The following is a 70,717-nucleotide window of genomic DNA, read 5'->3' on the forward strand; positions in this document are numbered from 1 at the left end:
TATCTCAAGAACTGTGAGAAACAAATTTCTTTTGGTTTTTGGTTTTTCGAGACAGGGTTTCTCTATGTTATCTTGGCTGTCCTGGACTTGTTTTGTAGACCAGACTGGCCTTGAACTCAGAGTCATCCACCTGCCTCTGCCTCCCAAGTGCTGGGATTAAAGGCATGCGCCACCACGCCCAACTGAGAAACAAATTTCTTTTGTTGGTCAACTACCTAGTTTTTGGGTATATTATTATAGAACTCCAAATAGACTAAAAGAGGAGGGCAGATCTTGCTTTTGTTGTAATAATGATTAATATTCCACACAACAGATTTGATATGAAGAAGGTTTATTTTGGGAATAGGGGGAAGCAGGGAGAGAGGAGGGAGGCCATGACAGAGAGAGAAAGAGACAGAGAGGGAGAGAAACCACGAGAGATAGCTAGGGAGTCCTTTTTATCCAGCACACACCTGACAGGCACCTGGCAGTGGCAGATGATGACATCAGAGATTGGTAGGCCCCTAAAACGCAGGCTAGTGGAAACACCTATATGCTAACATTCCTCCCTTGTTTTAAATTTAAAAATGACAAACTTAGAAAGGGGTGGTAAGGCGAAAATGAGGATTTGTGTTACAAATGGCTGTTTCCTGCTGACTTGAGGGTAATGACATCTTTAGGGACACTGAGAGAGTGGAGATGCTGGCAAAGTCCTGGGAGAGCCAGCTGTTTTGCTGCTATCCAGGATCTGTGAGAACATCTGCCTTTAGGAAGGAAAATGCAGGCCCAACTGACACAGTGTGTGAGGTTAGACTGACTTACCTGTGGGGAGCTGCCTTAGAGTTGTCTTGGATGCAAAAGTGCCCAGACTTGATAGGATACTGAACATTAATATATGGGCAGAAGACAAAGTTAAGTGGGTTAGGGAGAAAAGTCTTTTTTTTTTTAAGGTGTACATTTGAAACTTTTGGATCCATGGTTTTGGTAGTTGAGGGGAGGGGATTCCCAAAACTAGGGAAAGGGGGAGGAATCCCACCCTCTGAAATAGGTAATAGTTAGGAAACTTAGGCTGTTGATTGGCAGTTCTTATCTGGAGTCCATTTGACCTGAGAGGTGGATTCGGGTGGATTTCCTGTAGCTTACAAGAATCTTTTTTAAGTTTACAAAGCCGATAAGTTTTAAGCATGTTAGCATCACCATTTTTTGTAGTGAAATACACAACGCAATAGACTCATACTTTTGTGTCCTAGCATGGCAGAGGCTCAGGAAATGATTTCGGATTAGCAGCATGAACACTCTTTGAGGTGAGCTGAGGGAAGACAGAAGGGGCAAAAGCTCACTTGATCTTGATTTTCAGTCTGACTACACATCACGAAAGAGGGACTTCTTCCCTCTGTCCAGAAGACTGGGTGTATAGAAGTCTAGCACAATAAGAAACAACTTAAGTCTATACTTAAAAGACAAACCAAAAGAAATTTAAAATCTTGAGCTTGGAACTATGATAGTGGATCATATAAGGGAATGTTCTACCATAGTTAGAATAATAAATCAGAGCTCACTGACTAATGTCAAAGCTCTGAACAGTCTCAATACAACAGTAGTACAGTAACAGGAAGAAATCTGAAGCATTTTCCATTCATTTAATATGAATCACTCTCTATCTAGGCTTTCATTTGTATTTGCTAACCGTAAAGCACCTTCTTAGACCCTAAAATACTTTCTTAGGTCCTCATCGCTTAAATATATATACACATATACATACATACATACATGCATACATACATACATACATATATATATCCCTAGGCTGCCTTATGTAAGCTTTACATCTTCCTATCCAATTATTTATCATCTCTGGAAGCAGCCACTGTTCTTTAACTAAAGGAATAGCCAAAGGTTATACCTGAGATCTGTGTTTTGAGCTCAGTAACAAGGCAGACTGTGTCTAGACCTAGTGGCTTATCATAAAGACAACTGAGAAGGCACCTGAAGCCTGTTTATCTTTTAACATAAAGTCTGTAAGCACGGCAAACCTGTTTGTCTCTTTAAAATTAAAAGCCGGGCGTGGTGGTGCACGCCTTTAATCCCAGTACTCAGGAGGCGGAGGCCAGCCAGGACTACAAAATGAGTCCAGGACAGCCAGGGCTGTTACACAGAGAAACCCTGTCTTGAAAAAAACAAACAAACAAACAAAAAAACTAACTAACTAAATAAATAAAATTAAAGCGTTAGTAGTTCAGTAGTTTGAACTAGCTAATTACTTGACTAATGAGCTAACATAGTGGATTACCTTGGGATAAGGTGCCAATTGCCCGTTCTCTAGCTGTCAAGCTATCATTAGCTTAGCTGTCCATGTGATCGGAGACCTGAGAAAGATAAATTGTAACCTAAATGAATCTATGTACCAATCAAAATGACAGAGATGACTGACTAGTCAGTCCATAGCCAACTACCTAGACAGTTGTCCCAGGTTCCTGGGGTCTTTATGTCAGTGTGGGCAGAGGTAGTCTGGCCATCAGGTTCAGAAAATGAGAGGCTTCTTCCTGTGGAGAAAGAACATGGAAGAGTCTGACCTCGCCTCGTTTTCAGCAACACGAGACAGCAGCTCTCCAGGTGTCCAGTTTTGTAGAACTCTGCTGTGTAAGGTTGAAGTCTGATATCTCTGGATGACCTTTTGCACTCAGCCTTATGATGGTGGACTTCCTTTTCTCAGTCGGGTTCTCTCTTCACCTGGTCTGGGTATCCCAGATCTTGTCTTGTTTTGTTTTGTTTTAAAGACAGGGTTTCTCTATGTTATCTTGGCTGTCCTGGATTCACTTTGTATACCAGGCTGGCCTTGAACTCACAGCGATCCGCCTGCCTCCACCTCCGAGCGCTGGGATTAAAGGATGTTGGCCGCCATCCCTGGCCTACCCCAGCTCTTGTAAGGAGCATCATATAGCCCTCAGAGAATGATCACAGGCCCAACCCTTTCCTGATAAGAAAACTGGTTCAATCATCACCTGGGAATTCCTGGAAGTACCTATGGCCTATAATGGTGCAATAAAGTTGCCAGTCTCTATGGATCATATCTATGATTAAAGTTTTATTTGATACTAGAAAAGCTTCAATTTAAAATGACTTTTTTTTTTTAAGGCTCAAACCTAACAGGGATGGAACCTAAAGTTATAGTCTCACGAAAGCTACTAAAGTATTTCAAACTGTTAAGGAAAATTAAGAAATACAAGTTGGTAGTCAACCACCTTATAAATGATCATATCTTTTAATGTGTTCAGAAATATATTTGAAGTCATTCTAAGAACTGATGCAATTAGTTACAAAAATAAGCTTTATTTAGCTTCCAGTTTTATGTTTGCAAGATACAGTTTAAAGCAAATAACTAAAAACAGACAAAAATCCTTTAACTCAGGTGTGCTCAGTAGGTACTAGCCTGTCAGAGAATCTGCTGAATGTGGCATTTAAGATGTTTAAGCTTCCCATGACAAACAGAGACTCCCCAATCCTAGCAGTGACACCCCCCTCAAGGTCTCCAAGAAGATATTGGCACAACAACAAAAACCTGGATTGTGGTATGTTAACCACTGGGAAAAGCTGCCCCGATGCCTTGCCCATTGCTAGGGCCCAGCCTGAAAGGTGGACAAACGGGACACCAGAGAATTGATTGCCACAGACTAGGTTGCTGATGACAAGGTGAGGTCAGTCTCTCCATGTTCCTCATCCACAGAAAAAGCCTCTCATCTTCTGGGCCTGATGGCCATAGACTGCCTCTGCCGGCAGTGGCCCACCAACCACAGAGGAACCTGGGGACCAGATAGATGGTAAGCCTCTGCTATTTTAATAGACTCAGAAGCTGCTTGGTTTGCACCTCCTGCTTGCTCAGGTAAAATTTATCCTTCTCGGATCTCTGGTGAGCTTGAAGACTAAACTGGTGAAAGAAGCACCTTTTTACTATTCCTTTATCTAAAGAAACTTGCTTTACAAGGGACTGCCCCCAGTAATAAATCACTTGTATCTCATAGTGGTAAATACTTGGATTAAAAAAAGAAGAAGAAAGTGTAAAGTTTATGTAAGATCTGAGGATGCAGAACCTTAAGTTATGAAGATCTAAGAAAGTGTTTGAAGGTCTAAGAAAGTGTTTCAGGTTGGCAAATGCAAGTTTGGAATGAAGGTTGGAGGACATAAGAACCTAAGTGGTGATAAGAAAGTGGTTTAAGGTATATAAAAAGAATGGAAAATGCTTCATATGTCTTCCCATTGCTCTGCTACTGTTGTATCAGGACTCCAAAGTTCAGAGCTTTAACATTAATCAATAGAGTGCCGATAAACTATTAGTCTAACCCCGGTAAACCGTTCCACTGTAGATCCACTATCATAGTCACAAGCTCAAGACTTTAAGTTTTTTTTCCAAGCTTTTACTATGACACAAAGATGTGCATCCGTGGTCTTTTCTCCAACGTGGATTTCAGTACAGATTATAAACAATGATGATGCTAACATGTCTAAACTTATCTCCCTTTGTAAACTTAAAATGATTCTTATAAGCTTCAGAGAAGTCATTCAAATCCACCAGTCACAGGTCAAATGGACTCCAGCTAAGTAAGTACCTGTCTCACAACCTGTTTCCCCATCTGCCGATCCTAAGGGTGGGATTCACCCCCACCGCCACCCCCATCCCTTTCCCTGATTTTGGAACTCCCCAAGCCCCAACTACCAAGATCATAGGCCTAAAAGTTTCAAATGTACACCCAAGAAAAAAAATTTTCTCCCTAAACTCCTTAACTTTATCTTCTGCCCCTAATGTGTGTGTGTGTGTGTGTGTGTGTATGTGTGTGTGTGTGTGTGTTCCAGTATCTTGCCAGGTCCAGGTGTTTCTTCAAAATCTGCATCCAGGACAACTCCAAAAGCAGCTATTTCCCCAATGGTCCCACAACCTGGACAGCAAGTAAAACAGCCTGCTCTTTCTGGACTTGGCCAACATTCCAGCTCTCTGGACCTCCCCAATAATGATGACCCAATGTCGGTCATAGATGATTATGTCATTCCTTATTTATTATCAACAAAAGATTGGGATGTTAGGTTTCAGAACTGGGAAGAGTGGCTGACATACCTATTTAACATACCAAAGTGGGTCAGGTTCTCCCAGCATCCCTCAGTCCCTACCTGTTACAGAAGATGGCTAGCATACCCCACCTTCTGCCCTGAAGTTTCCAGCCCAGGGGATGGGTAGGTTTCCTCTCCCCACAGAGCCTCTTCACTATATAATCCAGTATTCTCTCTCTCTCTCTCTCTCTCTCTCTCTCTCTCTCTCTCTCTCTCTCTCTCTCTCTCTCCTCTGTGTGTGTGTGTGTGTGTGTGTGTGTGTGTGTGTGTGTATGTGTTTTGCGCTCCCCCCCCCCCACTTCTCTGTCCCTCTTCATGATGACTTCCTTGGCCCCATTCCTTGGGACTGGTGAACCCACCCAAGAGCTGCTCCCAATAAATCTTCTTTCTTATGCTTTAATTTGACTTGAATTGGCTTATTTCATTGGTGGAGAGAGCCCTGGGTTCAGCCCTCAGCACTGCATAAACGGAGTCCTGTGACACATGATAATCCCAGAAAGCACAGGACATGGCAGGGAGCTCAGAGGTTCAAGGTCATCCTCAACTGCACATAGAGTTCAAGGTCACCCTGGCCTATAAAAACCTTACATAAAAATAAAAACACCCTCCTCTTTCGGAGCCTGCATTTCCTTCCCTCCAAATCTCCATGCTGCCTTTTTAGGCTCCAAATAGTTTAAGCCAATCATGGCTCCCAACCTCACCAGGAACCTTATCCAGATTATGGACCCTACATTCTTTTCCCCATAGCTCAGCCATGAACCTCAAAAGCCCTGCTCTCTGGGCCCTGCACTGTATTCTCTCACAGAGGCAATGTGAAGAGAATTTAGATTTTATCTGTGGGTGATTTTCATACACAACCATTAAGAAGCCATGGCTATTATCATGCCGGCTCCCAAATGCGAGTTGCAGGACCTTCCCTGCTCTTCACACTCTTTTCACCAGCTTGCGTCCCTCCCTTTCCCAGCATTGATTCTGGTTCACACTAATTAGGCTCTTCTTGGACTGTAACAGGAAGGAGAGCTTTGCCGTGTTCTTTAAGGAAACCGTGTGAGAGTCCTACCTGCTGGTGGTTGCCAGGCAACCTTGATGATCCTACAGTAAAGACAAACTCTTGAGTGAGTGTGATGGGGCCAGAGAGCCTAGTAAGTAGCTATTGATTATGAGTCTATCCTGCACTAAGAGGTGTGAGAGAGTTCTGGGTAGTATTGGCTCCCATTGCTCTGCTGTCTTTTTTTTTAAAGATAAGTTCTCCTGTAGCTCTGCCTGGACTTGAACTCCATGTGTGGGATTACAGATGTGTGCATGTGTGTGGGTACAAAGCCAGTAGATAACCTCGGGTGTTGTTGATCAGGAGCTGGCCATCTTGTTTGTTAAAACAAGAGTCTCACTGACCTGCAGTTTACTGAGTAGGCTAGACCAGCTGGCCTGTGAGTGTCAGGGATTCTCCCACCTCTGCAACACAGGAATTCCAAACACATGTTGACATCCCCAGCTTAGTTCATAGGTTCTGAGGGGTCAAACTCAGGACTTCATGCTCACAAGGCAAGTACTTTACCAACTGAGCTCTTTCCTCTGCAGTCTACTATCTTTTCAAGTGTGTGTGTGTGTGTGTGTGTGTGTGTGTGTGTATACACCTCCAAGTACCCTCAAAGTCCAGAAAAGGATCTTGGATCCCCTGGAACTGGATTACAGGCAGTTGTGAGCTGCCCTTTGTGGGTGCTGGGAAGCAAACTCATGTCCTGTGGAAGAGCGGCGAGCACTGTTAAGTGCTGAGTCCTCTCCAGCCCTGTGTCCTGACATTTTTTCCTGCAGTGTAGTGAAGGGTCAGCTTTACCTGAGTGAACGTATCTGGGTAAGGAAAACTTCTCAGACTGCTGGACTTAGTACTGGGCCGCATGCCTCTCCCTAACACTCGCATTTCTAACTCCAGGAAATTACAACATGACCCAGCATTAGGACAGCTGAGAACAAGTGGCAAAGTGTATGTATATATGAGTGTGGAGGCCAAAGGCTTATGTCCAGTGTCTTCCATTATCTCTCTTCACTGACCCTTTTAGACATGTCTTTCATTGAAGCTAAAGCTTGCCAAATTGCTAGAGTGGCTGGCCAGCAAGTTCTGTGGATCCTGCCTTTTAATTGATGTTTCTCAGGCTTACGGTATAAAGTCTACTAATTACATGGGTCTCTGCTTTGCTGAGGTGTCTGTTCAAGTCTTTGTTGTAGTTTAAAAAAAATTTTTTTATGCAAGTGTATGCATGTATGTCATGTATGTGTACATGTCCTTGGAAGCCAGAAATGGGTGGTAAACACCTAAGGGCTGGAGTTACAGACAGACAGATGTGAGCCACTCAACATGGGTGCTGGGAATCGAATCTGGGTCTTCTAGAAGATCAATACAGACTCTTAAATGAACTGCAAAGCCATCTCTACAGGCCATTTTCTGAGTCTTAAGTTGTTTGACATGTAAGTTGATTTAAAAGATAGAAACCTAGTTGGGCACGGGTGCATTAGCCTGTGGTTTGACACTGCTTATGAAGCCAAGGCCAGATAAAGGCTTTAGCGCAGGAGTTCAAGGCCAGTGTAGACAACATGGTCAGAATAGCAGTGCTCCCTCCTTACTAGCTCTTTCTTTTATTCTTCCTTCCCCCCACATACCCCGCCCCCATTTTCAAACTCTCACTACATAGTCCAGGCTGTCCTAGTGTTCTCAATCGTCTCCGCTCAGCTTCATGAGTGCTGGGATTGCAGGTGTGTATTAACATGCCTCACTGAGAAAGTATGACTTTTATTTTGGTTTTTCAAGACAGAGTTTCTCTGTGTAGCCCTGGATGTCCTAGAACTTGCTCTGTAGACCAGACTACCCTTGAACTCATAGCTATTCACCTGCCTCTGCCTCCCAATTGCTGGGATTAAAAGCATTCACCACCACACCCAGTTGAGAGAATGGGGTTTAAAGAACACACACACACACACACACACACACACACACACACACACACACATTCAATAATATAAAAACCTAAAAGCTTTAGTAGAGGAAAATGCTTAAACTAAGCTAAAAATCAAGTCAACACATTGGGGGAAAAAAATTGAAAAGCTTATCTGCAACAAGAAGATAATATTTAGAATACCCAAACCACTAGTAAAGTTGATAAGAAAGAGTATTGATTTTTTAGAGTTTTATTATTTTTAATTATGTATATTGATGTGTACTTATGAGCAGAGTGCCTGTGGAATTCAGAAGAGACTGTTTTGTCTGCTGGAGCCAGAGTTTTAGACAGTTGAGAGCTGCTAACTAACACAGGTTCTGGGAACCAAATTCTGGTTTGGTTGTTTTGTTTTTATCAGATCAATAGATCTTAACTGCTAATCTATCTCTCTAGTTCTAAGAGTACTGATAATTCAGTAAAGGCTATAACCACCCAATTCATAGCACAGAGTACCCAGAAGAACAACAAAATTGTAAAAGTTACCCAGGGAGCCTGGAGAGGTAGCTCACTTGGTAGAGTACTAGCCTAGTGTGCACAGAGTCCCAGGTTCAATCCCTAGTATCACATAAAACCAGGCTTGGTGATGAATATCTGTAATGCCAGTGCACTTGGGAGGCAGAGGTAGGAGAATCAGGAGTTCAAGGTCATCCGTGGCTACATAGTGTGGTTGAGGATATATGAGACCCTGTCTCAAAAGTAAATAAGTAACTAGTACCCAAGCTGCCTGGTCATGGAGGCAGTGCAAGTTAGAACATTATAACAAGGCTGGAGAGATGGCTCAGCAGTTAGGAGGAGTACGTTCTATTCCCCGCAGCTCACAACAGTAACTCCAGCTCCAGGTGATCCAACTTTTCTTCTGACCTCCAAGGGCACCAGGCACACCAAGGGGTGCATAACTATGTACATAAAATTAGAAACAATTACAGCAACAGATTACACTCATCGATGCTTACAAATGTTGACGAAGAGGTAGGGGGAGTTGCTAGATGTTGTTCTTGGAAGTATAAAGTGCCACAGTTACTTTGGAGACTGATTTGGCAATATCTAATTAATGTGAAGCTGTGTATCCCCTTCAGTCCAGCATCTCTCCTTATTCCTACATCCGCTAAAGAAGGTTGTATATGAACATTGGTACCTGGACTAATGTTACCCTCTGTGGAATATTCTAGAAGCAAGGTGTCCATCGTAGCACTGCTTATAAACAATAAGATATGGAAATAACTTAAGTTTCTACATAGGTAACAGAATACGCAGGGTGGAAAAATGAAGTGATCAGTGAAATTATGGGTCTTGGAAGTTAATTTTAACATACAAGAAATGCTATGTTACAGGAAGCCAAAAGCTGTAATATTAAAATCAAAAGTAAGGCCAAAGGCGGGTGTGAGGACACACACCTCTGATCCCAACACTCAGGAGGCAGAGGCAGGAGAATTGACAGTTTCAGGCAAGCTTGGGAAACAGAGCCAGATCTTGTCTCATTAAATAAATTAATTAATAAAATAAAAGTAATTATAATAAAAATAAATTAATTAAATAAACAGCACATAATATTAACATAGACTGTTCTAGGTAAGTACCAATGAAATAACTGTTTAGTAACATGGACAGCAAGACAGGGCTCACCTTTTGGATAGTATTCACATCTGACAAGAAAGAGAGAGAATAGGGGCCGGGCGGTGGTGGCGCACGCCTTTAATCCCAGCACTCGGGAGGCAGAGGCCGGTGGATTGCTGTGAGTTTGAGGCCAGTCTGGTCTACAAAGTGAGTCCAGGACAGCCAAGGCTACACAGAGAAACCCTGTCTCAGAGAGAGAGAGAGAGAGAGAGAGAGAGAGAGAGAGAGAGAGAGAGAGAGAATAGAGTGGAGACATCAATATTTGTATGCTTTTTTCTTATGTTTAAAAGTATCTGAAACAACCAGGCTGTGGTGGCATACACCTTTAATCCCAGCACTGGAGAGGCAGAAGCAGGTGCATCTCTGAGTTCTCTGGGTTCGAGCCTAGCCTGGTCTACAGAGTGAGATCCAGGACAGCCAGGCCTACACAGAGAACCCCTGTCTTGAAACTTCCCCAGCCCCAAATAATAAGAAAAAATTTAAAAACGGAAGTGCGGAGGCAAACATGTTAACCATCATCAGAAGTGGGAGGTAGAGGATTTCCCTGGCACATCCTAGGTGGTCCCTGAAGTGGATGATGCGTTCAAAGTATTTTCTACGAGGACTGCAACAGCCACAGAAATTGCTGTTGATGCTCTGGCTGAAGAGTGGGAGGGTCATGCGATCTGAATCAATGCTGGGAATGACAAACAAGGTCTTCCCATAAAGCAGGGTGTCTTGACCCATGGCAGAATGTGTGTGCTTTTGAGTAAGGGGATTTCTTGTTATAGATCAATGAGAACTGGAGAGAGGAATTACAAGTCTGTTCGGAGGATGTGCTGTGGCTGCAAGTCTGAGTGTTCTCGGTGTGGTTATCGCAAACAAAAGAAGAGAGAAGGCCATTCCTGTACTTGAGCAGCTGGGACCCAAAAGAGCTACAGAATCTGAATCTTTACGAGTTGGGGGCTGGAGAGATGACTCGGCTGTTAAGAGCACTGGTTTCTCTGCCATAGAACTAGGGTTCAATTCCCAGCACCCACATGGCAGCTCACACCTCTCTGCAACTCTAGTTCCAGGGCTTCTGCTGCCCTCACACAGACATACGTGCAAACTTTTGTCCCAACTTTGTCCTGATGATTTCCATGAGTGGGGCATCACAGTAAACTATACAAACATAGAGTACATTTGGTTGGAAACAGTAAAAATAATTCTAAAAATTACCTATGCACATACATTAAGCAAACATGCCACTACAGTATGCTTAAAATAACACAAAACAGTAAGTATGTCAAATGTTCTTTTTTATAAACATGCTGCTTTTAGTCATACAGTGAGTTGGAAAAGTCTGTGTTCCTCTTCCCTGCCACCTTCGATGTTTGAAAAAAAAAAAAAAAAGTGTCACTCCATAGGAAAATATGGTGCCGCCTGACTCCAAGAGTGCTTATGATCGGAAATAAAAATGAAATGAGCTTCTCTGTTTGGCATGCTTTGCCTTCATGTGTTCAGATCTTGATGATTCCACAACAGGACAGTACCACTTTTTCAGATGTATGTGACCCTCAGGCAACCAAAAAGTCTGAAGCATTGTCTGAGAATCAGTTCTCTCGAGAGGAAAACAATCCCATTAGCAGCAGTGCATATGCAAATACAGTTTCCCTTGTCTATGGAAGGCAAGCCCTGGCACCTCAGCATATCACTGCCGCGGAAACAGGCCCAGAATAAGCCATGCTATACCATTTCCTGCCTTTCCAGAAAGCTTTTGGGGATGTGTTTTTTAAATAATAAATCCTTTTTATTAAAAAAAATATTTAATTTAGCTGGGCTCGGTGGCACACACCTGTAATCCCAGCACTCTGGGAGGCAGAGGCAGGCAGATCTCTGTGAGTTCCAGGCCAACCTGATCTACAAAGTGAGTCTGGAACCTCCCAGGCTACACAAAGAAACCCTGTCTCAAAAACAAACAAACAAAAATATTTAATTTAATGCAATATAATTTAAGTTTGTCTCTCTTGGTGTTTTTGCCTGCATTCATGTCTATGTACCATGTGTGTACCTGGAGCCCTTAGGCCAGAAGAGGGCAAATGGTTAGACCTTGATTAGTTCCTGAAAAAGAAGAAAGGGAGGAAGGGAGGGAGGGAGGGTGGGAGGGAGGAAGGGAGGGAGGGAAAAAGGAAGAAAGAAAGGAAGGAAGGAGTGGTATAGATAGGTGCCTTTCTGGTTTCTGGTTTTGTTTGTTTGTTTGTTTGTTGTTTTTGTTTTGAGACGGGATCTCGGTTATTTAAGGCTGGCCTGAAATTCACTGTGTAGCTGAGAAGGACCTAAAAGTTTGGATCCCTGTCTGCATTTCTCAAATGCTAGGAATAGAGTCGCCCACCTAGTAGATGTTTGCTAGGTAAGTCCTGTTTCAGTCATCACAGTCTCAGCACCCATTTTACGTATTTTAAATATCTTCAAAGGTCTTAACAGCTGATTTTAATTTTTCCTGTTTGTGTGAGGGGGAAGTCGCACTTGCCGTGGTACACATGGCAAGGTTAGAAGACAGCTTGTACGACTCCCAGTTCTCTCTTTCCACCATGAAGGACTCAGGTTGTTAGGCTTGGCGGCAAGTGCTTTCACCTGCTGAGCCACCTCACCAAAGATTGGTGTTAGAATTTGGTGTTTGGTCTTGGAGTGTCCTTACTCCTTGGTCTTATAGGTTCTCTTCACTCTAAAGGGAATGGGGACCCTTCTTCATTTGTTGTGTAACAAGCTTTGGTGACAAATACGTGCAGGGAAAGGTGGAGTGAGTGAGTGAGTGATGGGAGGGAGGGAGAGAGAGAGAGAGAAGGAACACTCGGAAGACCATAAATTCTGCCTAATGCATGATGCTATTGTTATCACATGAAATGAAATGGCAAAGCCATAATGAGCAGACAACTCAATCGGAGATTTATAGCCACGGCCATTCTAATTTCGAATTAGGTTATAGAGAAAAGAAGGAACTTAATTTGCCTCTGTGTTCCCCAGGGTGTTCCAATAGTGCAGATAAAAGCTGCCTGCCCAGGGATGAGCGCCCACATAAATCAGTCCCAGCAGCGCATGGCACTGTCCATCCCAAGAGCCCTTTCCTAGAAGCTGATGGAGGCAGCAACCCAAGGCAGCGTGTAGGAGTCGTGCTAAAATCAATGATTCTAGAAAGGAATAGGGCGAGCTACAGAACTACCTGAAAGTTCGGGGAGGCCACAGGGGTCTTCTCTAAGCAGTTCAGTGTTGCTTGCCCTCCTGAAGGCAACTGAGGGGTCCCATACCCACACCCCATCACTGCTTTAGGGTCCTAAGCAGTCATCAGATGTCCTCAGTCTGTCTGAAAGAAACTGGTTCGGGGGGGGGGGGGGAGTCTCAGTGAAACCAACATTTTCCCACCTTCCGGGAGAAATGAGACAAGAGCTCCAAGGAACTTTCTCTTTATAGGGAGGTATCCCACCACCCCAGCAGCCTTGGCCAGGATTTCATTCTGAAATAACATTTCCTTTCTGTAAAAGCTGCCTCCTTGCTCCAGGCTTTGAGGCTGTGACTTCCGTGCATCACTAAGCCGCTGACCAAGCCTGCTATAAGCACGTGCACAGGCTCTGTGTGTGTGGGATGGGTAGAGGCTTGCCAGCTTCGTCATGGAAGTACACTTCCGGATATGTCTGGGAGGATGCTTCGAGAAAGACTGAGTAGGGAAGACCCACTCTGAAAGCAGATGATAACATTATCCACACAGGGTCCTAGGCTAAGTAGAAAGGAGAAGGCTAGCTGGTCAGCAGCACCCACCTCATGTCATCTCCTGACTCAAAGCAATGACTTAACTGTCACACTCCTGCCACGAGGATGGACTGTAAAGCCCAAACCAACTCTCCCTGCCTTAAGGTGCTGCCCTCAGTTAAACGTCACAGCAAGGAGTGAAGTGATACCGAGGGATGTGGTTGGTTTTGTGGAAAATCGTGAACCTTCTTCCAAACTGTGTCGCTGTGCATTTCTACTAGCAACAAGCTCCTTCTGGTCCCTAACCTTACCAGTGCTTGGTGTTACCAGTGTTCCAGATGTTGGCACTTGAATAAGTATGCTGCGGAGTCTTGTCTTAATTGCCATTTGCCAAGGGTATGGTATGAAACCCATTTGACTTTACAGCTCTCTGCTGTGCTGCTGAGTCTCTTTGGTCTTTGCCTCAGTGTTGAATTAGGCTGTTTTCTTCTTGTTGAGGTTTAAGAGTTCACTGTAAGTTTTCTGGACAACAGATCTCTCTCAAATACATGTTTGTGTGTTTGTTTTTAAAGATTTGTTTATTTTATGTTTGAGTGCTCTATCTGCATTTAAACCTGTATTCCAGAAGAAGGCATCAGATCCCAACAGAGATGGTTGTGAGCTACCACGTAGCTGCTGCGAGTTGAACACAGGACCACTGAGAGAACAGACAGCGTTCTTAACCACTGAGCCATCTCTCCAGCCCTCAAATACATCTTTCTTGTGTATATCTCCCAGTTTGTAGCTTCTCTTCTCATTCTCTTCCCTGAGTTAGATAGTACAGACATTTATAATTTTGATAAAGTCTAGTTTATCAGTGATTTTTTTTCATGAATTGTGCTTTTGATATTGTGTTTAAAAAGTCACCACCAGGCCAGAGACCTTGCTTAGAGGCTAAAAGCATTTCCTGAGTAAGTCGGCTGGCCTGAATCCCATTCCCAGATCTCACCAACTCCTCAGTGTTGTTCTCTGGCTACCACATGTACACCGCAGCACTTGTGTGCACTCCCTCACATGTGTGATGTGCACATACTGCACACACACACACACACAGAGAGAGAGAGAGAGAGAGAGAGAGAGAGACAGAGACAGAGACACACATACACACACATTTTTTTTTTTTTTTTAATTTTTAAAAAGCCATTGCCGTGCCCAAGGCCTTGAAAGTGACTTTTGTGGGATGTTTTGTCACAGCCATGAGGAAAAGTAACCAATATGAACCATTTCCAAAAACAGTGAGGGCGATACCCTGTCCCCCTATCCTAATCACTTCAGGTCTGGAGGGACGTGTGCTCCGAGACAGGCACAAGCTTATTGGAAAAGAAGCTGAGGCCAGCTGGGCAGATGATGTATCTGAGTTAACTAATGACCAAATGTCCCTTATCAGCCTTTTTGCTGATTAACTCAGCATGTCATGGTCACTGGATACCCCAGGCAAGATCTGGACAGCCTGCACAGGTCTCTACACCTGTCCCTGTTAATGCCCATCTGGAGCAGCGCGAGGTAAGCAATGGCTGCACAGTGGCGACCTTCCCCCGCCTCTGTCATAGCACATTTCGCTACAGAAGCTATGCAATCACGCTTCAGAAAATGTGGAGAAATGTGATAAAAATTTTAAAAAATGTAGAAGTCCCTGCAATCTTTCCTACTGTTTTAGGTACACATGCTAGAGCCCACGGGTCAACCATTAGTACCCCTCCGGGTTCAGCTTAATGTCATTATTTTCATTACGACCAGGGATTTACATGTGGATCAGAGGTAGAACATTTACCTAGCGTGGCGTGCAAGGCTCCGGGTTTAATATTTCCAGCACCGCACACACAAAACAGAAGAACTTTAATTACTGCTGAGCAAGCGAGTCTACTTTTTTTTCCCCCTGAGACAGGGTCTCTCTGTGTAACCTTGGCTGTCCTGGACTCACTTTGTAGACCAGGCTGGCCTCAAACTCACAGCGATCCGCCTGCCTCTACCTCCCAGCAAGTCTACATTTTACTCATTTCCTTCCACAAAATTCTAGCACGAATATTTTATTTAGTTATTTCAACAGAAACCTACATTTACTTGTTTATTGGGGGGGGCAGGGTATTGGGAAGGGAGACGTGTCGGTGCCACAGCATAAATGTTACTATCAGAGGACAACTTAGAGGCATTAGTCCTCACATGGGTCCGGGGCATAAAACTCAGGTTTCTAGGCCTAGCAGCAACTACCTTTCCCCACGAGGTCAGCTCGCCAGCCCTAAACAATAGATTTTAGAGTTGGTGGATCGCTCCATCCATTCAACCACTGATGTAGCATCCCTGGATATTGGGTATTTGTGCTGCTTCCACTTTTAAAATCATTAAGCAATGCTACAAGGTACAGTGCGGTGGTTAGCATTGGTTCTCAGAGATCGCCTCGGAGGCTGATCTCTGGCCATGTCTGCGAGGAAGTGTCTGGGTTAAGCGAGGGGAGTAGATGGTCCTGAGTGTGAGAATCAGCCTTCCTCCCACTGTGGTTCTGAACTGAATGAGGAGCGCGATCTGAGCACCAGCAGCCATCTCTCTCTCTCTCTCTCTCTCTCTCTCTCTCTCTCTCTTTCTCTCTCCTTCTGGGCTGTGGACCTCTCTCTGCTCTTCCGGGCTATGGCTGCAGTGTGATCAGTGATTAGCCGCCTCGAGTTCCTGCCGCTGTGCCTTCCCCACCAGGATGGACTGTACCCTCAAACTGTGGGCCAAGATGAATCCCTCTTCCTCAAGATGCTTTTGCCAGGCATTTTCTCACAGCATCTAACACATATACTTTTTTGCATGCATACCATTTCCTGCACTTAACACTGCATTACTAGAATATTCAGAATTAGCCCAAAGGGTGTGAATGGATTTACAGCTTTTGATACAAATTGTAAAATGATTTTCCAGTAGATTCAACTAAGCAACTTACAGCCTCCACAAGGTATGGGTCTTCAGTTCACTATGTCCTCTCCAGCACTGGGAGGTGAATTAAATAAAAATTTAAACTCAGTATGTGAGAATTCCTATTTTAAATAGAGCAGGGTTTGGGGGTTTTGTTGCTGTTTGGGGGGGTTGTTTGTTTGCGAGTTGCCTGTTTTGCATTCTAACCACTGAGCTAAATTCCAGCCCACATTCTTAGCTATTTAATAAATGGTCCAACAACTCATACAGACAACTGGGTCTGTGTAGGAGAAAGAGGTGTAGTAACTGTAGGTGATGTAGACTGTGTTGACTCTTTATATACAGAGTAAACAGCCACAGACTGAGAAAAAAGGTTGCTGAGCTGTCCACCAGACGCACTGTGCAAATGTTGCTGAACTGTTCGGTGCTCCAAAAAGACACTAACGTGGACTAAGGTGGGTGCCCTTAGACTCACAGTGCAAGGACTCCAAGAAACTGGTGCTGTGCTAAGGGGCAAACCAAACAAATTATAAAGAGAGCTAAGAAGGTCCGAGCATCTGAGAGGGACAAGCTACAAAGACTCCACACTGGAGCTGATCTCGTGCAAAACCGCCTTGCAAAATTTCCCTACATTTTTCATCTATTTGTGAATAAGATATTATTCCTTAAATTAAACAACGTAAAGAATGGTCTTTGTTGTTGTTGTGTTGTTGTTGTTTTGTTGTTGTTGTTGTTGTTGTTGTTCTTCTTCTTCTTCTTTGTTTTTTGTTTTTCGAGACAGGGTCTCTCTGTGTAGCTTTGGCTGTCCTGGACTCACTTTATAGACCAGGCTGGCCTCAAACTCACAGAGATCCATCTGCCTCTGTCACCCAGAGTGCTGGGATTATAGATGTGTGCCACTGTGCCTGACAGACTATTCTTTCTCAAGACTCTGGTTTCAGTCCCCAGCACTACAAAAGAACGCTCTGTGTGACCACATGCCTCAGTAATAAATGAAACGCATACTTCTTAAATATTTCCAAGCACCTTGAACTTATAGTCCTACCCCCTCCGTATCCTGAATACTGAATGCTGGCCTTATAGGCAGATACAAACCAGGCCTGGCTTATGATATTTTGAAATGTGAAAACATAAAAAGGAAAGGACCCCCACATACACACATACCTATCAGGACAGATCCCGCTGTTTGTGCAGTCAAGATGGAGGCAGCTGGCATACTCTGCCAGGCGGGAATGGCTCCTGAGGGGAGGCTACCACTAGCATCTGAGCAGGATGGGACAGAAAACCCATGTGCCTACAAGACCCCACCAGTAACATTAATGAAGTGAAACAGGTGAGAACAAAAGTCACCTCCCCTTAAATGTAAGGAGAAATGCATGTGATAAAATAGCCTGGGAAAGACTGACAAAGAGAAGGCAGCCTTGAGCCCCAGCCTGTTCAACAAGGGAAGCATGTGGTCCATCGACCTTCTGTTTGAGAAAAACCCAGATTTCCATATGAAATTCTCCAATCTTTCTGGCCAGTAAATACTCTGTTGACTATGGAATTCGAGTTTGAAGCCCAAGATCCTAGGAGGGCTTGTCATTTCCTGGTTTGGTTGGCTGCTTCTGGAACCCTCAGCGAGCTTCCAAGCCAGGTATGAGGAATAGACAGGTGGCTCTGCGTGGGCGCCGCCTCGTGGGGGCGGGGGGGGGGTGGTGGCGACGGAGCTCAGCCGCGAAGGTTGGTGGTGATTGAGTAGGAACCTTGAGCTTTCAGGTCAGGTGAACCGGATCTCACTGGTTGGGTGGGGATGGGATAGGAGGTTAAAAGTGTCCTTATGAAATACAGGATTCTACAAGGTCGCCCTCTGGGAGTCTAAGGGCGGCTGATCTCAGGCTATCGCCAGCCTGGGCAAAGACAGCCAGGACGACCCTGCAACTGGTTGCCTTACCAGGTGCAAGCAAGGGTAGATTCAGGATTCCTGCAGCCGCAAGGTGGAAGCCCTCAGGAGGGAGAAAGAGAGAGGCTCCAGGCAGCGCTGGACTCCTCCGCCTCTCCTCGCAAGCTGTTGCCATGGCCACAGGGGACTTTTGATGTGAAACGTGATGACCCCCTCCTCTTTCTTCCCCCTGCCCTCGCCTTCAGGATGACGTCACAGACATCCGCGTCCCTGACAGGCCACCTGTAGACTGGTCTAGGCTTTAAAGCAGCTGTGCCCCTGTCCCCCGAAGTTCAGCAGGCAGCCACTGTGTTCACGCCTGGGAGGATGCCGGAACTCCAGACCTACCTACCTTCCTTCGGCGTGAACACTGCGGTGGACAGGACAAGAAGACCAGAGACAGGCAGGTACCCACGGAGGGCTCCACCGCAGAGCGTCTTCCAAACCCACCCAGTCCCAGTTGCCACGCTTTGGCTCCCTGTCAAGGGGTTCCTTCCAGAAGGAAGCAGTGAGCAGAGGGTTTGCTCCCCGGCTGTCTCAGGCTTTAAGCAGGTAAAATTCCAGTTAGTGCTCTCGTCTCAGCCCCTTCCCCTAGTCAAGGGCTCGTTTTGGAAGGGCTGCCACCCCCAAGTCCCAACTGCCTTGGAGGAGAGGGAAGGGGGCGGCTTGGTCACAGGTGCAGTGTCTGCCTTCCTCCAACCCGAGGGCTGGAAAAGCGGCTCTGGAGCTGGCACTGAGCTCTCCTGCCCGCTGGAGAAACAGGGTTGCAAGCGGGCGAAGCTCCGTGCTGCCGCCGGGTCTCTGGTGCCTTTCGCCCACACTCCAGGTGCAGCCGACCTGTTGCCTGCGGGGGAAAGTACCCCGGAAAGCGTCCCACAAGATCCGAGAGCCAGGAGTCCACGCAGAAGTCAGCCGTGATTTTGCGAACACCCGGAGAGGGAAGGAAAAGCAGCTGGTAACCATCCCAGTACAACTAACCCCTTTCCCTACCCTTTGCAGTATCAGTCGGTGGCCCCACTAGCCCGAGCCGGGGAAGGGGTTGCGGGGCGGAGGGAAGGGAGAAAGAGGCTCAAGGGACTGGGAGGGCCGAGGAAGCATCTGATGAAAAAGGTGCAAACAGGGCAGGTATATATATCCCAGTCTTGCCTTTCCACTGGCCCGGTCCTGGTCTGGAGGTCAGGATCCCGCTACTTAATGTCCCCAGAGCCCCACCCTGAGGAATTCAGCCACAGCACCTGGACAGCACCTGGCCCGCATCTGGCCGGGGTCAGTTCCCACGCTCTGCTCTACCTGCCAGGCCCATGCCCACAACCCCACAGACTCCATTCAGACGAGACCAGGAGACATGATGTGGTTTGTAGAAGAAGGGGGCCCTCGGATCTCTCGTTTTCCCAGGGGTTCAGATGTCTAGGGCAGTCTATGTCGCCCCCACTACCTACTACACGAGAGGGGAATCGCCACATTTGACTTTGTCTTCTCCTTAAGCCTTACTGGGGGTAAATGAAGGAGAAAAAGAAAACCATGGAGTTGGAGAGATACTGAGGCTGTAATAGGGAGTACATTGTGTCTGGATGCCAATGATAAAGTCTGCCCCAAATGAGCATCCGGGTACACATTTTCTTCTTTTAATCTGAAGAAGCCCTAAGAGCCTTTGTGGGGGAGCACAGATGATTGTTTTGGCAGAAAGGAAAAGGCCAGGAAGGGGGAGAGGCTGTCACAAAAGGGCTAATGGAGGTGGGGGAGGAAGAGAGCTGAGAGGACAGGACGCCAGCTCTAGTGTGGTTACCAAGCAACCACCCGCAGACCCTGCTTCCTGTTGCCTTGGTAACAGTGAATGGAGGGGCTTTGGCCACTGTTTATCTGTGAGCACCTTGATTCTCTAAATTAAATATCTCCTCCTAGCCCCTGCCTCAGCCTGGTCTGCTGTGTGTGACTCACTGTCAGTCTCATGTTAAATGCTCACTACCTATGGGAACACCCTAGGAGGTGACATACCCCCCCCCCTTTTGAAGTCAAGGAGGTGAGGCCCCTGAAATCCTTCCCACCTGTCCCCCAGCCCACTTCAGAGATATAATAATAACCTGCCCGTCATTTTCTTGGGACTTACAGTTTAGGGTTCATTCATCTGTCCCTTTATATGAAGAGCTGGTTTCCTCTACCCTGCCCCCCAACCACACACACACAGACACACACACACACACACAGACACACACACACATTCTTTCCCCTTTAAATGATGAACAAGAGAGATACAAGGATATTGTTATGTCTGCTGTAGATACAGTTGCTTCCCCAGCCCCCTCCCATTCTTTACCTGGGAGATGGGTCTGGATTCCAGATTGTCTCACCCTGTGTGTCCCTTAACAATTAGCCTATAGCACAGCAGCACTGGATTCTTCAAAAGTCTTCTCTGGTTTTCCTCCTCTGCCATTGGCTTCCTTACAAAGCCAGGACGTGGAGGTTCAGTCCTCTGGCCTTTTCCCCCTTTGCCTGGATTGACAAGCACTGACTCTACTTTCTGCCCATCAGCCTCGTTTGTCTGAATTCATTTGTAACACATGGGTGGGAAATCCTTGCACCTACATATTTTCAAAGGTGACCGAAGCCTTCTCATGGGTGCGGGGTGGGGGGCGGGGGCGGGGGATGAAAATGCCTAGGAAGTTGCCAGAGCAACCTGTGTTATGCATTTATTGTCTAGACTAGCTCTCACTAAGAGCCAAGAATCTGCTCCTTCCAAAACAAAACAGGGTTTCACAGGGCTGTCACCTGATGACACAGATAGGGAAAAACCTCTGGTTCCAGGCAGTAACTATGAGGACACCTCGAATCAACACCTGTGATCGTATTTCCATTCCTTCAGCCTTTCTATCCACACATTGCTAATATGAGTTCATATAAACAACATTATAATTTTAGTCTATATTTAAGTCCTCACTCCCCAAAAAGCCTGTTTAGATATAGTATGGGTCTATTTACGTCAAAATGCAGTTCTTCTACGTGTTACTATAGAAACTTCATTTATACCAAACCAGACATCTGCTCTTTGTAGTTTTTCACTCAGAGAAAGGCTTCCCTTTACTAATACTCTGGGTCGGCTATCACTGAGCACGTCAGTAATGCCCCCATAGCAACACTAGACCTTTTTTCTTAAAATAAAATAAAAATATCCTATTTTTGTTCATTTCTTTATAGACAAAGGGTTTACTTTCCTTTCAAGAAGATAACTTAGACCTTATTGGCCAGAAAGAAAAAGCTAGCCTCTCATTGGTTGGTATGTATTTGCCTTGTCAACCAATAACAGAATGCCATTTATCCTTTACTGAGTAGCTGAGAAAGCAGGGTACCCAGAATGATTGAATCTGCCTTAGTTCTATCCAGTAGCCAAGGACAGGCTCTGAATTCAGGGACCCAGGATTAGGCTTTCACTTTAGCTGATTCAGATCGCACTTGATTTACATGAATTAACTTGTCCGGCTAGCTGTTTGTAGCTCACTTGAGTATCTGCAGAACACAGTGTTCTGTATTTTCCCATTTTATGATGCACCATAAGTATATTTCCAAGCCAGCTCAGGTTATTTTCTGGTATCAGTACACCAGGGGCACAGAGATCTGAGATCTCAAGAAATACAGGCTTGGTCGTTTTAGTGTTAAGGGCTTGTGAAACTTGGGGGGAAACAGGATGGAAAAGTATAAGATGGAGGTGCCACCTCACCGGTGATGAGCAGGCCTCTCTGTGTTTTGGACTCACTCTGCTCAGCTTTTGGTACTCCGGGGTGAGTTTTCTTTTGTACTTTGAAACTTGGCAGCTGCCCTTTGGTATGAAAACCAGGATAGGCGGTAACAACGACCCTAACAACAGTAGCAAAGCAGACTGATCACTTCCTAGGAAGGCTACTGGCAGGTAGGTAATGAGGGGCCCCTGGAGCTGTGCTTGGGCAGGTCTTTCCTACCGTGGTTTATTTTCTTTTTCTCTGCTCCAAGCCCTGAAATGCTGATATGGGTTTCCATGCCTCAGGAAAAAGAAAGAGGAGATGGGGGAGTCCATTGGAGATCCTCCCCATCTTGGACAAACGCTCCGATGACAGCCTGAACAACGCCTGAATGTGAGTACGGTCCCCTTGGTTTGTCTCTCCTTAGTTCTTGGGAGTAGACAGACGCCTGACCAGGATGTTGCCATCAAGGGCCATCTCCTTTCCCCACCTCCTTTCCCTACCTCCTTTCCCCACTTCCTTTCCCCACCTCCTTTTCCCTGTGCTGAATTCAACTGGGACCATGGGCCCAAGTGCAAGACTCTACTACACTTCTGTATTAGAGACTCTGAGTCTCCACAGGTTAGCCTTGCTTGAAGCCGAGGTTCAAGGCTAAATCTTCCTGAGAGTGTCAGGAAATGGCCCCCTAACTTCTCCATGAGAAGGGTAGTTCAGGTCCTGCAACCCACCCCCACCCTGGCCGCCTCCTTCATATCTAAAGCTGAATTCATATCCTCCAGCCTGCTTCACAAAAGATACATGAAGGCTCAATTAATGGTTACCATGGCTACATGGAGTGGCCATACTGAGGATTCCTATCACCCATTACTGTCATGAGGTAAACGAGAGGAGGGTTTTGGGATCGTTGTCATGGAGGAAACCATGGAAACCAGGGTTGCTAAGGGGACAGCTCTAAATTCAGAGGAAAGAAATGAGAAGTGGGGAGTAACACTTAGTGGGCGCAAGGGCAGGTCATTTTTCCAAGGTTCTACCCTCTGAGACTATAGCAATGGTTTGGGCATCTTGCATCTTTCTCCAGCTCAGAGAGAGGCCAGAGTTTAAGACCTAAACCACCATCATCAGGTCAAGACTATCCTCACCGGGTCTCTAAGGAGAAAGCCAATGGACATGGATTGGTCCATTCACAGCGTGCAGTGCTGCTCTGTCTCTGGACTCTGCTTCTTGGCCACTGTGTGGCTAGTTAGTAAGTAAGAGGCTCCAGTCCCTCGGGGAGCTTAGCGCAGGACTCAGTTGGTGGCTTTTGAGTCAGGGGTGCTTAAATCCAGATGTGCAAAGTGGCACACAGATCACTTCTGGGATTTTCTCTGAAGTCTTGCCTTGTCCTTTAGCGTCTCTCTTGTCACGAAGGTCATATGGAAGGTCCCTAAGAAAGTCTCATTCTCCCCAGAAATACTGTAAATCTCAACCTCTCCCACCACCCACTCATGGGCCCAGCAGCTCCATTAGACTTGTTTTTAGTATGTAATGAGGTCTCTGAACCTCAGAGTAGCCCTGGGCTTGGACAGGGGAGTGACACATCTTTACGGAGTGCATCGTCCATAAAGAACTCTTTGGAGTTCAGTCAGGCCTGTGCAGAACTATGCCCTGTCCCAGGGACCCTTCTCCAAGCATCCCCACCTCATCGGTCTCTGAATTTCTTCATGTCCAGAAAAACCCTTCCCCAGTCCAGATAAACAGAATACAGAACACATCAAAGGCTGGAGGCGGGTGGGGTGGAGAGGAAGAGCTAGCAATTAAAAAGCAGAAGAATTAAAAGCACCAATGGGGAAGAGTAATTGGCCTTCAGCTGCTACAGAAATACAATTAGGGCCATGCGTTCTTGGAGCCGCCAGGATATTGTGGCTTTCCCTAATTAAGGAGCGGATGTGCCCTGCCCATGCAATTAGAGGCTGGCCCAGGCAGTGGGGGCTTTGCCTACCTTCTATCAGCATACTGCAAGGTCAATTAACCGCACAGCCTACGTCCCCTGCCCAGTAGTCCCACCTGACTCTGAACTGTGACTCATGAGCCTTGGGAAGATGTTCATCTTGGGCCCTGGGGACCCTTCGGAAGGGGAGAAGAGGCCTGGGATGTGTCCTACCTGGCACCTTTTTTTTTTTTTTTTAATCCTTTCTCTGTGATAGTACAGGGTTTTATGGTGTCTGAAGAAAATATGAAGAAAGGAGCTCTCCACCTGCTTCCTGTGAGAAAAAAGGTTCCCCTATGATGAAAGGACGTGTGTTCAGTGTGGAAAATAGAACACTCCAGGAGAGGGGAAAAGTAAGAAAATTATTTCTCCCTCATTTTGAGCAATGACTCGAGGAATTCTTAGATGTGTGCATCAGGAGACAGCATAGAGTGGAGAACACAGAGAAGGTGTGTGGGCACGAAAGCTGCCCTTCCCTGCAAGAGTGTCCAGCTGATGACAGGTGGTGGGTGGAGGCCTGGAGGAGGGGTTAGCAAGGCCATGGACAGGCCAGCCCCATCTGGAAGACTAGTGATTTTGTTGTTGTGTCTCCGTATCCAACAACAAGTCCCAGTCTGCCACATGGTGTTGGTCATCTCGGCGGCTGCAGGGAGTGGGGAGGGGGAGCCCCATTTCTGGGATATTTTCTCTGCCTTCTATCTTTCCTAGCAAATGCCTCCAGAAATTGCCAGAACATCCATCCCTCTCATGCCTCCGCTGAGGACACCTCAGAGGGACTTCTCCAGAAATGAGAACATTGGCAGGACATTGGCTTTCCAGTGGGACAGGGGACAGGATGCCGGCCCCCAGGAGTGGTGTGCTGTTCTGCATCCACAAACCCTGCTATGGATTTACTCATTCACCCTACAACCTCTTCCTTGGTGAGAGGCCAACACATAACATGCACAAAGGGCAGATGACAGTGTGTACCACTCCAGGAGCATGTGCTCCTAGCCTTGGGGGTCCGGGTGCAAGTGGGCCACCTGATCCTAGCTGGCCTGTACCTGCCTGAGAGGAGTGACCTTATAGATAGAACTTTTTCAGTGCCAATAAACAGAATTTTGGAAGCCCTGTCCCCAGCCTGTGCTTGGAGCCCACCTTGATGGCAAAAGTAGTTATTTCCCCACCAATGTGGTAGCATGCGCCTTTAATTTCAGCATCCAGAAAGACGGAGACAAGTGGATATCTGTAAGTTCAAGGCCAGCCTGGTTTACATAGTAAACCTCTGTCTCAAAATGAAAGATAGATAGATGAGAGAGAGAGAAAGGAAGGAAACACTTTCCAGCCCCCCCCCCCCTTTTCTGAGTGTCATGTAGGTAGCCCAAGCTGGCCTTAAATTCCCAATGTAGCTGAGGGTGATCTTGAACTCCTGATCCTCCTGCTTCCATCCTCTGGGTGCTGGAGTTACAGGCCTGTGCAACCATACTTGTTTTATGCAGTGCTAAGGAACAAAACCAAGGCTCCATACCAGAGATGCACTCTCCCAGCTGAGCCCTTCAGCCCCTTTGCTTTGCTTTCTTCTTTTTCTCCCCTGTTCTCCCACTCTCTGCCCTCCCTTCCTCCCTCCCTCCCTCCCTCCCTCCCTCCCTCCTTCCCTCCCTCCCTTTCTCCCTCCTTCCTGGTCTTCTCTCTCTCTCATAGTACCAGAGATAGAACCTAGGATCTTGTTCATGCTAAGAGAATGCTGTCCCCAATCCTTCCCCGTCTGGTGGGCACCAAGTCCTGATGCTGACAATCTTGGTAGAAATACATTTCTCAGCCACAAACTCAAATGCCTTCTCTGTTCCTTTCCAAGCTGAGTCTCATTGTCCTCCTCAACCCACGGGAACAGAGCTCGATGCAGCATCTAACACTCAGATGGGCTTGGGAGCCATGCATGTTAGAAAACATGACAGTGTAACCATCCACTAAGCTCCGCCGGACAGTAACTACACTTGGACGCTGTGTGACCTCCGGGCAAGGCTCTTAGCCCCTCTGAACCAAGCCACTTTACCCTGTCATCTCCTCCCATGCCACAAATGGCTGCAATTTCCAGCCTCTTTGAGCTTCTCGATGCTCTGACCCTGCCAGTAGGCAGCCAGTCCTATTGAAAAATCTCATTCACACGTGAGAAGTCTACAAATTGGGTCACTCAGCAGGTGTCGGACCTGCAAGCAGCGGTGTGTAAGTGCGCGTACCCAAGTGTGCAAAAAAGCGAGAGGATGCACAGAGCTGACAAGAGGAGAGAAAGGGACTGCAACCTCTCTTCCCAGCTGCTCCGAAAGCTGGATAAAGCCATCCCTGTGAGAGGAGCTCTGAAATCAAACACCTCAGTTTCCGAGCCTCCTTCCTTCATGCTGTGCGACTTCGAGCCAGGCAGTTGACACCCCTGAGCTTCAGAGGTCCCAACTGTGACACGTAACTGATCCCATCTACCTAGCTAGGTTGTTATGGTAATTAGGCAAAGGGAGGTGTCCTCATGACACGTGATGCCATCAGGGTGTCTCTTGTCAGTTTTCCTCGTCACCAGCCTCAATCATCTTTCACTTCGAAGCCAGAATAAGTGAAAACCACATCTTTCTACTCGTCTCCCTTCTCATGTAGTTTTATCAGCCCGTTTAAATATTAATTCCCCAGAGCAGCACCTTGTCTATTTCAAGCCGATCAATATACATTTTTTTTTTTAATGGAGATTGGTTAAACCTCTCATTTAAAGACACAAATCAAGGTTTAGATAGGTTGTAGCTTGTCTTTAAGTTACTTGGCAAATGGACAATTATTTACTGTCTAAGGTAAGGCGACATTCTAGGAGTTCTAGAATACAAAGGGCCCTTTGACTCAAGGGTCGCCCTCTTTAACTCCATCAACCCTCTTCCCCGAGTCCAACAGCTTGTCTCTGCAATGGTAAGATCAACCAGCAGCACGTTTTCCCCGTAATACGCAGGGCCGCAGCGCCCCCTGCTGGTTTCTCTGCGTACCTGCTGTTAAGCAGCCTGGTCAAAGAGCCAAAGACCTTGTTAAACCCGGGCTCTGACCCAAATGTCCGTGGAATCTCAAGCTCTTCATGATCGATCACTCGAAACTGAGGACCACTGATTTAGGGACTAATTTGATGCGTGAAGATGTGGTAGGGGAAACCAAACAACAGAATAAAATTCTCCAGTCTTGCATGATAAAAAAAAAAAAAAGCTTAATGCTAACCTGAGCCCTAAGGGTGTTGCACATTCTCAGGAGTTGGGAGAATTATAACGGTACCAACAAATGTCTATGTTCAAAGTCCAGGCACCGTTGAGTTTGGAGTGCTGTTGGAAGGAGCGACTATGCAAGTAAAGTAAGTAAATGGCTTACACGTGGCTCCTTCAAACCCCGGCACAGTGGATCTTGAACTTGGTCCTGCTTCTAAATCACTGGCTAAGCAGCTTGTTAGACTGTTAGACAGATTGCTAGGCTGGATGTGTGGCTCAATGGTAGAGCGCTTGCCTTGTATGTACTAAGGCTCTGTGTTCTATCCCCAGCAACACACAGACACAGAGTTGCTAGGTCTCACCTCGTTTTTATTTAGTGAGCCGATCCAGATAAAGCCTATGGCCCTGGCATACAAAGGACCAACACTCTGAAAAGCCAGCCAGATGAACATCCCCTTTCAGATGCGAACCCAGCCCAGCACCAGGGGCATCCCCTCAGCATCCCCTCAGCATCTCCAATTGTCATCAGGACAGGTTACACATGGTAGGCAGGATAGCACACTGTGCATAATAATTTCCCAAAGCATAAACATCGGCTCACAGCCCAGATGCGTCCCCTCTCCACTATCAGTGTAGCTAAAGGTAGACTTAAACTTCTCATCCTCCTGCCTCCACCTCCCAAGCGCTGTGATCCGGAAGCAGGACTGAGTTCAAGATCTGCTGTCAGAGGCTCTGGAGGGACCACATGGAAACCATTTACTCACTCACACAGCTGCCCCTTTAACAGCACTTCAAACTCACCCATTTTAGGTGGTGCTGTGGATCAAGTGATGTTTCCTGATTGAAGAGATGACAAGGGGAGGGGTCCCCAGAGGTGGGGCTTGAGCATGACCCCAGCTCACTAGCTCCAATCCTTCTGGAAGGACAGAGATGTTTCCACTCCAGGTTTGGGAAAGTGAGCTCAGTGGCTCCCCTTAAGAAGTGAGGATGGAGCCTGGTGTGGTGCCGTATGTCTTTACTCCCAGCACTCAGCGAGGCAGAGGCAGGCAGATCGCTGGGAGTTTGAGGCCAGCCTGGTCTACAAAACAACTCCAGGACAGCCAGGGCTACACAGAGAAACCTTGTCTCTAAAGCAAACAAAAACAAAGAACTGAGGATGGGCCCCACCGTCCACCATCAAAATGCCAATTGTCACAAATGCCTGGAATCTTTTTTTTTTTCCTTCTAATTTTTCTGTCATAAATCCAAGTAGTTACAAAAGATGTACCAGAAATAATGATATCTCAAATTTTTTTGTTTAGGCCAGTGAGATGGCTCAGCTGGCAAATGTGCTTGCTGCTATGCCTGCTGAGCTGAGTCCAACAACCATGACTCTAGTGATAGAGAGAAACACTCCTTTGAGTTATCTTACACACACACACACACACACACACACACACACACACACACACACACACCATAAAATATACGAATGCTGAGGTAAAGCTGGGTTGGTAGAGTGCTTGCACACAGGAAGCCATGAGTTTCCTCCCCTGTACTGTAGAGGAATTTTAACCCAGCAGCATGGCTACTCTGGCTGGAATACAGACAGGCCTTTAATCTCAGGAGACAGAAGCAAATAGCTCTCCGAGTTTAAGGCCAGCCTGGTATAGAGAGAGCAAGGTTCAGGTAAAGAAAAGCTTAAGTCCAGGCATGGGGTACACGCCTTTAATCCCAGCACTCAGGAGCCAGAGGCATGCAGATCTCTGAGTTCATTTCAGGCAGTTGGGTTGTGTCAGTGAACTGAGGGGCAGTGCAGTGGAGTTGAGCTCATGGCAGTCCTATTGGTGGGATTCAGAGGCAGTTTTTACTGGGAGAGTTTTACAGAGACATGTTGAAGAGAAAACAAGCTTAGATAAGGAGGGGCCAGAAGATTAGAATAGATTGTCAAGGTTAGTATGAGGCCAAGCAGAGCAATTCAATCAGAAGCTGAGAGAAGCCAATTTGAATCAGTCTGCTTGGAGAAGAGTTTGAGTCAGAACAACTGAGTTGAACCAGTCAGGCAAAGTTCAGAAAGAGCTAAAAAAAAAGGGGGGGGGGCAAGGGGGTATTTGTGGTGGTGGGTGGGCTTATTTAGCACTAACTCTCAGGGACTGAAAACATTCTAGGGCCAGATTAGATTTTATGGAGGCTAGAAGCTTCCAGGACCTAGGTTAGCAGACAGAGCAGTAATCATCAGAGACGACAATTAAATCAAGGGAATAAAAGGTACTTTTGCACTGTACCTTATGCACTGAGTATGGTAGCACCTGCCTATAACCTTAGCATTTGTTTGGTTTGGTTTTTTGAAACAGGATTTCTCTGTTACACAGAGTCTGGCTGTCCTGGACTCACTTTGCAGACCAGGCTGACCTTGAACTCACAGAGATCTGCCTTACTCTGCCTTCTTGAGTGCTGGAATTAAAGGTGTGTGCCACCATGCCTGGCTTTAACCTTAGCATTTGAAAGATGGAGATAAGACATTCAAGGTTATCTTTGGCTATGTAGCAAATTGGAGGCCAACCTAGGCTACATGAGACTCTTCAAAATATGTGCTGGTGAGATGGTTCAGGAGGTAAAGGTACTTGCCGCCAAGGCTAATGCCCATGAGTTGGCTCCCCAGAACCCACATGGAGGAAGGAGAGAACTGACTCCCACAGGTTCTCCTCTGACTCCCACACTCACTCCATGGCATGTGCACACATACAAAACAAATGTATTTAAAAAACCAAGGCCAAAAATATTCCCAAATCAACAAAACCCAATTGCCAAATGACTGCCACCCAATCTCCATCATGCAGCCATTTTGATTTTAACTTTACCCATTGTCTTTTACTTTGTTTTAGAGATGGTTTGCATGCAACCCAGGTGGCCTCTCCACTTTGCTATGTAGCCAAGGTATACCCTTGGTGAGCTCTGTACCCCTCACCTCCCAAGCCTTGGGGTTATAGGCATGTGCCACCTACTCAGCACATTGTTTTTGTTTTTTTAGACAGCACATCAGTGTGGAGCCCTGGCTGGTTACCATGCCCATCACAGTACCGTTTATAAAAGTACATGAGAAGACTCTTTGAACAGACTAAGCTGACTCTTACCCACACCCCACCCCCACCCCCAGCACAGTGCTCCGAGAAAACTACAACTGTGAGGAACTTTTCCCACTCCTCTGAGTTCTGAAAATGGCTTTCCATAAAGAAAGACCCCTTCCCTTATAATGAGCTAAAATTCATGGATTTCCCGTCTCTGGCCTTTGAAAAGAGAGGAACCCTTCACATTCTTTGATACCTTGGTGATCCACTCCCTTGTCCCATAGTTGGACAAATTGCTTCTTAATTAACTTTGGTTTTGTCCCTCTTTAAGGTCCTGGAATTTGGGCCCATCCTCAACACGAGCAGCCTAGATTTCTTCCAAATGGCCCTTCTTGGGGTATGCTGACTCTAGAAGGAAAACCATCCCCTGATCTGCTGGCTTACAGGGCCCAAGGGCCATGCCCACTCATACGTATATCCTATTTGTACAAACCCTGTTCATTCCTGCAGAGGTGGGGGGGTGATGGGGGGGGAGAAGGCATATATATGAGGAGTTTATGTGAAGAGGGGGATCCCAGGGAGAATGGGGAGGTGAAGAGAGGGTAACGACAGGGGTGGATAAGATCAAAGTACATTGTATATAGGTATGAATGCATCAATGAAGCTGATTGTTCTGTACAAATAATATATATCAATTTAGCTTTCCTTTAAGATTTTATATTCTGGTGTTTTTGTTTTCTGGTTGTGAGCCTAGCTTTTAATGGCTGGGCAGAGCCATCTTTCCAGTCCCAACTTTATTCGTAATATACTTTAATTCTTTGAGGATGACATATAAATATATAATGCACTTTTAATCATATTCATCCCCAATCTTCCTAGATCTACGGCCACCCCCGCCTTACAACTTCATGTCCTCTTTCCTTCCCAACCCACTGCCTGTTGATTCAGGTTGGTGCTGCCTACGTGGAGCCATCCACCGGAGCATGGTCGACCCTACCAATGGCCTCTTCCATAAAAAAAACAGACTCTGTCTCCCTCAGCATCCATCAGCTATGAGTAGCCAGGGATGGGGAGAGCTTCTGAGCCACTCCAGGCTTCATGCTCAATCAGTGGTGACTGTGTTGATCTTGTGTGGGCAGCCACAGGCTGCTGGGAGGTCATGAGCGGAGCAGGCCTGTCATGCCCCGGAGATACTGTTTCATCCAGGCCTCCTCATCCTCTGTCTCTTACTATTTGTCTCTCCCTCTTCACAGACAGTCCCTGAGCCTTGGGAAGAAGGGGTGTGGCATAGCATAGCCAGCTCCTTTACGGCTGAGCCATCCACAGACCCTTACTTGCAGCTTGATAAACTGAGAGTTTCTGTGTTAAGGGCTGTCCACTGCACAAAGGAATTTCTCTAATGAGGTCTGATGTGTGGATATGCACATTTTAAGAGCAGTTTAACACTGTCAGTTTAGCAAAAAAATAGCAGTAGGTTTGGGTATGGGGCCTGTGAGCTCTTCTAGCTTTATTTTTTTAATTTTACTTTTTAAAACCTATTTTGTGTGTAAGTCTGTGTTGGGGGCCAGCAGGGGGGTTCTTTTTGATTGGGGTATCTCTTTTCTGCCTCTACCCTAGCTGGTCAGAGAACTTCGGTTAGTTTATCTGTCTCCATATACCGTCTCAATGTAGGGGCACTGAGATTATAGACACACACTACTGCACCTGGCTTGCTTGCTTTTTCTTTCTTTCTTTCTTTTCTTGTCTTATGTCACATTGATGTAATGTCCTTACATTTTCTACATAGCTGAGAATGAATTTGAACTCTGACCCTCTTGCCTCTGACATCCAAGTGCTGGAATAACATTATGTCACCACACCCAGCTTAAGTTTTTGTTGTTGTTGTTTTGGTTTGGTTTGGTTGTGTGTGTGTGTGTGTGTGTGTGTGTGTGTGTGTGTGACACTTCACTCATATACTCCTTCCCTTGTGAAAAGGTTAAAAAAAAATAGGGTGGGAGAATTGACTGGGGAGGTAAAAAGTGCTTGTTGTGTAAGCTGGACAGCCTGAATTTGATTCCTGAACCTTCTTAGAAAGCCAGATGCAATGCAGGGCGTGGTGGTGGGGCACACCTTAAGCCTAGCACTCCGGATAGCAGAGGCGAACAGGTCTCTGAGTTCAAGACCAGCTTGGGTTATAGAGCCAGTTCCAGGACAGCCAGGGCTACAGAGAAAGAAAGCCCATGTCTGGGCTACATGAGATCCTGCCCCCCCTCCCAACAGTCTGCTACGTGAGATCCTGCCCCCCACATAGTCTGGGCTACATGAGATCCTGCCCCCCAAAACCAGTCTGAGCTACATGAGATCCTGCACCTCCCCCAAATCTAATCAAATAAATATTGAAAAATCAGTGCAGAAGAAGCAAGCCTGATTTTTTTTTCAAGTTTATTGTATGCTGTATTATTTCACCAGGTTCTCAGAACCCCTAGGAGGGAGGAGCTGCTGTCTTCCCTAGGCAGGTGTGGGTGTGCTCAGTGTGGCATTACGGGTCTACGAAGGTTGAAGTTCACTAGGCTTCTGGTTAGAAACCAAATGGAGCCTGGTGTTGGTGGTGGCAAAGGGGGCGGGGGTCGCCCGGAAGAGCGCACATTCCATTCAGTTTCTAATTTAACCTCTAACACCCCCTTCTCCCGCCAAGGCCACGCCCTCCCGCGGTAGCCCCTCCTCTTCTTGTTGGCACGCCTCCTCAAGGCAGATCAGAATCAACCAATCAGAAGAGACCTTAGGAGGGCGTTATGCCCCAGCGAACCAATAGACAGGCAGCCGAAGCCGGGCTTGTCTAGGCAAGCAGCTGCCAAGGCCGGCAGGGATTCCACGTGTAGGCCGGGAAAGCCGGGCTGGGTCTTCAGGTGAGCTGGGGACAGCCGTGGGGAGTCCTGGGTGGCGGGTTGCTGTCGCCAGCTGCCCGCGGCTCTCGGGGTGAGGTTTGTGCAGCCAGGCTGCGGGGGCGACCTCATGCGGTCCGGGTCCGACTCCGGGCTGGTGGGCCTGAGGGGGTTGGCGTCAGCTGGACGCCACTACCCGAGAGGGTCGCGGGGCTCTACTGGTACTTTTTATTTTTGTTTTCCTTGATTTGGTAAGCTTGTGGGTAGCATAGGGAACCTAATCGCGCCAGGCTTTTTGAAGCTGGGGTGATTGTCATAATCCTGACTTGAAGGAGTGGGTTTCGAGTCCTGTCCCCACACTTTCCCTTTGATCTAGGACTATCTGTTCAAAGCCTGCGGCTAAGGGTTAAGGGACAGTGACTTCCTGGTGTCATCGGGTTATTTCGTGCTAGAACAGGGTCTAGGCTGGCCCACTAACTGAGACCTGTCCTGCCAGCAGGCACGTGGCCCTTAGGCCACTGATGATTCTGGCTTTGCGGTTTCTTGAGTGGGGGCCCTTCCATTTGAAGTCCTATTGGGCCAGGGATCCTCATCTGAAGGCCGAGTGCCTACTGTACTGACCAGAGTTAAAAGGATAAAAATCTGAACGTGGCCTTGTGAAAGGACTACATCCTCTGAATATTTCTCATCAGCTAAATTGAGCTCCATTCAGGGCCCCTAGCTGTGGAAGTGTTGTTTCTGTCACAAGGCCAGGGACTATAGGATATGACTGCTTTTATCTCTTCAAATACAAGGCTGGTGGTGGGTTAGGGAGGGGGGTGGTACAAGGCCTTTAATCCTGCTACTGGGGAGGCAGAGGCAGGAGGATCTCTGAGTTCAGGAAAGCCAAGCCTACACAGAGAAACCGGTTCTCAAAATACGCCCCCCCCCCAAATAAATAAAAGTACAAGGCCACAGAGACCTTTTCTGAAGGGAACCTAATTTTAGCTTCTTTCAAACCTTGCCAGCAGGGACAGGAAAGTCCATCGTCGTCCTACCCCCACCCCACCCCCAAAGCTCAGTAGGGGCGGCACTGATCTTCTAGGCCAAGGTTTTCTCTCACTGCTGGGTTAAGGCAAATTGAGATTCCGAGCTTGTCAGTTCTGAGATGTGCTTTGTAATATGAGAAAGTTGCTGACAACCTCTTTCTGAAAGAGGCGGTACTGTTTGGAGACCGGATGAGCAAGCTGAGAGTGGGTGAGTCAGCATGGGTCACTGAGCCTCCCCCTGGCTAAGTGGGCTATTAGCCCTCATGCAGGTGCCTGCATCAGCAAACGCAGGACTTTTTCCTCTTTGCTTCCCTCTGCTGTTGCCCTGTGGTACTACTGCCCAGGCTTCTAGTCTAACATAGCTGTGATGTCCCCTAAAGTCTTGAAGTGATGCCCTGTCCTCTTTTTGAACACTACCTTGAGTCTGTCCTGTTCCTATGTGCTCTCTCTCCAGCACACGGCCCCATCGGAAGATAGCATCCAGGGCTGTGAGCCAGGCATGGTGCTAGGGGAAGCGCCTGAGTCTACTCAGTGTCCATCCCTCAGCAGCCTGAACACCACGGATGTGGTTCGGAGAAGACACAAGAGGAGAAGCCGGCAGCACCAGCGGTTCATGGTCCGGAAGGCCTTGCTGCAGGAGCAGGAGCTGTTGAGCATGGCACCAGGGCCAGGACCCTGCCCTCTGTCCCCCACATCACAAACACCAGGAGGCACAGAGGCTTCGGGCAGCAAGAGACAGCGTCCGAAGGCCAGGTCCAGCGGCAGAGGCCCACGCAGCAAAAGGCCTGTCCCCAGAGAAGCCCCAAGGCCTGGGCCCAGCAAGTATGTGGCCATTGACTGTGAGATGGTGGGCACAGGCCCCCGAGGGCGGGTGAGCGAGCTGGCCCGCTGCTCTGTGGTGAGTTACGCCGGTGAAATTCTCTACGACAAGTACGTCCGGCCTGAAATGCCCATTGTGGACTATCGCACCCGCTGGAGTGGCATCACCCGCCAGCACATGCACAAGGCTATCCCCTTTCAGGTAGCCCAGAAGGAGGTGAGGACTCTGGGGTCCTGTTTGGTCTGAGTGACAGGTTGGGGAGAGAAGCGCTGGTTTGAGTCGCCAATTTGTCACTGGAGGGTGAGGGGGCCGTGAGAGGCCACTTCACTTCCCCAAACATGCAGTTCCTTTTCCAGAGAACGGGTTAATATAAACTCAGGTGCTTCCACTCTGAACGGTTGCCAGGCTGCTGCATGCGGGACTGCTCTGAGATGGCTCAGCGGTTAAGAGCGCCGACTGGTCTTCCAGAGGTCCTGAGTTCAATTCCCATCGATAGTGTGATCTGATGCCCTCTTCTGGCCTGCAGGTGTACATGCAGGCAGAGCACTGCACTGTGTACAAAGTAATGGATAAATCTTTAAAAGAAAGAAAGGTTATGTGAAAGGTGAGAACATAACAATTTACAAAATATTTGCAGTCTGTAAATTTGCCTGCAGTCCTGCGGTTAGATTCAAGGGTTGTTGCTTTAGCCCATCTCTGTGTGGTTTTTTTAGTGCTTGGAAAAATGATTAGTAGTTGAGATCCTACAGATTTATCAGGAATATATGCAAATAAATGCAAAGGCCTTTATTTGACCAAAGGACACAGTTAAAGCTTCATAAATGGACTAGGATCCTTGCCCCAGGGTCTTCCATGAAGACTCTGTTCCTGTAGATCTCTAGGGCTCTGGCGCGGTTGTCTAAAAATCAGGGCTAAGCAGGCTTGCCCCATATATGAACCACAAAGTTAGTAAATCACCCCGCTGGGTGAAATCAACAGAACCTGGTACTGATAGGGGGAAGCTCTTACTCACATCAAGGCTTGTGGTCCCTATTTTCAGGACTCTGCCCCTTGCTCATCTGTACACTGACTCTACATCTGTCCTTTGTCACGGGCTTTTATAAGGAAATGGTGTTCAGGCACAGCACTCAGAAAGCATGGTGCTGCCACAGAAACAGACCTAATGGAAAATGGCGTTACAGTTTTGCCTGTGGTTAGGAAATGCAAGGGACGCTGGTAGTCAGGCCCGTGACTGGGAAACAACGGCAGGAGGATGCCCTTCGCAGAGCTGGGGCCCGTGTGAACTGGGGTGGCGTTTCTGAGTCTGACACTCTATTAGGCTGGTGGCTCAGTGCCCAGGCAAACAAAAATGTGCTGGCGGATGTTTGAGATGTGTAGCGTTGTGTACTCTTGTTCAGGTTCAGCTGTCAGCAGCTTTCTGCGTTCATGTGATGTTTCTTCAGGTGTAAAATGCAGAAGCAAATGTGAAACTCACATTCTGAAGTTGTACCCTGTCACAGTTACAGTGGAACAAATTCACTTTGCCAAAACAAGCATTAAAACAGAACTACTCTTTTGGATTTTTGAGACAGGGTTTCTCTCTGTAGCCTTGGGTGACCAGGAACTCACTCTGTAGACCAGGCTGGCCTCGAACTCAGAGACCCACCTGCCTCTGCCTCCTGAGTGCTGGGATTAAAGGCGTGCGCCACCACTGCCTGGCTAGAATAGAACCCCTTTTCAATGTTTCTGGGTTCCTGGGATCAGGGAGGTCTGGGAAATGGATAAACCTCATCTTGTGAATTGTTACTGTGTGCTGGTTAAGTTTATCACCTTGAGATTAGCCAAAGTCATTAAGGAAGGAGGAACTGAACTTGAAACAGTGCCCCCACTAGGTGAGCCTGTTGGCAAGGCTGTGGTGAATTTTCTTGATTGATGATTGATGTGGGAGGGCCTAATGCTAATAACCCTGGGCTTGTCCTGGGTGCTGTAAGAAAGCAAGCTGAGTAAGCCAGTAAGCAGCACCCCTCCATGGCCTCTGCATGAGCTCCTGCCTCTAGCTTCCTGCCCCATTTGATTTCCTTCCCTTAATTCCCACAGTGATAGACTGTGAGGTAGAGCTGAAAGATGAAATAAACCCTCTCCTCCCCAGATTGTTTATAGTCGTGGTGTTTTATCACAGCTATAGAAACCCTAACCTAGACACCTGCTATGATCCCCTAAGCATGGCTTTGGGAAGACCTGATCACGAATAGAAGCAGTAGGAAGGTAAATCTGTGCTGAGCCCTCCAACTCTGATCCCTCCCATCTGTGTCTGGTTGGTGGTGGTCCCTGGAGCAGGCTCACCTTTCTGCTCACTTGAGCTAGTGTGGGAGAGGTGTGATCTCTTCCCCTCTTTTTTTTTGTTGTTGTTTTGTTTTGTTTTTGTTTGTTTGTTTTTTAAGACAGAGTTTCTCTGTGTTAGTTTTGGCTGTCCTGGACTCGCTTTGTAAACCAGGCTGGCTTCAAACTCACATCAATCTGTCTGCCTCTGTCTCCCGAGTGCCGGGATTAAAGGCATGGGTGCCACCACGCCTGGCCTATCTCTTCCCCTCTTGATGGCAAGTAGGTTATGAGACTGAGGTGATCCCGATCAAAGGTCTACATGCAGCTTATTCATGCCTCAAAAACTGCATTTTGCATAGTAGAGATAGGCCGTGGAAGGCCACCAGCTGATGATCAGGAGTTAGCGAGGCCTTTAGCCCTGTTTCCCTGAGCATGAGAAAGGTGCTGGGCAGGAGGAGCAGGATGTGCCCAAACAGCAGCAGAGCAGGTTTCTAGGCTAGGAAGGAGGAGTCAGTGCACACAGGAGCAGTAACTGTGCCCTTTATTAGTACTCACAGGGTTTCTACTTAACTGTCTCCCAGCACCAGGCACGCACGGGTCTGTGTTCTGTTGGTCTCATTCAGCAAGTCTTTACTTGATCAGAAAATAAGTTGGCTGGGACGCTGAAGTAGGGGGATTGATGGAAGTTCTCGCCTAGACTGCTGAATGAGCCTTGTCTCAAAAGAACCAACCCAACAAACAAAAGCAAATCCATAAATGCTGTGTGCTCTGGGTGAGCATCACTGGTCAAGTGAAATGGAGCTTATTGTGCAGGAGGAGAGCTCGGGGGTCCCAAGAGCGAAGTGTGAAGTTTATAAAAGCTAAGTGCATACTTAGAAAGTGTGAATGGCTTGAAAGAAGCACCAGGGCTCCTAGAGAGATGAGGGTCATGGGGGGCGTTCTCCAAGGAAGGCTGCGTGGCATTGGGAGATGAGAAGGTCTTGCAGCCAAGAAGCGCCTGTGCCCCTGCAAAGCTGCTTGGATCTCTTAACTTGAAGACATGGCTTGCATCCAGGCCTTCCTTTGACCCTCAGTTGTCCCCTGGCACGGTGCAGATAGTATTCCTTTTGCAGCTACTAAGATGAGTTCAAACTTGGAGGAGCATCATGGTCGACTGGGGCTCAGACATCAACCCCTGACAGTGGGGCCTTCCTGCCTCCTCTCTCTGTTCACAGATCCTTAAGCTGTTGAAGGGCAAGATGGTGGTAGGGCATGCACTGCACAACGACTTCCAGGCCCTCAAGTACATCCACCCTCGGAGCCAGACCCGGGATACCACTTATGTCCCGAACCTGCTCAGCCAGCCCTGCACCCTCACCCGAGCTCGGGTCTCTCTTAGGGACCTGGCCCTGCACCTGCTGCACAAGAAGATCCAGGTATGTGGTGTGGAATGTCCTGGGAGGGAGGCAGGCTCCTCTGACTTCCGTTCCTTGATGATAGTCAAATTCTTCTAGGCTCCTCTCTTTAGATCTTTGCCTCCCTAACTCCTGGCTATATCCTGTGTCCCCAGAGGATGTGTTCTGACACAACAGCTCGAGGCTCAGAGCAGGGGGCCTGTGACTCTCATACCCATCTTCTAACTTCTGAAGCAGGAGTTTTGGGTTTTCTGTTTGTTTTGCTTTTTTGGGACAGAGTTTCTCTGTGTAGCCCAGTCTGTCCTCACTTACTCTGTAGACCAGGCTGGCTCCAAACTCAAAGGATCTGCCTGCCTCTGCCTCCTGAGTGCTGCGATTATAGGAGTGCAGGGCGCGCGTACACACACACACACACACACACACACACACACACACACACACACACACACACACACACACGGCTTCAGGAAAGACTTTTTTTTAATGTGTGTGGGTGTTTGGCCTGCATGTATGTCTGTGCATCGCATGCATGATGTGCTCTTGGGGGCCGGAAGAGGACGTCTCCTCTGGGACTGGAGTTAGAGATGGTTTTGAGCTGCCATGTAGCCCAGGTCCTGGGGGAGAGCAAGTCAGAACTCTTAACCACTGTGCATTTTCGCCAGCCCCAACATAAAGGGAGGATTATTTTGGTTCATGGTTTTATTGTTGCTTGTTTGTTTTTTCGAGACAGGGTTTCCCTATGTAGTCCTGGCTGTCCTGGACTCACTTTGTACACAGGCTGGCCTCGAACTCACAGAGATCTGCCTGCCTCTGCCCCCGGAGTGCTGGGATTATAGGGCGTGTGCCACCACGTGCAGCAGTTCATGGTTTTACAGGGTCCATGTGCTTAGGCAGAACATCATGGTGGTAGGAGCATGGTGAGCTATGTGCCCCGTAGTGAATGTGAAGCAGACAAAAGATCAGAGACGGTGCTCCCAAGGACCTGCCTCTGTCGGTCTGTTTCTGTGCATGAGTCCCACCTCAGTTTCTAGTACCTTCCAAAATGGCACCGTCAGCTGGGGAGCAAGCCCACAGCACATAGGCTTTTGGGGTATATTTCTTATCTAAATCATAGCAGCCTCCACTTGGGGATTTATGCTCTGGACCCTTGGAGGCTATCTTCACTTCTGGGGTGACGGTCAGACCCATTTCACCACATAGTGACTTTTTTTTTTTTGGCTCTTATGCACAGGTAGGTCACCAGGGCCACTCATCTGTGGAAGATGCTATGACCGCCATGGAGCTCTACAAGCTGGTGGAAGTGCAGTGGGAACAGCAGGAGGCCAGCAATGCCAAGGCCCATCCTGAGGACATGGGACCTGATAGCAGCACAGACATGGAGCAATACATGGAGGACCAGTACTGGCCTGATGACCTGGCCCAGAGTGCCAGTGGAGAAACCAGGGAGGCCCAAGACAGAAGGGAGTGAGACAGGAGCAGGAGATGAGGGCAGGGAGCCAGGGTGGACCTCCCTAGTTAGCAGGGTAGGAGGTAGCCTGCAGGACAGGGTCAGAGTACAGACCTGTCCAAGTGCTGGCTCACAGCACTGCGTCCTGTACCTGAGTGGTGCTTTTCCTCCGTTCCTGGGGTTCTGCTAATGATACTAGGCAGGCCTTGTCTGGGACCCAGCAGGTACAGGGAAAGTGCCACAGGACTGCCCAAGTCTTGGCTCCCTACTGGCTCCCTACAGCCAAGTCTTGTAGAGTCACTGTGCTGTGCCACTCTGTCCCTGAGAGTGGTGGCTGCTCATCAGTGTCCTGGAGCTCCCTCTCCCACTCTGTCAGGTGAAGCTCAGTTGCTGTGGCCATCTCTCTCCCACAGTTTCAGGATCAGAGTAACTTCAAGAGTGAACTTAAAGACTTTTAAAGAAGACACCTCCTTCCCACCCCCCAACTCTTGCTTTCTTAGATGTCCTGGGGCCTAAGGCGCTGGTTCTCAACCTGTGGGTCAAATGACCTTTTCAGAGGAGTCACCTAAGGCCCTCAGAAAACATAGATATTTAACATTACAGTTCATAACAGTAGCAAAATTACAGTTATGAAGTAGCAACAAGAATAATTTTGTGGTTGGGGTCACCACAGCATGAGGTATTAAAGGTGACTGCATTAGAATGGCTGAGAACCGCTGGTAAGGGATAACCCTGGCACAGGGCCTCAGGGCGCACAGCCCTCTGACGGCATCATCATCGTGGCCAGTTAGCGTTGAGCCGTGAGGCAAGCCTCTGGCTTCCCCAAGTCTGTTTACCTTTGTAAAGTGGGGAGAGTGGTAGAACCTACCTACCTCATGGGGTGTTGAGGTGCTTCGAGTGCACCCTAGTAATGAACAGTGTGGGCTGGGCTCTGTTCAGGCCCATGCCTGGTTTCTGAGCAGCTGAGGCTCAGCAGAACTCTTCTGCTTGGCTTTTCCAGCAGGTGGGATGGGGGCCAAGGCAAGGGCGCTGCAGCAGGGGTCAGGGTTCTCTGCAGGTCTTGCTGCCAGCTTCTGGCTTCACATCAGCATCCTGCCTCTGCTATTTGGGACAGTGACAACAGTGAGCAGGGCAGAGTCAGAAAGGAAGGGACAGTACTGTGCCCTATGCCCAGCCTTCCCACTATCAGCCGAGGCCTGATTGAAGAAAGCCTTCATCACGATTGATTGCTGGCTTTCTGTCAGGGGGGAGAGGCAGCTGGCCAAGTCATCACCACCATTCCTGGCCTGGTGCCAGGCGCAAGCGCTCGTTTCCTTAAAAAGCAGCAGCTTGTGCCAACCCCACTGCTGTGCAGTAGCTGGATGGCTTCGTTTTCGGGTTGAAGGGTAGTGGAACTGTTAGCTGGGACAAGAGTACTGTGAGAGATCAGCTTGCTCTTGGAACCAGACCGTTTATGCAGGAATAAAGCTCAACTGGAAAAGTGGGTGAAGTGGTCCTTTCTGAATGCTCAACCTCGACTGAAGGGTGTTTGAGGGCTGGGGAGGCCTAGGGCACTGAGCCTTGCTGGGTGCTGGTCTTGAGGTAGCTTTCTAGATGGTACACGTCAGCTCTACAGCAGGTTCTGACTTCTGTTGGAGTTTCCTATTACATAGCATACTGTTTAATTTGGTCTCTCCCCAAAGCTGTGTTTGGGGGAATTTTGTGTGCTGTTAAGGCCGGATCTCGTGATAGAGCCCAGCTGCCTGTAACTCCTCATGGAGCTCGGGCAGTCCTGCCTCAGACCATACAGTGCTGGCACTATAAGCACATACTGTCATTCCTGTCAGACTCTGCCCTTTAGGAATAAGAGCCCTTTGTGTGCTTATAACGCACGCCTTTGCACAACACTCCTTGGGTCACTGCCCCTCTTGGCTATTGTGAATAAAGTAGCCATGAATAGGGCATGCAGATATCTGTTAACCTGCTTTCAAGTCATTTAGATAGATTGCCAGTTGTGGAATTGCTGGGTCATGTGATGGTTCTGTGTTTAACAGCTTGGGCAAGTGCTGGAGTCTAGCCCATCAGGGCTGAGGTCCCAAGGAGGAGGTGTGGGGTGGGCGAGGGAAGGATACTGACACCCATCTGAGGGTGAATCAGGACAGCTGCGTTTATTGAAAAAGCTCCCCACCCTTTATACTCTGTATTTGCATAGTAGCTTAATCACAGGTAATGTTAAAAGCAGATTTAATGATTCCAAGAGTTGTATGATGTCTTCAAAGATTGTTTTAAACCTATTTTAGCACTATTTTCAACACCCAGGATGAAAGGTAATCAACTTTATTACAGTATTTTTTTTCTTTCAAGCAAAAGCAGTAAGTTCAGCAAGCATCCAAGTTCCCATGTTCTCTGAGACTCAGCAACCCCACTAGGTGAGCCTTTACCTGGTTTCCTCCTCCGTGCCCTCAGCCTTGTGGTCAGGAGGCGCCAGACAGCAGTTCCTGAGAAACACACCCATGACAGCAATTTTCAGTCCACAAGGGCCATGGTGCAGTGTTTGTACCATGTAACATAACAAGCATTGAGCTGTTTCCTAGTTGCATTCCTATGTGCTTTAGTCTTACAATATGGACCTGTTCTCATTTACTCCCCGAAGGGAAGGTCCTGATACCTTACTCTTCTTTTCATTATGGCATCCACCTTCAGTGGATGCTCCTGTATACGGCAGAGGGAGGTCAAGCTAATCTAACTTCTCAATAGAATCTGCTCCGCGTGGGGCATACCAGATCTTGCCATTCATCCTGCAAGAGAACCCTATGGTGGGTGATGTGATTATGGAAAGCGCCACATGGCAAGACAGCGGTGGGAGAGGGCTTGGCCTTGAAATGGCTCACAGCCCACTGACACAGCACCAAGTACAGATCACAAAGACCTGGAACTTCTAAGAGACAGTGCATTCATGAAGATGGTGTGTATCAGTCACCCTCTTGTTCCTTCTACCAGGCCTCACTTGATGATTCAACAGCACTGGGAACTGAGCCCCTAGACCAGGAACCTTTGGGAAACACGTCATTCCAGAGCCATGGCACAGACTGTCTATTAAGTGCATGATCAGGGTTCAGTGAGGATTAGAGAGCCGTCCAGCAGCGGCTTCCTGTCAGCTACAGTCATGATGAGTGAATTGCTCATGGGATGCAACCTTGGAAGGCTAAGTTTGCTCTGAATGACTCCTGCTGTCACCTGATCAAGGCTTTTGGGCTTGCCTTACTGTTTGATGCTGTCAGGTGTCTAACTGGCTGGGATTAGGGCTTCCTTTCCTCCTTCAGGAAGGCTATTCACCACCAGTACCTGGGTCCAACAGAACACAAGGTACACTTGGACAAAAGCCAGCCTAATTTAGGCAGGGTTCTGGGAACTGAGGCCCAGCTCTGTGGGGAACCACAAGAGAGCAAACAGTGCACAGTACTCATGACTGTTCAGTCTATAGAAAAGGGTAGGGCTGGGGGCTGCCTGATCAATGAGGTTAGAAAAGGATGGGTCCTACAATTAGAGAGGCCTGGAGGGGGTGGGGCTGCCAAGCAGATGATGTAGGGAAGGAGTTTTCCAGAATGTTGGCAGATGTAGATAGAACCTATCCTTCAAACAAAATACCCAGTATATGGATCAGCTGTACCTGCTTACTGTTATGCTTGTTGACTGTGATAGCTCCTCCCACTGGGGTGGGCTAGGGAGGGTCACTGGGCCCTCGTCTGAGAATTCAGCTGCTCCCTCAATCATTTGTATGCAGTTCAGCCCTAATTGCTTGAGGCCTGGGGTCTCAGGCAGTAGTAAAGTACGTGAGCTGGGGAAGGTTACAAGGATCGTCCACACAGGGTGAAGAGTTCTGCTTGTGTTCGTCTTGACGTTCTTCCAGCCTCCGTGAGTAGCCTCTCACCCATGCCCAATAAATTCATTGATCCCAAAGTTGCACTCTGGTGGAGTTATTCTTTGGCTTGTTGGGATTTTCTAAGGAAGAGGTAAACTTTTTTTTTTCTCCCAGAAACGCAGTTCTTGAAATAGGACAGCAAAGGCCAAACCCTGAGTCATGAACACACATGTAGTGCTGCAGGGCTCCAGCCTAGAATGAGAACCTTACCAGTTCCTCGAGTCCAGTGTTTCTCAGCCGGTGGGTCATGGTGAACGACCCTCACACGGGTCACATACCAGATATCCTGCACATCGGACATTTACATTATAATTCATAACAGCAAAATCACAGTTATGAAGTAGCAACAAAAACTTTTATGGTTGGGGTCACCACAACAGGGGGGAAACTGTACTGAAGGGTCACAGCATTAAGACAGTTTGGGAACCACTGGAGTCTGGTTGCTAGTCCTGGCACTGGGGAGATGGTTCACATCATCCAAAGGATTCAGGTGAGACCTGCGGGCCTGGGAAGAGTCACCACGTAAAGCCCCGGAGTAAGGCCAAGGCTGGGTTTAAACTAGAAGACAGCATAGTTAGAGGGTGAAGGAGACTCAAAAGAGCAGTGGGGCAGATGAACTGTTCTGCTCTTTGTCTTGTTTTGTTTAAAGGCAGTTTCTCAAAAGTAGTCCAAATTGGTCTTGAACTTCCTGTGTGGCTAAAAATTACTTTGAACTCTTGATCTCCTTCTGTCGGGTGTCAGGATTACATGCTAACCCGCTACACCCAGTTAATACATCGAGCCTGGGGGTTTCTGCATGCCTAGCAAACACTCCATCAAGCTGAACTACACACCCAACACTAACACTTGATTTTTTTCAAGTCTGTTAAAGTCAGACATCCGGGTTGGCAAAGAAACCACAGATCTGGGAAGTTCTTTTCCAAACCGCAAGTGTTTGTGACGTCACATCAGACTGAGGTCTATTATTCTATATAGACCTGGGCAGTCAGGCAAGCCTGGCTCTCCCCCTTGGACCCGGGCATGTACTGCAAGAGCACTCCTCTCAGAAAGCCGAGCCTGTTTCTGATCCAAGTGTCCCTAGTTTGTTATCAAAAGAATCCTGAGCATTCCCTCCCTGACAGGTGAAAGCAACAGGCTCAGTAAAGAGACCGCTGAAGCAATGCCTCCATGGTTAAGGGCAAGATTTTTATTGCAGCCAAGAGAATAGACGAGGCATCCAGAAAAGTCCAAGGCAGAGGGGAAAAGAAGCAGGCTGGCCATAACCAGGAGCAGAGAAAAAAATAGGAGGGGGGAAGAGAGAGAAGAGAATAGCAAGAGAAGCTACAGGGAGGGAGTGGGGGGGGGGGGTGGGGTGGGAAACTGCTGGTTTTAAAGAAAGTGAGCTGGAACAGCCTGGGAACTAGCATAGTGGAGGAGTCCAGGAGGTGAGAAGGGCCTTGGCGGCTCACATGTCTTTGAAAAGCTGACAAGTAGAACAGGTACATGTGACTGGGTATCCAAAGTCTGGAGGCTAGTATGGACTGCCATATGTAACCACAGGTGTATTCGGACAGGCAGAAGAAACCTGACAGATTTCAGAGGAACGCTGCGTGCAAACTTTGATTTATATGCCAGAAACGCTATTGTCCAGTTTGAGCTGAGCCTAGACTGTCGTTTTAGACAAAGTCTATGGGCTGGTCCTATTTTGGGGGGTGAGGGCGCCGTGGGATTTTTCCTTTGTGAGCTAATAATAGGTGGCACCCTAAGAATTTTAAGTCCCAGGCCAGGAAACAATAGCCCGGTAGGGAGAGTTGTCTGGCTTGAGGCTGTCTCAAGATCTGTTGCTTTTTGTCAAACTCTCCCAGATAGACTCAGCCCACTGAGGTACTGTTGACCTGGTAGAGGCCACCAAGAGTTTCCCCAGAGCCTTCTTCACCTTCCCTGGGGCAGAGGCCAGGGACTAGACCCCTCCTATCCAAACCCCCTCCTGCCCTTCCCAGGTAATGGCTCCTGCTAGGGTTTGCTCTGCCCTCAAAAGACCTCACAGAATATCACACTGACAGCAGATCCCAGAAGTTGTGGGACATTTCCCCAGGCTCCGATCCCAGACATGTTTATTCTCTGGGTGGAGGGTGAAAAAGCAAAGAAAGATGTTGCAGTCCACTCCATCCACATCAGACACGTCATCCAAAGGGGCAGGGAGGGGGGAGGGACGCCCTGACACAGCCAGCCCTGACTCAGCCTCCCAGTCCCCCACCTGCCTGCCTTGAAGAGATGGAGCAGCCCAGCTTCAGGGACTGTCCCAATGCCCTAACTTCCCTTGATAACGAATGGGCTATCTTTGCCGACAAAATAAGCCAATCGAAGTCAGATTAAAAGTACAAAAAGGGCAGTTTTATTTAGGAACTGAGGCTTCTGGGTGAGTTCAGCAGCCTTGGCACCCTGCCTATGGCGGGGTGGGGGCTTACGGGAGCGCTTAAGGATTACAGGTGAAGGAAGATGACGTGTCTGCCACCTGCTGGACTTGGGGAGCTGGTGGCTCCAGGTGAGGGGGTTGGGGCAGTCCTCAGGAATGCCAGGAATGTGGAGGCTTTCCTTCGAGGAGGGGGGGGGGCAGGGTTGGAGAAAGGAGTGGGATTTGACAGACCACGTCTGGGAGGGGGAGGGGGAGGGCAACCAACCAGAAACTGAAACTAAAACAGGCTCAAGTTAGAGATGAGTCACTTCCTAAAGAGACTGAAGTAGCTGAGAAGTGGCAACAGAAAGGCAGAAGAGAACCCAGGCCACTGAAACAGTCAGGTGAGAGCAGGTATCACACTGCCACCCAACCAGAGAGGCAGTGGGAGGGGGTTTCTTAGTGGTAGGACAACCAGACAGGACCGGCAAGCTCTGGGACCTACAGCCCAGAGAAGCTGAAGGGTAACAAGAGCTTCCCACTGTTACCAGGTGGCATTGGAGATAAAGGGTAGAGCTCAGGGTGTAGTCCCACAGGGTGGTGGCCCAGGATGCCTGGAGGCTTGTTGGTTCTTAAATGTCACCCTGGTTCCCCTCTCCCCCACCCTCCAGGACTTGCTGAGGGTTGCCAAGGAGCATGGCACGCAGCCTAGAGGTGGTGGCCTTGGACTGTGAGATGGTGGGGCTAGGGTCCCAAAGGATGAGTGGCCTTGCCCGCTGCAGCATCGTGAACTATTATGGCACAGTCCTGTATGACAAGTACATCCGGCCTGAGGGAGAGATCACAGACTACAGAACCCGAGTCAGTGGGATCGTGCCTCAGCACATGGCAAGAGCCACACCATTTGCCGAAGCCAGGCTAGAGGTAAGTGACGGATGAGAAGTCCAGCCAGCAGAGGTTCCAGGGACTAGACGCTGTCCTTCCTTCCTCAGCTCCTTCCCTAGGGTCTCTGACCTGTGACTCTACCATGAGAAATTCCTCACATTTTTGAGAGAAGAACTCTGGGCCTCTCTCTCACAGCCAGCACCCAATGAGACAGTTTCCCACCAACAGAGAACCTTAGGCTCCCATCTGGAGTTGCTTTCAGAGCTTCTATCTAGTCCAACTTTCCGGACTTGTGATGGGTAAACTGAATCCCACCTAAAGTTTCCTCTCTTTTATACCACAACTGCTCTGGTGAGCCTGAGAGATGAGCTTCTGAGGCTAAGCTGGTTCTGGCTCAGAGACCTGAGATTCCTAGGCTGAAGGAGCTCTTGTTCCCAAACTAAGTACTCTGGGCTACAGCAGGCTCCCTGCTCAGCTTGAAGGCAAGCTAGGTTCCTATCCTTTAGCTTGTTTGTGGTCATATCTTCCAGATAGAACTTTTTGTTTCTTTTATGATTAAAGGGAAAGCAAAACTCAAGTAGAAATTTCCCCAGGGTCATTTACCTCTGGGCAGGTTTGGGGGAGTTCCCATCACAGGAACTGAGGTTGGTCTCCACAGACATGCCCAGACATGTGTCCCAGGGTGCTGGAGAGTGGACATAAAATCCCAACAGTGCAGCTATTTAATAGGTACTGGGGAATATTCTTCCTCCACCCCTCTCCCTCTTCCCTCCCTCCCTCCCTCCTTTTTTTCCTCCCTCCCTCCCTCCTCCTTTACCCCCATGTTCCTTCTCCTTCCCTGAGCTCTCAACCTTAGCCCAACCCAAGTGGTACTCAGAAACCAACTTTCTCACTGGGAAGAAGACACCTCCCAGACACTCAGCTCCCTGCTGCCCATGAAACAGCTCCAACCATACATTTCATCCATGCCTACCAAGGGCAGAGGGCTTTGGGCTTGGAAGGTAACCTGGGAATGTCTGTGGCATAAGAGCAGAACTGATCGTCGGCAATGACGTTATCTCTGTGTTCCAGTTGTCTCTAGCCGTCTATACCCCTTTGTAAGTTGCAATGGGACACAGGCAGCCTGGGAGAGGGGCCAAGAATAAGCATGTTGTCCTGGGATCCTTTCCTGGCTCTGCCACCTGCCTGCTCTGTGCCCTCAGGCTTCATGGTCACCCTCTTCAAGCTCCCTCATGAAGCTCCCTCATCAAGCTCCCTGTGATATAAGGATGAGGCACCCATACATGTGTGTCGAGTGCCGTGCTCCAGACAGGTACTATCCTAAGCAGTATTGCATCACTTTCTTCACTCTGGTAGAAGCAAGAAGGAGCTAGCCAATGGCTTCACTCCTACTTTTCAGAGGGAGGCCACAGGGCTCAGGGCTGGAGCAGTAATGTTCTCTCTCACCATTCAGCGTCAGTGTCTAGTGTAAGCGACAGTGCCTGGCACAGCACACTCTCCATCCATCACAGCCCAGGCTAGACACCTAGAAACTGAAGCTAGCCCCATCCCTGAGCTTGACCTTTCCCAACCTCCTAGAACAAGGGTCAGGTGCCGCATCTCACATCCCCTTGCCCCACTCCACCCCTTCCTAGTGGAACCTGGCCCTCATCCCGCCCAAAACCTTTCGGAGGCTGCCTATACATTAGCTGCCCAAGCATCAAGCTGTCCTTGGCTTTCAAGAACATGGGGTCAGCCAAGACCCCTGAAGCATCTGTGCCATGACTTGCATAGCTTTGGGATTGACCTGGCTGGACTAATGGGGAATAGAGAAGACACACATACAGAAAAGGTGGGAGGAGATAACCCCTGGACCTTGATGGAGATGTACCATCAACCCAGAAACAAGGAGGCAGGTTGGCTAATCTTGGTAGGGTGTTTCTGTAGGGGGGCCAGTCTTAGGCTACAGTCATCTAGGAGGAGGAAGATGTGGTTGATCATTTTTGTACATACTATTTTTTAACTAAGTGTTTAACTATTATCAACATCTGTTGGATAAGGGGAGGCCTGCCATTCTCCTGAGTCAGACTTAGGAAAGCCTCTTTGTTCCTATGAGTCTCGAGCATTTATATCCTTAACATGGCCTTGCTCAGGTCATGAACCCTGTGAGGGAAGGCACAGTGAAACCATTGAGCTGAACTGTTCCATGGGTGAAAGAGAAAAATGTATTCAAGCTTCTGAGGCTATCTCTGGGATGCAGGCAGAAAGAAGTTTGGCCTGGTAGCTTTGGTATGCACCATAGGTACATGTTGGTAGGGCCTAGAGGAGCTTGGACATTAGCAATGGAGGTTACATAGCTTTGGTATGTAATTGCAGGTGTATGCCAATACAGAGCCATATGTGCCTTTTGCCAGAGGCACGGGAAGATAATAAAAGTGGCTCCCTTTGGCAGACAGAAACCCTTTTCACAGGGTCCTGAAGAGTGCTGTGTGAGAGCTCTGGCTTATCCACCAGCAATCCTTTTATTTGCTGTCCAGCTAGAGCTGAGCCTAGACTGCCATCTTGGACCTAGTCAGTAGGCCTGCCCTTTTTGTGGGGGCAGTTTGGATGTTCCTTTTAACATCCATATCATTGGCACAGGGTACCCACACAGCTGGCTCTCACTCATCAGCCATATTTTGTTGCTTGTCATGCTGTGGCGTTGGGATTGAACCAGGTCCCTGTGCACACCAGGAAGCCCTGGACCACTGAGCTTTATCTCAGAGTTCTGTGTGCTTTTTGAGATATAATCTAAGTTTCTCATGCTGACCTTGAACTCACTCTAACCAGGCAGGCTTTGAACTTTTGAACCTCCTGCCTCAGCTTCCTGAGTAGCTGGCGGAACAAACATGCGCAACCAAACCCATTGCCCATGATTGTGTGTAGGTGCGGTCTGTGTGTACTTGTTTGTGTGTACACATGTGCATGTGTGTGGAGGTTGACGTCAGTCTTGATTTCTTCTCACCTTGTTTTTGAGACAGGGTCTTATTGCTCCTGAAGCACATTGATTCAGAAAGGGTGGCTGAGATTTGAAGTTTAGGGATCCGCTTGTTTCCACATAGCACCCAGCACTAGTCATATAGACCTGTGCACACATGTTTAGTTCCTAAGTGGATTCTAGGGATCCAAACTCAGGTCCTTTATGCATGTGCATCAGGCTATTTACTGAGCTGGTTTCCCCAGCCTGGTCTATAATGTTTTAATTCTAAAGACAGATGGGCCCCAAAATGTACTGGAGTCTCCCAGATGAGAGAAGCTGCCAGCCCTTTCTTATACCCATAGGCAGTGGCACCTTCCAGGAGCATCTAAGGCTTGCAAGGACTGGGATCCAGGCAGATCATCTGTCCAAGGCTCTTTAACCCCAGGCTTCCAGCAGGAATGGTGAATAGGCCCAGTGCACACATATGGCAAGCTAGCCTGTGGTAGCCAGGAGGGCTATGGGAGTATCCTGGGACTCCTGGGCTTCCCAGGAATACTAGTACCATAGGGCACTGAGACCACTTTCTTCTTGCCAGACAGGGCCTCATATATCCCGGGCTGGCTTCAAACTCACTGTGTAGGTCAAGAGAGCCTTGAACTTCTGCTCCTCCTGTCTCTACTTCCTGAGTGCTGGGCTTACAGGCCTGTCCTCCTCTTGCTTTTTTCCCTTTACTATTTTGTAGTGTGATGCTATTGCTTTTACAGTGTAAATCATTTGTCCTGTACCTTCCCACAATCACCAGGTCTGCCCACCATCTGGAACACCGGTTCTGAATGAGATGGGATTTTGCGCATACTCACCCCTGCGCTGCCAGAGACATTTCTGGTTGGCGCTGTGGAGGGAGCAGGGCTGCTAATAGCAGCATGTAAATAAAGGCTAGGCATGCTGTTCAATTGCCTCCTCCAGCCTGTAACACAGCGAAGACACAGCAGGTCTTGGCCTCAAATGTCAATAGTGCTCGAGGGGAGAAACTCTGGCCTACAGAGACTCCTACAAACCCCCACAACAAGGAGCCCAAGAAGGGCAGGGACTTGTGGAAAGACACAGGTGAGCTGCCTGTCCGCCATCAGGTTCAGGGCTCCTTCCTGGCAGTTTCATGTCTTTCTATTTCTGGGAAATCTAAGAGGTTTCTCTCTTGCTTTCATCAGTTAATACAAAGGCAGAGGGAAGTAGTTTGTGGTCAGGGAGTGGTGTCAGCTGGAACCTGCCCTGTGACTTTGCTGGGGCCACTTTGTGCTGCTGGGCCCCTGCCACCTGGCAGGGCCCTGTGGAGCTCAGTCAGGAGGGGGAGGGGGCCTGCCAGGTGTGGGAGGCAACTTCACTCTTCTATTGACCCAGGGTAGCAGTGTGAAGGAAAGGCAGAGTGACCTGGGAACCTGGCAAGAGGAAAAGAGGGGGAGACAGGGCCACTCCTGAAGATGACAGGAAGGCACTTGGTCCTCTCCAGTCTCCTTTCACATCTACCTCTGCTAGTGTCCAACAGTGAATGACCGGATACAGGAGCCAGTGTAGAGTTGAGTGTGGGGGAAAGTGACAAAGGAACCAGATCCCAGAAGCTGACAGGGTCCAAGCAGGCTTCCCAAACCAACCAGTGAAGTTGAACCAGGGGGAGGGTTGCCCAGGGCCCCCTCCCCGCCCACCCCCCCCCACCCCCACCCCCCCCCCCCCCCCGCTCCTGGCACTTTGATCCCATGCCTCCGCAGTGGGTCCCCGTGCTATGAATGAGACTCATCTAGGAAATGCTAGGACGCAGGACCCAAATAGAAAAGAGCATGTGAGTAAAGGGCCAGCAGCACCTGGGTTCCTCCTTCAAGACCTGGGCCTGCCTCTGCATCTGGGTACCAGTTAGCCAGATAATGGGACAAAGCCCCTGTGTCAAGCTTTTTAAGGGAATGGCAGTGCAAGCCTAGAACAGCTCTCTGATGTCACCAGGAGAAGCGGTGTTAGCCAGCTAATGGGCTCTCTCCCAGGATGCAGGTTAAGCTGCTGGTCATATGTAAAGAAAGATGAAGGCAGGCAGAGTCGCCTTGAAGGCCAGGCCGGGAGAGAGACACTCTACTTTGTCTCCAGACAAGTTAAAGAATGTTGATGCTCTCCGTGCCAAGGTGTGGGAGGGAGGCCAACAGAAGGCTTAGAAGTCCATGTAGGACAGGAGCTGAGCACTCTTAAGGGCTGCCCATGTCCCCACTGCGTGCCTGGGTCGAGCTTGCTCATCCAGCTGTGTGACAAGCAGCCAGGCTCTGCCACTACCCCTCTGTGGACATCCCAGTACGCTGATGGTGCCTAGCAAAGCACCCCCAAATGCCCCCCAAAACTGGTGGCATTTGTCATACTTGTACACCTGTGGTCTGACTGGGCTGGATAGTAGGGGCCACGTGTCAGGGCCAATGGGCAGGAGTTCTGTGTAAGTTTGCTTGCCGGCTGTACTGGGTTTTCTCAGGTTATCTGTGTGCATGACCTTTCTTCAGGGTTTCCCCAGCTTCCTCCTCTGTTTGCTCCATGCTAAGATCGGGTCCCATGTAGCTCAGGCTGACTTTGATCTCACTATGAAACTGATTCTCCTGCCTCCACCTCCCCCAAATTCTGGGGTTCCAGGCATGCGCCACACAATTTATATGGTATAGAACCTAGTTCCTCACATGCTAGGCAAGCCCTCTACCAGTTGACCCACACCTCTAGCCTTAATTATCAATTTTTAAAGAAGGCTATGAAGGGATTTGTGGACATCTAAAATGGTCAGAGACACTTTGGGAAAATTATTTCTCACCTCTGTGTTTCCGTTGTTCTCTTTGGCAGACTTCCGTTAAGCCAGGGCTTCCCTCCCAACAGCTAGTTTTTGTACCCACTGAACAGAGCCGTCAACGTAATGCTTTAAGACAACATGAACTTATTATCTTAATGGTTTCCATTTCAGAAGTCCAACCTGGACCTTATGGTACTAAAGCTAAGGAGTCTGCAAAGCTGGCTCCTCAGGCTCCCTCCTCAGCTTCTGGAGGCTGCTGGCACACCTCGGCCTGGGTCCTTCCTCCATATTCAAAACTACTAGCAACCCACAAATTCTCCTTATAAAGAATCCCTGGCCTTCAAAACTAAGGGCCCTTTGATAATGGGGGTGTGTTCTGGAACTCTCTCCTTCTCTATGTCTATCTAGGGACTGGATCTACTAGTAACCTTTCCCACTGAGCAACAACCCCAGCCCCAAATTCCCATTTTCACATCATCAACTGGCTAACGATTTACGTTCCACATGCACCTTAGCTGCCTGCCTCTCTTTCTAGGTTTGTGCTCACAGATTCTCCTCAAAGGGGTGTGGACACCTTTGGGGACTCATTGCTTGCCATGCCGCAGCGAGACAATTAAAAAGCATGATGTCTGTGCTGTTGGTCTACACAGTCCCTTCCCATGAGCCACGGGAGCTGTCCAGGGTAGGGCCCCTCACAGATTCCAACTGCTTTGAGAAGGGCACTGGACCTCACTTCCCTCCAGTGAGGGAGGGTGATAGGTCCATGGTCACCTAGCAACTCCAGGACTGGCTACTCCCCAACTAGCCCCACGACTGTGGGTAAGGGGGGCACCCCACCTGGAGCACCCAGGATGGACATGTATGAAGCCACCTGTCTTCCTGGACAGATCCTGCAGCTTCTGAAAGGCAAGCTGGTGGTGGGCCACGACCTGAAGCATGACTTTGATGCATTGAAGGAGGACATGAGCAAATACGCCATCTATGACACATCCACAGACAGGCTGCTATGGCGTGAGGCCAAGCTGGACCACTATGAGCGTGTGTCCCTGCGGGTGCTGAGTGAGCGCCTGCTACACAAGAGAATCCAGGTGAGGAACCGCCTCTTACTCTTCTGGTCTCTCTCTTCTCCCCTCCTCCCTTCTCTCCTCCCCCTCAGATGAGGGGTAACCTGCTCTTCCACTTCCTCCTCCCTTTTCTCCTCCTAGCAGGGAGTCCCCTACTCCATCCCTTGGTTCTCCCTCTCCTTCCTTATTCCTAAAAGTGAGGCTCTTCCTCTCCCTCCTCTCCCCTCTCCCCTGCACGTCCCCTCCTCTCAAAGCAGGTCAGTCCCACTCACTAAGATGGTTTCAGATAAGGAGCCTCTGCAGCTGGCTGGGTCTGGGACTCACACTCCAGGATGCAACACCAGCACTTCAGGAACCCTAGTGCAGTCCTGTGATTCCCCCCTCCCAAGACTTTTCCCTCCACTCCCAAGAGACTAGATGCTTGGTTTTGTTTGTTTTTATGTTTTTTGAGACAGGGTTTCTCTGTGTAGCCTTGGCTGTCCTGGATTCACTTTGTAGACCATGCTGGCCTTGAACTCACAGAGATCCACTTTCTCTGCACCGCCACCACCACCCAGCGAGACTGGATGCTTGTATGTGTGGTGTCTCTTTGGCTTTCAGAGACCAGGAAGGGGCTGCAGAAAGCCTCTTTGTGAGGTGCTCCCAGGAGCACTGGTAGGGAAGGAGAGGGGATCTCTTGGTACAGGCTTCTTGCTTTGAACCCTGTGCATCATGAGGCTTAACCCCTGCAGCCCCACGGAAGTGGTGGAAAGCCTGTGCCTCTGATATACCATAGTGGGGCTGGACAGCTAGGCATGCCTGTCATGTATCAATCAATGTTACTCCAAGGTGATACCTCCTCAGTACATGGGGGTAGGACTCCCCCTCACCCAAGAGGAAGAGCTGTGGATGAGGGCAAACCTTAGCAGCCAAACACTACACAAGGCCCTCCTGGTCAACAATTTTATTTCATTTTGCTTTTGTTTTTTAAGACAAGGTTTCTTTGTGTAGTCCTGGTTGTCCTGGAACTCTCTTTATAGACTAGGCTGGCCTCGAACTTAAAGAGATCCACCTGCTTCTGTTTTCCAAGTGCTGGGATTAAAGGTGCAAGCACCTCAGCTCAGTTGTTTTTTGTTTTTGTTTTGTTTTTGGTTTGGTTTGGTTTTTTTGAGACAGGGTTTCTCTGTGTAGCCTTGGCTGTCCTGGACTTGGTTTGTAGACCAAATTGGCCTCTAACTTGCAGATATCCACCTGCCTCTGCCTCCTGAGTGCTGGGATTGCAGGTATGTGCCACCGCGCCCGGCTTATTTTTTGTCTTTGTATTGTGTTTTTATTTTTCCAGCATTAAGGATCTGACCTAGGGTCTTGAACATAACATGCTGAGCAAGCACTGTCGCGTGAACTACATCCCCAGTCAGCCGTTGTTTTCTTACAGCGTGGTCTGGCTATGTAGCCTTCCATTCACAATCCTTTCGCCTTGGCCTTCCGAATGCTGGTATTGCAGGCGTAGGGCCAGCGTCACTAGCTCATCACTGTGCTCCTACTGTGTGTCAGATGCTGGAGGTGAGCACGGCATGCCCTTGTCTGGACGGAGCTCTTGGTAGAATGGGGCAGACCACCAGCGTTGGCAGATAGGAGTACAATGGGGATGTAGTCCAGTTTCTAGAATGCTTTCCAAGCATGCCCCGTATTCAATCCCCCAGCACTGCATAACCCAAGCATGGCACATACCTGCAGTACTAGGCCTTGGGAGGTAGAACAGGAAGATGAGAAGTTTACAGTCATCTTCAGCTACATAGTAAGTCTGAGGGTAACCTGGAATGTGAGAGTGGGGTGAGGTGGGGACAGTGTCCTGGGGATGGGGAGAATGGTGGTGGACTGTGGGATAGGAGATAGGAGATAGAGCCCAGCACCATTTGCAGGACCAGTGTCACAGAGGTCTGGAGGGGGGGGGGGGTTGGGAGAGGGTACATGAGTCAGGGCCTATAGTGTAGAGATGATTTGGCTGCGTGAGCAGCTAGTGGCATGGAGCCCCATCCCACCCCTGCAGGAATTGTGTTAGAAGCAGGAGTGGGCCTGAATCTGAACGGCCTTTGTTGATCTCCTGACCCATGATAATGGTCCTGGCTTTTCTTTTTTCTCTTTCTTTTGGTGAGGAAGGGGCAGCTCTTCGAGACAGGGTTTCTCTCCGTAACCTTGGCTGTCCTGGACTCGCTTTGTAGACCAGGCTGGATGCAAACTCACAGCGATTCACCTGCCTCTGCCTCCCAAGTGCTGGGATTAAAGGCATGGTGTTATCTGGCATGATGAGTCAGCAGCGTGTGTGTGTGTGTGTGTGTGTGTGTGTGTGTGTGTGTGTGTGTGTGTGTGTGTGTGTGTTTGTGTGTGTGTACCTGTCCTCTACCCTCTGGCTCTCAGCTCAGGCCTTATCCTGGGCACTTTGAGCTTGGCCTGTAGGACCCTCCTGCTCTGTTCCCATCTGTGGTTCACCTTCTTCAGCAGCTCCCACCTGCACTGAAGTTCTCAGAAGCTGGCCTCCAGCTCCTGCCTGAGGGCAGTGACTCTGCTGATGATCACCTCAACAAAAGCTGACCCAGGGCTATCACAGTCAGAGGTGCTGGTCCCTCCCCACAAGAGCGTGAGCTTCATAAGGAAGGGAAGGCTCTCTGTACCCAGCCCTTGGTACTTTCATGCCTTGTGAGGCAGGTGTGTCCAGGTCATGTTACAGAAGAGGAAAGAGGTTTGGAGAGGCCTGAGGCCCTAGGAGGGGACCAAAACTGAGATCAAGAGCCCAACTGTCCACTTCTCCAGGCTGACCAGCAGAGGGTGCTCCAGCTTCCTGCTGCTTCTGCCTCATAGCAAAGCAGTAGAGTTCAGAAACCTGTCCTCAGTTTCCTCTCCTGTCAAGTGAGGGTGGCAATAGGGCAAGTCTTTGGAGGCACCTAGGAGAAGTAGCACTTGGGATGTGTGAGACACCACAATCACCTGCTTAGCAACGACACAGGATGGGATGCTGCAGCCTGCCTGAGCTGGGCCTCCCGCAGATGTCCCTAACACCCAGTCTAGAGAGCATGGTGGGAAAGGAGCCTTTCGGAGGAGTGGCAGGACACCCTGGCACAGAGACACCAGGGAAACTGGCCTGAGAAGCCCGCAGAGTCCCCTGCGTCCAGTTGCAGGCAAAACTTCAGGCCAGGCCTAGAAGGTGGAGGCAGTGCAAGATACTGCAGGGACTTCGCTTCTTGGATATAAGCCCCCACTCCATAACGTTTGCAGTATTTGAGCCTTGGTTTCCCCACCATTAAAATTGGGGAGGATCAGATGTAGCTCCTAGAATTTAGGGAGGTTCCACGGGCTAAGTGAGTAGCACAGGGGTGGCAGGTGGCAGCCATGTCTTCCTCAATGGAAAGTATATAGAACCCAGTTTTAGCTCATGCCCTTCCCCCCTCTTCAAAGAGCTTCTGTTTTAGTGGCTCCCCTTTTCATGTTTCCCAGGTCTTGGCAAGCCTCTTGGGAGCATGGAGGATGCAGCTTGCCAGGCATTGACATCTTCCCATCTTACCCTAGCTGTCGAAATGATCAGGATTGCTGGTCTCCACTTGCGGATGGCCTTTCTGCATCTGAGCAGCCTTGCTTTCCCACCCTCATTGGAGTTCCCTGCTATATCTGTCCTGCCCATCTCCAGCCAACCACTGACATCCCCTCCCACACCTGAGTCAGGGCTCTCAGGGACACTCTCACAGACTGAGCCATTGCAGGACTTTGGAGGCAGCCCCTTTGCGCTCTCACTCTCCCTGTGTCCACAGGACAGCTGGCTGGGTCACAACTCTGTGGAAGATGCCAGGGCCACAATGGAGCTCTACAGGATCTCTCAGGGGCTCAGAGCCAGAGGGCAGCGAGAGCTGTCCCGCTTCGGGGCGTGGAACTGAACTTCATCCTTGTCCAAGGACCAAAGGCTTCCACTCCAGAAGGATTGCAGTTTTCCATAGATGAGACCTGTTTCTAACAACATCAACCACAAAACCCAAAACCAAGAACGTTCTCTTGCTTTGGGGCAACGGGGTGGGGGGGAGGGAGGAAGGAGGACACGGGGAATTTTAGTAATAAATGGCTCTGATTTTATCTAATCACCAGGACCTCTTGTCTTTTGTCTGTCTTTTCTCTGAGATGGCTTAGTGGTGGGTGGCCAGGACCCAGTGTGCAAAGGGGGATTTATGCCCAGGAAGTGAGCAAGTGCCTCTTCATCCTTACTCCCTCCCTTCTCTCTGTCCGTTTTCCCTTCCTCCCTTGCCCACCCCCAGGTTTATTTAGTACATTGCAAAGAGAGCATCAGACATCACAGTAGTAGGAAAATTTGCTTTTTTTTTTCTTAAGTTCTTCTTGAGCCCAGGCCCACCTCGAACTCATGACTGTCCTGACTCAGCCTCCCGAGTGCTAGCATTGTAGGTGTGTGTGACCACAGCCAGCTTAGATATGCAGCCTTTTGCTGCTGTTTTCTTTCTTTTGGAGATTGGACCTAGGGCCTTATGTATGTATGCTAAGCAAGCACTCTACCATTGAGCCACGTCCCTAGCCCTCACTCTCGCTTTTGCCATTACTTACTTTTATTATTTTTTAATTTTAAACTTTATTATTAAAAAGATGCAAAAAAAAAAAAAATCACACACCAAAATCAACCAGATTCATAGAACTCAACGAATGTCTATACAGTTAAAGTAGCCACTGGGAATGAAAGCTGTGGAGCAGCACATTAGATTTTATCCTTTCACAATATGTATTTATGCACTGTCCACCATCAAAGTCAAAAAATCCATGGCAGAGTTAGACTATGTCTGCTTCATGACACGTTTATGCCAGACCTCAGTCCTCTTCCCTTTCCCTTCCTCTTGTCTCTTTCCTTCCCTCTTTCCTTCCTCCCTTTTCCCTTCCCTCCCTCCCTTCTCTTTCTTTCTTCTGTTGCATGTGCATGCATGCCCATGGCATGGCCCATGCATGAAGCTCAGAGAACAAACCTTAAAGGAGTCAGTTCTCTGCTTCTACCACATGGGTTCCAAAGATCAATTCGGTCATCAAGCTGGGTGACAAGTGTGTTTATCTGCTGATCCATCTTGCCCTGCCCTGTCTCCCTTCCTCCTTTATTTCCTCCCTTTTTTTTTTCAGTCCTGAGGATTGAACCCACAACCTTGTACATGTTAGGTAAGTGTTCTAACATTGGGATGCCCTAACTCACCCTCTCACTCCTCGTCCTCGTTCTCGTCCTCTTTCTTCTTCTTCTTCTTCTTCTTCTTCTTCTGCTTCTTCTGCTTCTTCTTCTTCTGCTTCTTCTTCTTCTTCTGCTTCTTCTTCTTCTGCTTCTTCTTCTTCTTCTGCTTCTTCCTCTTCTGCTGCTGCTGCTTCTGCTTCTTCTGCTTCTGCTTTTTACATTTAAAAGGGTCCTCACTATGTTGCCCAGACTAGCCTTGAAAACTTTCAGTCCCCCTGCCTCACAGTAGCTCACTGTTGAAGTGGAGGCTCTGCAAGTGTATTGGAGCCACTGCCCTCCCTTATTTGTGAACCGGGAAAGTCTGGAGTCTGAGGGAACTAGGACAGGAGGCTAGCTTTGCTGTGTGACTAACAGCAAGTTACCTGACTTTCCTGTGCTGTAAGTCAGGACATCCTAATGGCTCATTGGATAGTTATGAGCTATCGGCTGCCCACCATTAGCACCATCTCTACCTTCTTTTAAGCACATGGCAAGTGTCAGTGACTCTCATAATTTCTTGGGTCATTGCCAAAATCTCCATGTGGACCCCCATCTCTCACCCTTGCAATTTCCAGTGAAAGAATTCAGCAATGAGCCACAGAGCAGGATTTATTGCAAAGCAGGCACCATCAAGGGCAGCAGACAACAGCCAGAGACCAGTGCCTGCACCTACACACCAGACAAGCTACTGTTATTTCTCTAATCCCCAGAACAAAAACAACAGCATCGCTCTGAGGCCCATGTTGTGGTCTGTGGTGAGGTTGGTCTCTTTGGATTGGCTCTCTCTGACTTCCAGGAGGAGGCGGCTAGGTGGTGTGTATCAGGGAATGATGTGTTTTTGTTCCTTCCTAGAAGGCTCTGCTTTTCATGAACGTCAGTGCTCCATGGAGCCCACCTCACATAGTTACTTCAGCCTCTCCAGGGAGTCACATTAGCCTAGGAAGTCACTCCCCCCCCCCCCCCCCCCCAAGTATGGCTCAGGTTCCAACCTTGTGACCACCAGTACCCAGAAGCCCCTGCCCTTTCTTTGATAGACTACAGATGTTGACGGAAGGGTCCAGCACCTAAGTTGTCCAAGCCTGTTAATATTTAGTTACCTAACAGAAGCTTTAACCCAGAGCGGCAGAATGGAAGCTACTGAGGTTGGTCAGTACCTGATGCCTACTGAGTGTGATGAGCACACGGCCCTCAAGTCCTGGGGTTCCTCAGAAGGCACGCCCCTAGCTTCAAACTGCAGAGGCTCAGGATCATGCACAGAGTGTGAGAAAACAGACACCGAGTCCCAACTACAGGAGCTGGGTCCTAGTTTAATGGATCTGCAGTGGGACACAGGCACAGCTGAGAACAGCAAGCTGCACTTGATTCTAATGCCACACACTCATCCTGGGTCCTGGCTTTAAAAGCACTATTTGAGTGACAGGTGAGTGCAATATGCAGCCACATTTGACAGCTGGCCTGGGCAAGGGAGGGGTTGGTCACCTTTCCAGCCTTTTCTCTCTGGACCCCTCATGTAATGGGAAGTCTGTGGCTGTACAGATTGGCTCTTATAGATGGCCCTGCTTTGCAGACAGATGAGGAGCTCACAGTAAGAGGGCTGAGGACATGGCTAATTTGTTAAGAGTGGTCACCTGGCCAGCATAAAACCCTGGCATTGATCTCCAGCACACATAGACAAGGCATGGGGCTGTACACGTGGAATCTCAGCACCCAGGAGGCCGAGGCAGGAAGACCAAAAGCTCAAGGTCACCACTGACTACACAGCAAATCTGAGACTAGCTTAGTTCACTTGAGACCCTGTCTTAACACAACACAAAACACAGTGCAACAGGTGAGGGTCTGTTCTTACTTCACCACAAACTTGAGGTGCTTTACAGTGGCAATACCTGCCAGCTGTGCTGCTGAAGTTCCTTCCAGACCTTGGGGACTCTCTCCCAGGATGGGAAAATGCAGTTTTCATCCTCTGAGTGTCTTTCCTTGCCCCCTCCCCCATCAACTTGCTTGCTCGCTTATTGTTTTCTATGAACCTCCAAAACCCCTGTCTGGCTGCTACCGACCACTAGGTGGCAGTCATGGACCGTCAGCCTAACAGGCTGCCTTGAAGGCGCGGAGATATAGTGTGAGGGAGCTTAAAAGGCTTGGGTCAGGATCAGGGTCTGAATCCCAGAAAGGGCCTGAGACATGACCCAGGCCCAAGGTGGCTCCAGGCTCTTCACCTTGCATCCCACCGTTCTTCCTGAGGCTTCAAGTTCTTTTGAAATGCAGGACAAACCTGGATTCTTTTTGTTTGTTTGGTTGGTTGGTTTGCTTTTTTGAGACAGGCTTTCTCTGTGTAGTCTTGGCTGTCCTAGACTCACTTTGTAGACCAGGCTGGCCTCGAACTCACAGCGATCCGCCTGCCTCTGCCTCCCAAGTGCTGGGTTTAAAGGCGTGCAGTGTGCACCATCATGCCTGGCTCAAATAGATTTTTTTTTATTGTGAGTCATCTTTTTAAAATTTTTATTAATTTATTCATATTACATCTCAATGGTTATCCCATCCCTTGTATCCTCCCATTCCTCCCTCCCTCCCATTTTCCCCTTATTCCCCTCCCCTATGACTGTTCCTGAGGGGGATTTCCTCCCCCTTTATATGGTCATAGGGTATCAAGTCTCTTCTTGGTAACCTGCTATCCTCCTCTGAGTGCCACCAGGTCTCCCCCTCCAGGGGACATGGTCAAATATGAGGCACCAGAGTACGTGTGAAAGTCATACCCCACTCTCCACTCAACTGTGGAGAATGTCCTGTCCATTGGCTAGATCTGGGTAGGGGTTTACTCAGCTATTAAAAACAAGGAATTCTCGAAATTTGTGGACAAATGGATTGAACTAGAAATGATCATAATGAGTGAGTTAACCCAGAAACAGAAAGAGTCAAATGGTATATACTCACTTATATCTGCATACTAGCCCAAGGGGCATGTCCCATGAAAGTCTTCACTTACCAGGAAACTGGGACAGAGGGGAGGACATCCTATTGGGACTCTAGATGACAGAAGCATGGGAGAATGGCAAAGTAGAAGGATCCAGAGGGTCCTAGAAACCTACAAGAAAAATATTATGATAGGCAGATTTGGGCCCAGGGGTCCCGCTCAAACTATGGCACCAGCCAAGGACAATACAGGCCATAAACCTCAAACAGATTCTTAAAGGAATTCCTCTAGCCCAACTTTCTGCTCCATGTTGCGATGCTTGGATGCCCTGGAGCCTAGCTGTTACCCAGGGGTACAAAGCCGGTGGGAAGAGCCTGCGTCTTGTAAGGCGCTGAGTCCTTGTTCCCAGCTGTCCTGAATGATTGTCAAGGCAAGACTTAGGGAAGGAGAAGGATTCCAGGTCAGCGTCTGCTCTGACAGCCCAGCTGGAAATGCCGCAGGAGTAAGTCCAGCCACTGCCAATAACCACTAGGTGGCGCACAGTCTGGATTTGGCGGGTTTGCTTCTTGGTGGGGTGACCCTGGGGTGCTCGCCCTGCAGGCTTGAGCAAATAGCCATTTATCCCTGGCAGGTTGTGGAATCAAAGGCAGACTGTGCAGTGGGTACAACTTCGGGGCTGCCGTCTAAGCTGCATACTGCCTCCTGGCTAGCACTGGCCTCAATTCATCTGGACATGTCTATCCTGAGCCTGGAGGGGTGTGCTAACTTTGAAACAACTTTTTAACCAGGAGGATCCCTAGGTTATACACAGTAAGGATGGACCCTCACAGCTCACGCTCAGGACCAGATGATTTCCTGTCTCACCCTTTTGCCCCAAGACCCTGACTTTCTAAATGGTGTCTCACACTTCTTTAATGTTTTCCCTCTGACCCTTTGACCAGCCCAACATCCTATACCCTACAACAAGCCCACTCTCCCTACCTTCCTCAGACCCTCATCTCTAATCAATGGGAGAAACTTGGGATAACAAATTGGACCCAGCCCAGCCAGGAGAGAGAAGTGTCTTCTATCTGTCTAGGCTTGACGGAAGGATATCTGGCGCTGACGTTGTCACCCACTGCCACCTAGCCCTCAAGCATAGAGGAAAATTTGGGGGAGGTGTTGGAAATAACAGTCTAGAAATGACCCTGCCTGGTTGAACACATACCTGAGTCACCTCTGACTCATATCCAGACTGTTGGTTGCCTGCCTCTGGCAAAACCCCGCTTCTTTGCTCCTCCAGCCCAGCAACCTGAGTGGGAAAAGTACCCCCTCCCCCATCCATATAATAGACTTTCCTCATCCTCCTGGGCCCCTGCCCTGAAAAGGTCAATGACCTAGGCACCACAGCCCAGCACTCCGCCCCCAGCACCATCCCATCCTCTTGGAGGGTGTCAGCCAACTCAGCCTGGTCCAGCTTCCAAGAATGGGAACCAGTGCTGCCCAGCTTCCTGCCCAGTACTCTGTGGGCTGTGCCAGCTTCATGGCCAAGAGACTTACTCACTCTCGGAACAATTTCTCCTCTATATGGAAAGAACATATGCTTTTCCTGCTGTGAGATGAGAAAGCTGGAGGAAAAGGCAGGGCGTTGGCCCAGCCCCAGAACTTTCCTTTCAAGCCACATGTGTTTCGTGGCAGAACCTGGAGGCCTGTGCTGCAAGGAGGCCCTGGGACAAAGTCCTAAACCCCTGATGTAGGCTGGAAGACCCAGCCCTTCTGTTGTCCCATTCTCTATATTTGAGGCTAGACTCAGTTTCTACTCAGGGGCTCGGAACAACTCTGCTTGCCTGACTCCTCCCCCCCCTCCCCCACCTATGTCTCGTAGAAGGTCTGGGGTAGAAGGTGTGTCCTGGGGGAGGGGCAGATTTAAAATAAGCCTTCTCTCTATGGAGACAGCATCTTTCCTGCAAGGGACATGGAATGGCTGGAATTGCACAGTACCGACTGGCACGCCTCTGAAACCCTGTAAATCTGGCACAGGGTGCAACAGAGAAAAGGGCAGAGCGTGCCAGGCATCGAGCGCGCAGCCTCTATTTGGCTGGTTTGCTTCTTGGCTGGGTGACTGTCCCTTCTCTGGTTCCTGAGCTGTAGCTGGAGGATGATGATGACAGCCCCCTGAGGGCTAGTGTCAGGGTCAGAGACAGCCCAGCATATGCTGGGCTCCATCGAGATGCTCAAAGGGATACTGGGATCAAATGTGTAGCAGGGCTTGCTCTTGAGCGGGAGACTGGCTGCTACAGGGAAGGAGTGGCACTGGATGGAGTCAACTGGTCCTCTGATGCAGTAATGTCCAGTGACACTTACCCCTTAGCCTCTAGTTAAAATACACGTTTTTAACCTAGAGAAACAAAAGCACATGTTTGCAACAAACGCCTGAACACAAGCGTTTCTAGCAGCTTCCCCCTTATAACATTCCCCAGGTGGAAGCAACCTGCGTGTCCATGGATGGGTGAATGCTTAGATAAATTATACTGTGTCTATAGCATGTAATTCTGCTCAAAATGGGAAGGAGCAAGCTATAGACATGCTCCCTGCTGTGGGTTACTTTCCAGAGGATTATGTCAAGTGAAGAATCAGTCTCAGCAGGTAGAGAGTGTATGGTTCCATTTTATTGAAATGCCTTGAAAATGATATATCTCTCAAAGTGAGATTAGTTTTGTAGCCGTCAGGGGCTAAGTCTGGGAGACAGTGTAGCCTTCTGAGAAGGGAGCCCTTTCATCACTACAGGATTGATTCTCCATGCTGTACTGACAGAATGTGACTATCGTCTCTTCTCCCTGCTGTGAGATGGAAGGGCTTCTCCGAGGAAGCTGGCCAATGCCAGTGCCAATGGCAATGAGCTACAGATACCACTGCTTAGGATTCTGGTTGTAGTTTAGAATCTTAAGGTTTCCCCAAAGACTCCTTATTGATGGCTTGGTCCCCAGCCTGGGGCTCTACTAGACGGAGGAAGTGTTAGGGGATTGGGGCCTAATGGAGGAAGTTAATTCACTAGCCAGGTCATACCCCTGAGGGAGACATTGGAGACCTTGGACCCTGTCTTCTGTCTCTGTTGGCATTATTTTTAAACTATTTTATTTTGGCTTCTTGTTGCCTCTTACTTTCTTCCTTCTCTACCCCTTCTCCTCCCTAATTCCTTCTAACCCCCCAAACACTAAGTAGGAAAGAAGGTTAGTGGGGACAGGGACAGAGTTCTCTTTGGCTACTTCTGGCTGAGTAGGTCCGCAGGTTCTTTGGGCAATATCAATCTCAGTCATCAGGATATCCAGCAGTCCAGCTGACCAGCAATCGAACAAGCAGCCTTCTTCCTCCCTCTCCTCTCTCTCGGAGCATCTTTTCTCTCCCTGGGCTCTGCTATTTATACCCTTTCAGAGTCCTTTAAATTAAACTCTCTGCAGCTGGCAAAGACCACACCCCACTCAGTGCCACATGAGGCTGTTATCAGCTGTAGACAAACTAAAGGCAGCTACATATCCTACACTTGCGATTACAAATAAAAAACATGTCTACATAACATGAGTTTTTAAAGAAACCAAAACTTCTACTATATGTCTCTCTCTGCTTTTCAACCACCATGAAGTGAGCAGTGATAGTCAGCCACATATTCCCCAGCATGATGTGCTGCCTCATCACAGGCTCTGAGTGACAGGGCCAAGCAATTATGGGATGAGACCGTGCTGTTAGCCCAAATAAGGCTTTCCTCTTCATAGTCCCCACAGCAGTGGGAAAGCAACTAAAACTCTGCCCAGTGACCCAGCTGTGCTTCTGCTCTCTGGTTCAGTGAGGCCCAGAGTTAAGGCCATTGCACCATGAAGGCAGCAGCTCTCAAGCGGACTTGTAGTGCATCAGTCTTCAATGTAAGTGACCATCAAGGATGTGAGGCCCATAGCCAGACAGACAGAAAGGGAGAATAGATAACCACATAGGATGTGGGAAGGAAACTCAAAGAGAAAAAAGGGAGAAGGGGAAACTATAACTAATATACTCAAGAAGTTTTGCGCCCCAAAGAACACCATTTTAAAAGAAATATTTTAACAATAAAATATTCTTCATAATTAAAAAATATAATATTAACTATAATGCCATTACCAAAAAGTATCAAGCCATATAAATATTACAGAAGATTAACAGAGAGGTGGGGGGGGGGAAGGAGGGAGGGAAAAAGAGAGAGAAAGAGAGAGAGAGAGAGCAAGAGAGAGAGAACAGATGAGAAAGTTAGAGGATCCAGCTAGGAATTCAATATCTGATATATCTGAGAGAAAATGGAGACAATACAAAAACACAATTCTTGCCTCAAAGGGGATAAAAGATAGTTTATTCTAGAGCCAAATATGAGTGGCCACTGCCCTGGGACACAGATTCAGGTTACCCCAAGTTCTATTGTCTAACTAAGCAGCAGGTTCTTCAAGTTTGTCTTGTTTTGTTTTGTTTTTGTTGTTGTTGTTGTTTGGTTGTTTGGTTGGTTTTTTGGTTTTTATTTTTCAAGACAGGGTCTCTCTGTGTGTAGCCTTGTCTGTCTTGGACTCGCTTTGTAGACCAGGCTGACCTTGAACTCACAAAGAGATCCGCCTGCTTCTGCGCCCCCCCCCCCCCCCCCGCAAGTGTTGAGATTAAAGATATGTGCAACCAAGCCTGGCTTCTTCAAGTTTTATATAGCAACAAAACAAGGAAAGGCATAAATCATGGACCCTTTCAACCATCAGTTAGGCAGGTTCTGGGAGGTGAAGAGATACTGGGGATAGGTGTGAGATTCTTAGCCTTTTGAATGTGGAAAGCTAGTGGTCTGTTTGTACATGCCAAGGAGTCACGGAATGCTCACAAAGATGTCAAGGTCACAGACAGAGGTGGGTAATAATGCCTAGCAAGGGAGCCAAAGGAAGCCCAAGTTGATGAACATTTAGGCTCTGGATCCTTAGCACCAGCATCCCAACCTCTCTGCAGTGGCTGAAGCTCTTATCATTTGCTTGCCCTCACAGAAGCTTGTTTAACCTGGGGCTCTTCCCGGGAACTTTCTCATTCACAGAGAGAAAGAAACGTTCCCGGACCTGGGTTTGAGAACTGCTCAGACCTGGCTGAGGAAAGGTTATACCAAGGTACACCACTGTGGGAGCTAGATCACTGTGGATTAAGAAAAGACTCTAGAAGTCTTCAGAGAGAAATATCAGGGTGCACCCCATGAGTTAGGCATCTAAAGGGCATCAGGTGTCTCAAGACCAAAAAACTTGAAGAGTGTAATGCCTCACTACCATGAAGTGCTGTTTCCAGCCTGCAGATCTATGCCTGCCTCAACTGCAATTAACATAGGAAGGCAACACAAAGACATATGTTTTAAGAAATCTGTGATGGTTTGTCCTGGCTGGTTTTATGTCAACTTGACATAGGTAGAGTCATCTGAAAGGAGGGAACCTCAATAGAGAAAATGCCTCCATAAGATCCAGCTGTAAGGTATTTTCTTTATTAGTAACTGATGGGGGAGGGCCCAGACCATTGTGGGTGGTGCCATCCCTGGCCTGATGGTTCTATAAGAAAGCAGGCTGAGCAGGCTATGAGGAGCAAGCCAGTAAACTGCACCCCTCCACAGTCTCTGCATCAGTTCCTGCCTCCAGGTTCCTGCCCTGCTTGAGTTCCTGTCCTGATTTCATTCTACGATGGACTACAATGTGGCAACGCACACCAAACAAATCCTTTCCTCCCCAACTTGCTTTTTTGTCAGGGTGTTTTACCCCAACAATAGTAACCTTGACTAAGACATGGTTCATACCTATAATCCCAGCATTTCAGAAGTCGAGGCAGGAGAATTGCTGTGAGTTCAAGGCAAGCCTAAGCTTCAAATTGAGTACCAGGCCAACCAGAAAAAAAAAAAAAATGTGTACTTCCAAATACTTACTTTTAAGATTACTTTTAAAAGAAGCTACTGGGGGAGGGGTGCTGTGCTCCACACAAACGAAAGAGGAAAATGAAAACTGTGGCTGTATGATGGACAGGTGAAAGATGTTCCCAGGAGAAGGGGAAAGGCTGCCTCCGGATACAAGCTGTCTGTGCAGAGCCCAGAAGGGAGCCAGCGCAGAGTACAGCAAAGCTGCCCAGAGCCCTGGATCTACTTAAATAGAGAAAGGAATCATCCAAAAGGAGAGGACTGGTTGGTTAGAGCCGAATTAATCACAGGCACATTGAAAAAAAAAATGTTCTACAGTTTTAAAAAGAGACAATTGTTCAAACCAAGAAACAAACAAAAAACTGTGCATGAATAGTTAAGCCGGGTGTGGTGGCTCACATTTGTAAGCCCAGCACTCTGGCAGGCAGAGGCAGGTGGATCTCTGTGAGTTCAAGGCCAGCCTGGTCTACAAAGTCCAGGACAAGCAAGGCTACACAGAGAAAGCCTGTCTTAAAAAAAAAAAAAAGAATAGCAATATTTATAGTAGTAGTATTTACATGTAATAATACCACAAATGGTGAAGCTGACTTAATGCACTTACCCACAAATGATGAACTATTTTGGGAGAGTGGGGAGACTGTGCGCATGTGCACTTATTATCTTCACCTTTCACATCAGGGAGTCAGTGATATTCCAAGTGGGAAATACCCAACATGCGGGTGCTATTTAGAAAATAGGGATAACGACTGGAAGAAAGAGGTATGTACACTGGAAATGCTTACCATTGCACAGATGGTCACTGTAGTTGATAGAAGCTCATCAACACAAATCATGCTTTACTTCTCAGGTGACAAAACTGACAGACATCTATGCGCATCTCAAATATATAACTGAGATTTTTATTACTTCTTTGTTTGTTTATGTGGCATATGTGTGTGGGAACGTGTATGCAGAGGTCAGAGTTGTGGGAGTTGGTTCTCTCCTTCTACCGCGTGCATCCTGGGAATGGAACCTAGGTTGTCAGGCTTGGCTGCAAGCACCTGCCCTGCTACACCATCTCACTGGCCCCCCAATGCGGTTTCTACATGGCAACTGAAAAGCCATGTTGTTCTGAGAGGGCAACTGAAGTTCGGGGCCATGAGTGTAAACGATGGGACAGAGCATGGATGAAGACGTGGGATGGCAAAAGGAAGACAGTCCCAACTGTACCAAGCTAGTAGTCAGACGCTGTGGAGATGCAGATGTTTTGGAGTGTAGTTGGGAGAAGTGGAGGGATCACAAACTCCACTGTGGGAAGTAGATTGGGTCCTGGTGTTTGGCTGAATAGTGGCGAGCCACAGGTGTGTGCATTCTTTTTCTCGGGACGGCTATAACAAACTGCCACCACCTTGCGGACTTACAATAATCTAAGTTTATTCCCTCAGTGCTGAAGGCTGGAAGTCTGAAGGCAAGAGCTGCTTTCCCTCTGCAGAGTTCGGGGGCGTGATGAGTTGAATCTGGAATGTTCTCTGCTGGTTCGCATGGTGCATGCTTTAGTCTCTAGCTGGTGCTGCTACACTGGGAGATGGGACCTAGCTGGAGACAAAGAGCCGTGTCTTTAAAGGTTGTGCTTGGTCCCTAGTTCCTTCCTCTCTGTCTGCTTCCTGGTCACCAAAAGGCGAGGCACCTTCTCTACCACACATCCCTGACGCCACAAGGTTCTGCCTAAGTGTTAAAGTTATTTTAAACGGTGCTTGTTTCTCTGCTTCTCTCTTAACTTGGCTATCACACAAATAATTGAGACTCTTTTTATCTTTGTTTAATAATAAGCTTCACAGCACAAGAACCGAGCAGTGATTACTCTGTTCTTAACCCTATAAGCTAATTTGGTCTCCTCCCAGTTTACATGTGAGATATTTGCATTTTGTAGCTTTCTCTGTTCCAGCACCTCTCTCCTGATGTCTCCCGGATCTCTCCTAAGGCTGAATCTCCTGACTGAATCTCCTACTTCCTCTTCTAACTCCTTCTCCCCTGGCTGGCAGGAAGTCCAGCCCTGTTTTCTCCCCTGCTCAATGATAGACTCTAAGCTGCTATATTGGCATACCAGGGAACAATTGAGAAACAGTGTTTACCCAACATTTGAGACAAGAGAGTCACAGGATAAGAATTGTAGCCAGATATGGAGGGTACAGGAATCAGTATTTTAACTATGCAATAACCTTATGCACACACCTGAACAGAGGGGGTTAACCAGGTACGTGTGGAGCCTTCAGGGGGCATGAGCCAAAGCAACTCTTTTATGTTGTTCTATCAGGTACTTTGGTCACAGCTAACAAGAAAGTATTAATGTGAGGAGCGGTATTCTTTGTCCTGTCCCCTTTATGGTGGCAGCTAGCATTCCGTGCTGTCCCTTGGCTTGTGTAAGCATCACTTTCATCTCTGCCTCCATATTCTCATGACCTTCCTTGTACTTGTGATAGCAGTGGAAGAGTTGAAAGGACATCAGGGATCGGACAGGCAACCAAGAGCATCTCTCCTCATCTCAAGACCCATCTGCAAAGGGCTTCTTCCAAAACAAGGGACTTTCACAGGTGCAGGGGTTTCTGCAGATATATTTTAGTGGGTCAAAATACCATCAAGGGTGATTGAATTTAAAGGAAAACTCCTTAGAGAAATTTTTAATACGGAAACAACAAGAACAGAAAAGCAACTGCCG

General features: G+C 48.3%; 2 protein-coding genes across 2 annotated transcripts; both read left to right on the forward strand.

The window, feature by feature from the left end:
- Positions 1-34,494: 34,494 nt before the first annotated feature.
- On the forward strand, positions 34,495-40,038 carry Aen (apoptosis enhancing nuclease). The gene is made up of 3 exons (XM_051148753.1): positions 34,495-35,091; positions 38,391-38,591; positions 39,802-40,038. Exons 1-3 carry the CDS (start codon positions 34,555-34,557, stop codon positions 40,036-40,038), a joined length of 975 nt encoding a protein of 324 aa, XP_051004710.1. The 5' UTR covers positions 34,495-34,554.
- Positions 40,039-46,590: 6,552 nt separating this feature from the next.
- On the forward strand, positions 46,591-58,008 carry Isg20 (interferon stimulated exonuclease gene 20). The gene is made up of 4 exons (XM_051148754.1): positions 46,591-46,706; positions 46,964-47,216; positions 53,806-54,006; positions 57,765-58,008. The coding sequence occupies exons 2-4, from the start codon at positions 46,989-46,991 to the stop codon at positions 57,885-57,887; spliced, it is 552 nt and encodes a 183-aa protein (XP_051004711.1). The 5' UTR covers positions 46,591-46,706; positions 46,964-46,988; the 3' UTR covers positions 57,888-58,008.
- The last annotated feature ends 12,709 nt before the right edge of the window (positions 58,009-70,717 follow it).

This window comes from Acomys russatus, chromosome 7 (assembly GCF_903995435.1).
Source record: "Acomys russatus chromosome 7, mAcoRus1.1, whole genome shotgun sequence".
NCBI lineage: Eukaryota > Metazoa > Chordata > Mammalia > Rodentia > Muridae > Acomys > Acomys russatus.

Coding starts and splice junctions, on each gene's coding strand:
- Isg20 (XM_051148754.1), top strand. CDS start 46,989: ATGGCACGCAGCCTAGAGGTGGTGGCCTTGGACTGTGAGATGGTGGGG. Junction 47,217..53,805: donor TTGCCGAAGCCAGGCTAGAG/GTAAGTGACGGA, acceptor CTTCCTGGACAG/ATCCTGCAGCTTCTGAAAGG. Junction 54,007..57,764: donor TGCTACACAAGAGAATCCAG/GTGAGGAACCGC, acceptor CTGTGTCCACAG/GACAGCTGGCTGGGTCACAA.
- Aen (XM_051148753.1), top strand. CDS start 34,555: ATGGTGCTAGGGGAAGCGCCTGAGTCTACTCAGTGTCCATCCCTCAGC. Junction 35,092..38,390: donor TTCAGGTAGCCCAGAAGGAG/GTGAGGACTCTG, acceptor CTCTGTTCACAG/ATCCTTAAGCTGTTGAAGGG. Junction 38,592..39,801: donor TGCTGCACAAGAAGATCCAG/GTATGTGGTGTG, acceptor TCTTATGCACAG/GTAGGTCACCAGGGCCACTC.